The sequence below is a fragment of the Moschus berezovskii genome, chromosome 22, assembly GCF_049115385.1.
Source record: "Moschus berezovskii isolate FMDL1 chromosome 22, NW_MosBer_1.0, whole genome shotgun sequence".
Classification (NCBI taxonomy): Eukaryota; Metazoa; Chordata; class Mammalia; order Artiodactyla; family Moschidae; genus Moschus; species Moschus berezovskii.
In genome coordinates this window covers 30,429,034-30,501,122 of record NC_142481.1, presented here as the reverse complement: position 1 = coordinate 30,501,122, position 72,089 = coordinate 30,429,034, and the positions used below count along the sequence as shown (strand labels likewise).

The following is a 72,089-nucleotide window of genomic DNA, read 5'->3' as shown; positions in this document are numbered from 1 at the left end:
GAGCTGAGAACTAAGTTCTGAGTCCCCAAGAGCCAACCACCCATTTGATATTAATTGTCCCAATGAAAATCTTAAGTCCAGGAGCTGGGTTCAGAGGAGGAAAATACAAGTATTCTCTGGGTCACGTAGAGTGACTTTTTTTTTTTTTTTTTTACTTTTTAAACAGATCTCAGGGGCTCTCCCAGATCCCTCCTGTGTGGGAGGCAGTTTTCCATTGGAACCTTCCTACTCTACATTAAAGAGGAAACAAATCCAGACAAAGGAAGTGCATTCCCTCTTGTCGAAAGGTGAGTTGATTAGGGATGAGAAAAAAAGAGGGGTCAAGGGGAATACAGATGAGAATGCTCCAAGGATATGAGAGCAGATAAAGAAATACAGAAGACAGAGACCCTGTGGACTTCGTCTCTTTGAACAAGATTTTGCCAGGTTGGTGTTTGCAATTGCATTTGTTTTCCTGTCCTAGCTTGGAGTGGCAAATTTCATGCCTCTTCGAGTCCTCTTCAAATCCTGTGTAGATGATTCTTTTATCTCTCAGAAACCTGGGTCCTCATTAATATGCATGATGGCAGCTGCAATTTGACTTTGCTATCTTCTCCCACCTTTGCTATCAGAAAGCGGAGCGGGCCCATTGATGGGCTCACACGTCTTCTCTCATCCTAGAAACACACTGTGAACCCTGAGTGTCAAACAAATGTTCTGATGTGACACTCTCAGTGGCATCTTCCCTTCAGCTATGCCAGGGCTGGATGGGAACCAAAATATCAAGAGAGAATATGGATCGTGGAATCACAGCTTCTTTCCTGCCTAACACATCTTTTAAAATATCTAAGTCATGAGCACATGACATTAGACATAATATTCGGTGTCACCTTTAAACATCCTGGGTGGAGAGAAAGCCAAGGACCCGGCAATTTAGGGTACATTAGAAAAGTCTCAGGGCTTCCCTGATGGCTCAGATGGTAAAGAACCTGCCTGCAATGTGGGAGACCTGATTTCAATCTCTGGGTTGGGAAGATCCCCTGGAGAAGGGCATGGCAACCCACTCCAATATTCTTGCCTGAAAAATTCTATGGACATAGGAGCCTGGTAGGCTACAGTCCATGGGGCCACAAAGAGTCAGACACGACTGAGCAACTAAACACACAGAAAAGTCTCAGGAAAAGCTTTCTGGTTCTTTCATGTCCTGAGTTCAAATGCTTTGCAACTGCCTATCGGTGTGAGGTTGGGGCTTCTATTCATGGAGTTTATTGGGAAGATGCAATGAGATAATCTCCAGAAGGCACTCGGTAAGCACTTCACAGAGCATCCACCCCCACTCCTCACTGACAGCCAGTAGCAAGTTTCATGAACCTATCCTGGAAGCCTCTTAAGTCTGTCCTGTGATAACAGAGCAGTGAAGAATGCAAATTCTTCCTGTTCGAATCCCCAATTGTCCCCTTACCAGATGTATGACGCTGGGGAAAGTTGTTTGACTACCCTGAGTCTTGGTGTCCATGTTTTATAAATGGGGATAATTATAGCTTCCAAGGTTGTAGAGAGGATGGATTGAGATAATTTATAGGAAAGGCTGAGCACTGTGTGTGCACACAGTAAAGACTCAGTACATATCTGCGATTCTATTAATAAAAATGCTGCCCCCTAGTCCTGGCTTCCTGCCAATTTCCCTGTTTAGAGTCTCTGCCCCTTGCTACTATCAGTTCTTCTCAATGCTGGTCCAGAAATCATTTAATAAAGTATCGAACACAGCCTCCCCACCACCATCGCTCTAAACTGGCAAAGGCTCCTTGGGACCTGGGGAATGAAGTCCAAAGTCCTAAATTTGATATGCAACATACTTCACAGAGTCCCAAACTCACCACCCTGCGTGTGCACTCTGCTCACACAAATCAACCTGTGCGTTTCCATCCTGGCATTTTTGTCTACATGGAGGGGCACCTTTTTCAGAATGCTGAGATGCAATGGTCAGAAGGCACCATGCCAGGTGATTTGTGGAAGAAGGTTTGAGAGCCAGACCATTTTAGAGCTGGAAAGGACCCAACAGGCCACTTTACAGATGAGGAAACTGAGGTTAAGTGGCTTGCCCAAGGCCACACAGCTATTTATCAGAATGCCAGGGTTTCACCAGGCTGCTCTGCCTGGAAGGAGGGAACCACAGGACAGCCTATTAGGGAAAAATCTGTCAGCAATTGGCCGCAGGCTTGCTGACAGGTGATCTTTCTCCATTCATGAGAAATGAGACAGAAGTTAAGCGCCCAATAAGAAAAGCACACAAGGTATGCCTCTGTCTAAGTGAAAACCAGGTCCCTCCCTGGCTTGCGATGCGGCAGGAGGGGGTTGATGGGATGAGGGCAGCTGAAAGGATTCGACAGGCTCCATCCCTCACTTCAAAGACAAGTTCTCTCAGGCTGTATTAGTCTCCTGACTAATGCACCCAAACGCACCGTGGAGATTTGCTGAAGCTGAAGATTCTCTGAGGTTTGCAAGGAGGAATGGTGATGAATAAAACACAAGAATCACCAATGTATTACTTCGAAGGCAAGTGTGCCCAGTTCTAACTGCTAAATTGCAATTTCCACTCTAAGATAATAATACTAATAGTGACACTTCATTTATACAGTGCTTCTTAAGTTCCTGAGAATAATAATGAAAATGAAAACTACACCTTATACTACAGCTGTGTCTATATATGAAACATATACTGGAGTGAGGCAGTTCAAGAGCCAACTCCCTTCCCTATTGGGTTATTTTAGGACAAAGTGTTGTGGGCTGGAAGTGTTTGCATAAGGTACTCCTAATTTTCAATTTGGATTTGGAATTTAAACCCAGTTTTGCTGCTATTGTCAAAGAAGTATTGTTTTAAAAACCTTTAAATATGTCGTCAAATATTTAAAACCTTTAAACATTCATGCTTCCATAAGTTAGACACTGGAAAGATGCTAACTACTGATATAGCTGCCCAACCAGCCTCACCTGTATTTGGTTAGTCCTTCTTGGTTTGTGGTCTGGATTTATGTCCATGGTGACCAGTTGGGGAGTACCACACAGAAACTGAAAGGCATGGCTCCAAAAGTTCTGTGCGGCACAGTGGCGCCTAGGTCAGGTCTGGGCAAGGGGCACCATCAACACAAAATCAAGCCATTCAGTGGTTTAACTACCTGGCCCAGCAGACAGGCCAGCAAGTCTTAGATGCTTAGACACCCTGACCTTGCCCTGAAGGCTCCACTCTCTGGAACTGTGATCCGGATTCCTTTCAACAGTGGTTGGACTGTCCTGGGATGACAAGGGACTGACAGAGGAAGCTTTTCTCTTTCTTTGCTGCCCCAACTCTCCCTGCTTTAAGAACTGCCAACTTCCACCTGATCATCCAATCCTGGGGCCAACACAGGGGCCAGGGACCTGGGAGGTTGTGGGAGCCGCCCCCGACGCCCAGAAACTGCGATGTGATGAGGTCATTTGTGGTGAGGAGGGGCATCCTTTGTGCTCCCATCAATGCCTGGAAAGCTTGCATGTATTCGATCCTGGCTTCTCCAAGATGTTTGGCTCTGAATTCAGACTAGTCTTTTCTATCTGGCTGCCCTTAGTTTAGGAATACAATTTGGACTCTTGTCCCTGAATCTGGCCTTAGTTTCCTCTGCATAATACTTTTTGGGGGAATTTTGCATTGGCTCCAGAGCCAGCATCCACGGGACACTTTCCCACACAACCTACCCTGTTCTTTCCAAGAGACCGTTTCCCATCCACATGCATAACAGTTATGTCATTTGCCATGGCTGCCTATGTAAATTTCACTTCATCTACTGAGCCATATCACTTACTTTCCGTCCAGGTTCTGATGTCCTGCCCAATTCTTGCTCAACCCAAATCGGACCATCCAATGTTTAATAAAGGTTTCCTCTGCTCTCTCCTCACACCTGAATATCTAACCATCTACCCACATTCTATTTAGCATTTGAGAGGAACTCAAAAGTCAGATCTCCCCTCACCATTGCAGTGGATAAGTTTTCTTGCAGTAGTCTTGCAAGGATATCCAGGGTTTATTAGTTCAAAGCAACTCTGAGTAGCACACGGCTTGCAGGAAGACTAGAGAAGTGGTCAGGAACGTCAGGAGCCTTGGCAGTCAGAACTGTGGACCAGATCCTGCCACAAACCTGGAGGAGGGCATGGCAACCCATTCCAGTATTCTTGCCTGGAGAATTTCATGGACAGAGGAGCCTGGCAGGTCCATGGTGGGTCCATGGGGTTGCAAAGAGTCAGACACAACTGGGAGACTAAGCACAGCACACAGAACAGAGGGCACTGCCACGGTCCCCACTGACATGGGTAGTGACAGCTTTTTCTTCCACTCTGGTTACTCCTGGATGTCGGATGATGCAGCAGCCACTCCACAGTGACCAGAGTGGGTTCTTTACGGTCAGCATCCATGGGCTACTTCATGGCCGGGGCTTGTGTGTGTGCTTGTGTGGGTGTGTAGGCACACAGGCACATAAGTGCAAGATAATGATTCCAAGTTTAAAACACACTGGGAAGTGGGTGCTGAGTCATCACTCTACCTTCCAGGAGAGAGAGGACAGAGTCTGGCCCTTGAAGCGTGCGGAGTAGAAAGAGGGCAGTCTTTCCACAGAGAGTCTTATTGTGGATTATCTACAAACTTAGGAAGGCGATTTGGGTGCTATGAAGCCACACAAACAAGCAAACAAAATGGCAACTATGCATTACAAGGAATGAGTAACATGAAGAATATTGTATCCCAGGGCATGTGTGCGTGCTAAGTCACTTCAGTTGTGTTTGACTCTTTGCAACCCTATGGACTCTAGCCCACCAGGCTGTTCTGTCCTTGGGATTCCCCAGGCAAGAATACTGGAGTGGGTTGCCATGCCCTCCTCCTGGGATCAAACCCACATTTCGTATGCCTCCTGCATTGGCAGGTGGGTTCTTTACCCACTAGCACCACCTGGGCAGTAGAATCACTCAAAAGGAGTGTCTTCTGTGCTTCATAAGGTGCTGTCCCTGCTTCTACCGGTTTTGTTGTTCTTGCTGTTTTTCAAAAGAAAGGTAGGTATCTAAGTAAACCAAACTATTGCATGGTTAGAGGGATGACAGATATTCTGCACAAGAAACTAAAGGTTTAAATTTAAAAACATTTTAGGAGTCTGGACCAGTGGATCCAGACTACTGATAAGTAATGTAACAGAGATCATACAAATAGCAACCTCATTCCGTGTACTCCTGAAACACTTTCACATATTAATATCATTTAATATCAGAACCACACCTGCAAGGTTGGTATTATTAACCCAGTGTTACAGATGAGGACATCGAGAGGCAGATACGGTAGCTTGCACAGCTGGGAAGCAGCAGGGCCAAGCTTTGAAGTCAGGCAGCTGACTCCCTCACACTGCGGAAGGTGCCGTATCATATCTTCTGTGTACAGGGACAGGTGGGGAAATGTGGCTTAACAGCAGCACAGCAGGAGAAACAAATAAACAAACTGTGGAGCCTAAGTCCTCTGGGTGATGTGGCTGGCAATAAAAGCTAATGTAATGTAGCCTCGGGCTGCAATAAAAGAAGTGCAGAGGGAGTTGATAGTCTAAGCTGCCTCCAGGTTTCTGTGCTCAGTCCCACTGTCCGAGGAGGGCAAGAAGGAGACAGGTGTCCACTCTGGAGATGGGAGACAGAGACGGTATCCTGGAAGACCACTCAGATACTGAACAGCTGCAACAGGGAGGGAGGATTCTATCTATCCCTCGTTGACATCAAAGGCTCATACCCAAGAGTACAACCTCTGGGGACACAGAGTTTGGCTCAACCCAAAGGAAGTGTTTCTAAATGTGGAAGTCCCTAATGCCTTGGTGGTTTGTGCCCAGGGGTAAGAAGCTCCCTGCGACTAGCAACGCTCTGGCTATCACTGGCACACAGAGCCAGGACTGGAGAACCTGGTGGCACGATGTGTTCCTCTAGTTGGCCTCTTGGGTCCCTTCCCCCCATGCAGGAGTGCAATGTTTTCTGTTTCCTTTCCCCAAACCATCCTTGATCACTGAACTGCATGTGGCTTGTCTTTACTGTGGTCCTCCTTGTTTATACTTCCTTTGAGCACTGACTGTATACAGCCTTGAGATTTTAGTATGTTCTTCACCAGTGATATTGTCAGCTCTCTGAGGAAAGGCCCTGTGATTTGACCATTTCAGTGTTCCCAGCCCAGGCCTTTCATTAAAGTAGGGGACAATGAAATGAGTTTCAGATGGAGTGCAAACCAAACCCTGCCAGAGGGCCCTGTGAAAGCTTAGGGGTTGCAAAGTGGTGCCACCATTCTTACTGTTACTTATGGAAACTCGGAATAGAGATATTAGCGGTAGATATTTATAAAGTAGGACAGAGCTGAAGGGTGAAATCAAATGGTATATACTGCAAAATATTATCAAATAACACTGGATTGGCTAACCATGACTTCACAATATTAAAGATTCATATAAAGTTCCGTATTTAGATGTTACAACTTAAATGCCAAGTAATATTATAGGGTTAATCTTTTATATATATATAAATATATATATATATACTTGAATTAGTGATATGTTTAAATCATAATTAGACCACAGGTATATCAACTCTAAAAAAATAAATAAAAAGGCTTTTGTTTTTAGATAGTGGTAAGAGATAGGATTGGGTTTCCCTGGTGGCTCAGAGGTTAAAGCGTCTGCCTGCAATGCGGGAGAGCTGGGTTTGGTCCCTGGGTCAGGAAGATACCTTGGAGAAGGAAATAGCAAGCCACTCCAGTACTCTTGCCTGGAGAATCCCATGGACGGAGGCGCCTGGTGGGCTACAGTCCACGGGGTCACAAAGAGTCAGACATGACTGAGCGACTATACTTATAAGAGATATGATTAAGAGCCAAGACCACCCACTTCTTCCTCCACCTGCTCCTAGATTACCATGTGATATTAGGCGAGTCGTGGTTCTTCTAAGGGCCCCTGGACCCTCACCTCTGAAAGATGGTTGATGAGAACAGCCAACAGCTCAGTTACGTGACCTCAGACACCTGATTCCTGAGAATTCTGCTTGGTAAAGTGAGATGTCCACGTTTCATTACAGGAAACAGGAGGTCCAATCACTCTACAGTGGTTAGACCACGTTAGGGACTCTGATTTAAGATGCCACATGTTTAGGGGGGACCATGACAAAACAGAATGGAAGCAGACGTGAGAGATGAGGATGGTGAGAGGTCTGCAACCTCGTTAGGTTAGTTGAAGCGCCGAATGGCAGAGCACCTTGACGCAGGTTAAGTTGGCTGTCGGACGCCTGACTTTTAATCTCGGCTTTGCCAATTAACAGTGGTAATTTCCGGGTTTTTTCCCCTGTGAGATGCTAACAATTATCTTAAGCAGCTCATAGGTTGCTGCAGATAAGTCTCACATTATAGACTGTCCTTAGCATAGTGCCTGAGTCTAGCTGAGTACTCAATACATGACAGGTTTTACCTGTTATCAGAGGCCATTTTCCAGTATTTGTAGGGCTTTCAGGAGAAGGAAAAAATGCCGGGGAGCAGGGCAAAGAGACTACTGGGAGAAAGTTACAGCAGAGGATATCTTAGCTCCTTATATGATGGGATATTTTAATGAACAGAGTTAATGAATCGCCTCTGGTGTCATGGGTTTCCTGAGATGTCGTTAGCGGGCTGTCATCAGGACATTTAGGAAGCTGCAGGATCAAGCAGAAACCCTGCAGAGAAGAGAGTTCGACCATAAGATCTCAGAGGCTTCTTTAATGGACAACATCTGGGAGCTTGTAGGGGCACAGGGTCGAGCCGTCAACTCAGCTCTCTGTCCGGCTGCTCTTCTCCAGGAAGCCGAGGAGGCCCGGGATTGCACACACCACACATGACAGGAAACTGCTGGCCTGTGGGTTCAGAACGCGCTTGGACACCTGGCTTTCCTTCCTCCAGCCTGGTAAGCTAGGACAAGTGTCTTGAATCCTCCTGGAGGTCATTTTCCCGACTTGTAAAGTGGAGATGACGGTACCCTCCTCACAGGGCGACTGCACACGATACAGGAGGCACCTGGGGCACAGAGCTATCTCAGCAAGGTGGCCCCCTCCCTTGGCCTTTTCCAGGCAAACACAGGCAGTGAGTGCTGCGCTCTCATGGTGCCACGTGCTCAGGAGGGAATGCAGGAGGGCCTGGGGTAGGGACAGATGACACAGGAAAGCTGCAGATGGAACGCAGCAGGGCAACCTGGAAGGACTAGGAGCTTTGGAAGTTGCAGCCTGATGGTGACACTGGGTGTGAGAACAGTCGGAATTCCATGGAGGGCTGTGTGTGGGCAGGGATTCCTGTTATTTTTAATCCAATGCCAAATCACTGTACTTCTGCCTGGGCCTGAGGAAGACCACAGAGGCAGGGCAAGTGCTTCTTCAAGCCGCAGTCTTTCCAGGAGTCAGACTGTCACAGCTCATCCTCCTGAAAACCCCAAACTACATTTACCTGAAAAACAAACAGGAATATTCTAGAAAATGGTGACAATTTATCAAGAGACTAATTATCATTTCAGCTAGTCTGGAATAGTAATGAGTCTCTTTTAAAGAGAGGCAGACCTTGTGATGAATATCTCAACACCATAGGCTTAGCCAACTTTCCCAGTAAGATATAACTTCAGGGCAACTTTCCACAGCAGCCCGTATGTAAAAATGAGAGAGGGAAAATGCAAAGGTATTGAGGAGGCAGGCACTTTTCAAAAGCCATAATTATCTCTAAAATCTTGACTGCCTCTTGAATATTTTAAATGTAAGAGGGATGGATCACTTAAACTTCTGAAATATATTTTTTTTACAAAAGCAGGTTCTAATAAACAATTCATCACTAATTGAGAGGGCCCTCAAATCAAAGGGAAAGTTTAGTGCAGGATTTTGGCCAAATAATCATGGGGAAGAACTTCTACCTGCTATGGTTAGTCTATAAAAGTAAAACCCAGGTCTCTTTCTGAGAGGACAAAAAGCCTCAAGCAGTTACTGAGCACTCATGAGCCAGACATTGTACCCAAATCGTCTGTTATCTTATAGCAATCCCAGGACATGGATATTATGACTAGGTCCATTTTTACAGATGAGGTAGCTGGTCTGAGAGAAGGTACTTAGCTCAGTCTTGGGTTCCTACTTTGCAAGTGGTGGAGTTGGAACTGAGAAGAATCAGACTGCTGGGCAGGGCTGGAACCAGGGTGAGTCAGATGGGGCTCCATCCATGGGCACAAAATATAAGGGGATGCCAATAAACTCAGTTGCAGTTACTGCTAAGTCACTTCATCGTGTCCGTTTCTTTTCGACCCCATGGACTGTAGCCCGCCAGGCTCCTCTGTCCATGGGATTCTCCAGGCAAGAATACTGGAGTGGGTTGCCATGCCCTCCTCCAGGGGATCTTCCAGACTCAGGGATCAAACCTGCACCTCTGATGTCTCCTGCTTTGGCAGGCAGGTTCTTTACCACCAGCGCCACCTGGGAAACGCCCAAAACTCAGTAAATCAAGATAAATAATATTTTAAGGAAATATTTCAAAAATCAAGATCACTAGGGGGGAAAACTCCATGATGAGCAAAATATCAACATTTTAAATACAGTCGGGATCTAAGACTGCACTTGCCTGTCCTCACCTCACTCTCCTCATCCTGACCGTGGCCTGCTTGCTCAGCAATACTGACTCCAAGTGTGAATAGGTGGTCCAGGCCTCAGGAATGATGGAAATAGGGCTGACTGTCCGGCATGCGACCATCGGTAACACGTACCCAGAGATCACGGTGGGGTGAATGCACTGTAATTAGATATGCTCTGTCTGTCCCGGCCTTCACCCATGCTTGTTCTTCCTGAGAATGAAACAGCACCCATGGCCAGGATGTTGCTCTGAAGTCCCACTCCTCTCACTGGTGGAGCCTAATGACAGCTGAGAAGAGATCTCTGTGTGTCTTAAACTAAATCTAGGGCGGGGCTTCCACTGCTCCAGTTGCCAGGTCAGGTGGTCATCGCAGTGGGGAAGATGCTGCATCCGAAGACATTTTCTTCAGGGAAAAGTGAACATGGAGAAGTAATCTTAATTTGTGAAATCATGCCAGCACAGAGGACCGTATCAGGAGGATTTCTGGCAAATAAAGAAGTTCATGGAGGAAGTGAAGGTTTTTCTTCAACTGGAAGAACCAGGGGAAAGGCAGAAAAAGGCAGTGCTTATTCACAATATCCTGTGACAAGTATTCAATGCCAGAAGGCAAAAGAATAAGGCTCCGGCCACTGTTTACCGTGGCCTGTGGAGCTGTTTATGCCAGCTTTCTGGATTCAGCACCTCGCATGGTCTAAATGAGGAGTAAAAGAGAGGAAAGAAGAGAGAGACACCAGTGCCTGACCTGCCATGAGAAAGGGCATCCGCAGTCTCTCCCACACTGCTTTCTCCCCGCTCCTCTTTCTTCCTTTCTTCTCTCTTAAACGCCCATCTCACTTAACATCCTGTGTGCTAGGTTCTCTGCCTGAGCAAAAACCTTGACCACAGACACTCTGAGAACAATGCTTTATCTCAATAAGCACTTCAAAACTCTGCAACTGTCAGACGACTAATTAAACCAAATAACGGTGAAATTTTGCCTCCAGTTCTAACAAACGTGCATTATTCACAAGCACTTAGAATTTAAAAGTGCCTTCGTTTTTAAAGTTAAATAAACTGTCCAGGCGGTAAGTGAGCTTTGGTTTACAAAACACTTTGTCTTACTTTCAACTGAGTTACTTAATACTCCCTCCCATAATCCATTTGCATTGATTCCTCCTTCATCAACTGCTCATGAATTCCAACATACTCAGAGCTGCAAAGAACTCCACTGCTGATTCACCAGGGAGGCAACTATATTCAGTTTTAAAGAAAAAAAAAAAAAGACACAAATAAGAATCCACTTAAGCCAGTAATTTTTTTAAAATAGAGCTTTCCTCTTAATTATAATATAGCATTAGGTTTTTTTTTTGTTTCATTCTTCTTCTAAATTCATAATGATACAATCAAACAGTAACAAATATAAATTTGTGCAGCCTGGAATATGCAATTTAATCATAAGCAGTAATTTCCATATCACAGAGGAGGGAAAAAAAAGTCAGATGATTAAACTCCAGTGCATGAGGACCAATCTTGAATTAAATTTTACTCTGCTAAAGTTAGGTTTTGTACAGCAATATCAAGAATGGTTTAAAGGTAATAGTAAAACATTTACTGTTATATTAAAACTCCATGCCCCAAAGTGTTTACCAAAGATCAAACTGCTATTCTTTTTTGCAAATTAAAAATGTCTTTCAGACATCTTCAAAACCTCTTGAAAGAATAGGCAATGTTATCACAGCAATCTCACTAATATTTCCCTTTTTTACTCCTTCCCTTCCCCCTCGGAGTCTGAAATGATGCTTTTATTGCAGGTAAAAAAAAAAAAGAACCAGAAAACCCTCCAGATCACTGCCTCAGTGAGAACTGACCTTGTTTATTATACAGTCCAGCCCCCCTCATCTCCTGCTCAGAGGATTTCAAGATTCAGATTTTGCAACTTTAGTAAACTCCAAGGTGGGAAGAAGAGACTGAAGGTAACGGGATCCATGGACTAGAAAGATGTTAATCCTGACAAACTGCTGAAGCAGTAGCCTGAACCACAGCTAGATTGAATTCGTTCTCTCCTGAGAGGTCCAGACAAGGCCGGTGGTAACAAAACTGCTTTTCATGGTGCCCTCAAAAGCAGATGGGCCCCAGGCACAAAGTTGGAGCAGGGTTCCATTGCCCTCTAGTGGCCAGAAGTGCAATCTTCCGCGAAGGAACCCATTTCCAGAGATGCACAAGGCTCTCAATGTCAGGGTAAAATTATAGCAGAAGATGTCTAATTATCCTCCTCGAGTGCTTTCTGTAGTTCTTCTTTGCCCATAGAGGAGGCTGTGGATGGCTGTCATAGTAATACTGATGGAAACCTCACTCTTACTTATACCGGTACAACAGAATTTGTCCAACTTTCTCCAGCTTTAAAAAAAATTTTTTTTACCAGACCTGTTGATGTTTTCCTCTAGTCCCTTAAATCACACACAGAGAGAGAGAGAGAGAAAGAGGACCAAAGAATTTACATATTTCAGGGGCAATAACTTTGAACCAAAAAGACTGACAGCTACAATGGCTGGTAAATCTAGGACAGGGGTTCTTGACAAATCAGGTAACTTTGTATGAAATGATGATCAATTGCATTAAGGGGGGGAATATCCCAATCACATTTCAATCCCTTAAATCACTGGCTGGTGAATTTACACAATAGTGAGATTTTCTAGCAAGGAAAAAAAATGTACGAATTGATAGTAGTTATTCTGCAAATTTGACAGTTAAATTTAAAAAAAAAGGTTGGCTACCGACTTTCAAACTCTTTAGACCACTGTCTTATCATTATTATTTAATGATAAGGTATTCCTATGATCAAAGTGAAAGAAATCAATATTGAAAATAAACTTAAACAAAATGATCATGTTTCTGGAACATCTGCCTATATAAATGTGTAGAAAATGAAGGCAGAGTAAAATCAGATTTGTGGATCTCCTTTAGATGGTTCCGAAAATAGCTTTGAATATCACAGATCAAAGTTTACGTTAACTGTCAACTTCATAAGTCACAGACGTTCACAGGCAAGATTCTGAGACACACTATGCTCAAGGGAGTGTAGCTCTGGCATTGTAAATCAAGCTTTGAGGTCAAAGTCATGGCATTTCCCATATGAGGATCCCCAAACCAGAATCTTTACAAAGCAGCCATGTAATTCTATTCAAAGTAGAAGAAAAACCATGAATTATGAAGACAAGTGCACTAAAGGAGCATGAAATTGATCCGTATTCCCCCAAATCACGGCATGGCTCTCCAACCCTGCCCCCACCCCTTTTCAGGAACAAACATATACACACATCCATAACCACCACTGCAAAGAAGAACCTTGAGTTCTGGGTCAAAAAAAAAAATCAGTTGTAACTTTTTAAAAAATTCTCAAATTAACAAAAGATTGCATCTTAATTGAAAACAGAATTTGCGTTCCTAGTAATTTTACTGTCTAGCGTTCAGATAAGAATGCAGAACATAATGAAAGTTCTGAAGTGCTATCAAGATGGCCCACTGCTTCAATTAGAGCTACTTCCAAAGCCTATTTTTCTAGTAAGCGGTAAGCTCAGTTTGAGTAAATCCACAAGCCTGGGCCTCAACAGATTATCCTCTCTCAGTCCTTCCAATGCATCTCCCTCCCCCAAGAGTGGGGAGGGTTTTGATTTTTTTCCCTAACAATGTAATAAAATGACCAACTTATACAGACTCCAAAACAATATGGAAAAAAAAGATCATCATAATAATTATGAATAATAAAATGTGACTGCAAGACATTTTAAATGTATTAATTTGCATTGTTTCAAAAACAGCACGTAGAGCTAATTCTCACTCAAGGAAACTTTACTGTCCTCTCAGATGCTTTTCCTTGGTCTGTACTTGAAAACTACTCACATTCCATTGTACTAGGCAGGATTTCAGTCTTGCGGAGAGGTTTGAATTCTAGGGCCCACTGGCCAACTCTATAACTTTGCATCAGAGCTCATAACTAAGGAACTTCAGTGAGCAGGGGGCTTCGGGCTCCCACTGGCCTTGGCCCCAACCTTCTGTCTCTTTGTTTTGCAACTTTTATTCCTTTGTTCTACTGAACTAAGACCAGGCTTTCCTGCAGCTGGGGTCTGGGCAGTGATTACTTCTGGATTCTGCTGTCTGCATCTCTGTATTTGTAGGAAAAATAATTCCAGGATTAATGAAATGAAGGTCAGCCTCCTCTCTTCTCTCTCATCATATTAGGCTCTAGCTCTCGGAGCCCCGCGTGGCAAATGTGCTGATGCGATGCTGGCGGATCCTCGCTCCTGAGAACACTTCAATGTCCCCTTCCCCGGGAAATCCAGACACCCCGCAAAACCATCGATGCCTGCCGCAAGCCCAAGTGATAAAGACATCGACCCGTGTCCCCTCACCAGATTAATCACTGTGGCTTCCCTGTGATTAAACCGAAAACTTACTCTGCCTCATATAAAAAGAATAGGAATGATCGGAGGAGAAAAACAAGGCACGATTTCAGAGCCACCCGACAAAGATTTGTTTAGGGAGGGAAGACTTTACAGGCATGTCTATACCTTCATGCAGCAGGGTTTTAGAAACAACCTTCCACCCCACCCCTTAGGAACGACCCGTCGTCATGCAGAGGTGGCGTTGTTAAATGATGAGAAGATGCAATTTCTTAATAGCAGTGCGATGGCCCGTGAAATCCCTGCTGCATTATCAGCAAAGCAACAGGGCTTTTCTTTTTCAAGCATTTAGAAAACCTTTCACGCGGGAGAAGGCGTGTGGACACCACCGCTCCCTACCCCACCCAGTCCCCACTTCCACCCTCACCCCCAGAAAACGAGGAACAAGGCCTTGGCAAGAAAGGGATGAAGAAGCGCGACCCGGGGGGTGGGGAGGTGACGCTCGCTGACCCCACTTTCTCTGGGGACTCTTTTCTTCATAGCAGCAGGCGGGCCTCCTATAGCTACACCCGGGTGTAGGGGGAGAGGGTTGCTCTCCTCGCCGCCCCCACATCCTGCGGGTTTCTCCAGGCTCCTCACTCGCCGCTCCGGTTCGGGGCAAAGATGCGGGAGGGAGGCCGTGCGCGCGGAGCTGGAAAGGCTCAGCGCACTCCGGGAGGAGGCGCAGGCTGCGGGGAAGGCTCGCTTCGCAAAGTTAACGTTGACCCGAGCAGGCTGCGCCAAGCCTCAGCCAGAGCGAGCCCGAGTCTGAGCCGCTCACGTATCGCCCCTGGAGCTGGCGGGAGCTGACACACTTCCCCCGGAGCCCCCCGAAGACACTCCGGCTTGAAGGCTGGAGCGCAGTCAGCAGCCCCCACGAGCCGCAGTCAGCGGACCCAAACCCACGCTCTAAAAGTGCGGGGAAATCGCCGACCCGAGCTGGGCTCCTGCCGTTTTCTGGGGCTTCCCCGGCGATCTCGATGGAGGAACTGAGTCCCCGGGAGCGCTCGGTGAGGATAGGGGAGGAAGGGGTAGGGATCCTGCAGAGCACGGTCACGTCGTCGCTTTCGGAAAGAGGCGCAGAGGAGGGCGGGCGGGCACCGCGCCGGGGGCGACTTTCCCCGGGAGACCTGACCGGGGGCGGTCGGCGCGTCCGGGGCGCAGCCCTGCAGCCTCCAGCTCCAGCCGGGTGCAAAGCCCCTCTCTCGAGGCCTCGGCGCAGACCCGCTAAGAGACCCGAGCTGCGGGGAGAGACTGGAGCGCACATCTGGCGCCTCTGTCCCCTGAGCTGCCCGCGCCCACAACTGGTTCCCTTCTTCCTTTTCGATTTTTACACAAATCTTCTCTTACCTCCGCCCTCCCCAGTCCGCTTAGCATTTGTGAAACCTTCTCGAGTCAGTCCTCCCCCCAACCCACCCCGCTCGCCAGACATTCTCATCCAAAGACCAGCCCACCCCCCGCACCCACCCCAAAGAAGCCCCATCCAGGCGAGAGGAAGGTACTGGCGGCGCGCCTCACCTGGGGCCCCGGAGGGTGGGCGCGGGATGCGGGCCGTCGGTCCCTGGCGCAGGGCGAGCGCAGCGGTGTCAGCCCCGGCCGCTGTCCGGGTCCCATTCACAAGTCGGCGGCGGCTGCGAGCGGCCCCCGCGGCATCTGCTCGCGACGCTCCCCTCGGCTGGCGGCGGCCGCGGAATGAGCCGCCGAGCGCGCTAGTGGCAGGAATGAGAAACCGGGGGGGAGGTGGCGGGCGGGGTGGGGGGGGGGGCGGAGAAGGAGGGAGGCCGCCGCTGGGAGGGAAGGAAAGGGCGGGGGGGCGGAGAGGAGCCGAGGCCGCAAGACGCGGCTAGCCGGGCCTCACGAAGGCTGCGGGGGCCGGCCCGTCCGCGCCCCTCCACGCAGGGACCCCCGGGATGTCAGCCCCGGGATTCGTGGCCACCCCGCTACCCCGCTCTGGGTCGCCGCACTCCGGATCCCCTGGGTCTCAGATGGAGTCTGAAGCGACTGAAGTTGGGCTCCAGGGACGCACAGCCAATCAGGGAGGGCGGCAGAGGAAAGCTGGGGAGGGCTCCGGGGCCCCTCTTTCCTCCTTCGCCCAAATCCGCTCCAGCTGGTCAGGCTGGGCCCTGGCCCAGAAGGCTTGGGTGGTGGGTAGGGGGGAAAGCATCGCCCAAGTTGGGGAGGCAATCGGGAACTGTTCCTCCTCACTCCACCACCCCACGTTCCAAAGACCCCTCCACGTCGGCGGCTTCTGCCCTGGCCCCTCTCTCCGTCCCTAGCAAACTCTGCTAAGGGTGCGGATGGTGAAACCTGGAGGAGGGAGACTTTGGACTTACGAAGAGCCACGTCTCCTTCTCTCCCAGATCTCCTCCCGCCACCCGTCTCCAAAGCCTAGTGTGCGTAAGGGGAACGGGGCCGGGGAGGGGGGCCAGGATCGCTTAGCCAGGGTCGGCCCGGCCCCCGCCCCAGGCAGGTACAGTGGCCCCCGCCCGCACGAAGGGTCACTTGTTGCCTCAGGCCCCTTCGCTGCGCCCCCCACCCCAGGCTCCGAGCAGAGTGCGGTTCTGCGGGAGACCCGGCCTAAGGACTCAATGCCCGCATCCTTCCTGAGTCCCGCCCTGTACCCCTCTAAGAAGACTCCTTGGAAGAAGGGGCCCCGGGCCTGCTTCCTGCCCTTGCGGAGTCGCCGGGAGAAAACGCTGGCCGGGCCCGGGCTTCGGAATCACGCCAGAGGCTGGGCGGGGCCCTCGTGCCTCGGGGAACGGTACCGGGACCCGCTCACACTGCCGTCCCTAGGGAGGAAGGCGGGCCACTGTGGCCGGAGGGGGACCTCTGGCCGGAACAAGTTTCTCGGGTGGGAGGTGGCGGAAAAAGCAGAGGCGGAGGGAAGATGATTACTGGAATCGCAGGAGGGACGGCGGTGAGGACCGAAAAGGAGGGACGGGCTCGCCAAGAAGGGGGAGGGGGCGAGAGGGGTGCAGTCGGGCCGAGGAATTAACATTAAAAGAGGTCGAAAAAGGAAGAGGGCGCCGAACTGCGCGCGAACGGGGAACCGAACTGGAGAGGTGGCGGGACCGAGCGGGGCAACCGAAGCCCGCCCCCGGGCTCCCGGCCCCGGGCTCCCGCGTCCGCGTCGCACACGGAGCCCGGGCGTTCGCACGCGGCGCCCGGGTGCGCGCGGGGCGGGCGGCGGGGCGGGGCCGGCCGGTACCTCGCCCCCGCCCCCCGCGCGCCCGCCGGCTTCTCGGCGGCTCTGGGGTCCCCGGGGCGCCGGAGGCCGCCCCCGACCGCGTGCCGGGCAGAGCCGCAGACTGCTTCGCCCTCCGAGCCCCGGTGGCCCTCAAACTGCTGGTTCCTGGGCCGGGGGTGAGGCCGCTGAGTTTGCCATTTCTCATTTCTTTTGCTCTTAAGCGCACCACCCTCCCCAGACCCTTTACTTCGCGAAGGTCGCAAGGAGGCAGGGCTCAGGGCGCCGGGCACCCACTCTCGCCGCACCCGTGCCCACGCGAGGCGCGCGCGAGGCTGCGGCGGCGGGACGCTCCCCCGGGAGCGCAGTGAGCGGGCTGCGGTGCCCGTCTCTTCTCCCTCCTCGGGCCGGTCCCTCACCCCGCGGGGCCCCATCCACACCCTACCTGCGTCCTGTCTTAGCGTCTCTTCACTTAGATGTCTCTTCACCTTCCACTTCTGTGTTCTAAGCCCTAAAACCTGGAGTGTCTCCTAGGCCTCGGCCGAGGTCCCCACCCTCTAACGGGGCAGAGCACGGTCATGGGGGCTCTGAGTTCCCCAGGAGGAGGGAAGGGGGCCCGCTCGCCCTCAGAGATACTCGCCTTTGGCTCTTCGTCTCCCGACGGTGGTCTGAATTTTCTCATGCTCACCACGTAAATGTAAGTGGGAAAAGGAAGGGAATGTGAAGGACTCTTCGGTCTAATTGCAGGTATACAAAAATGTCGAGGATCATTCATGGTGGTTAGGACATGACTTGATCCGTGAGAAAAGTCATTATTTCCATTTTGGAGGCACAGCCAAGGATGGGCCTCGTCACATGTGACCTGACGTTATCCGGAATATAGCCTTTACCTTTGTTTCAGAATTCCTCAAGTGACAGCAGTTTGGTGGTGGTGGTGAGATTTTTTTTTTTTTTTAGACCAGGGGTCCCATGGTCCATGGCCTGTTGGGAACCAGGCATCAGAACAGGAGGTGAGCAGCAGACTGGAACTGGGGAGAGAACCAAGCTTCATCTGCCACTTCACAGTTGCTCCCCATCTCTGGCATAACCAACCAGTCCCTGCTCTCGCTGACGGCCGCCTCCACCCCCCGCCCTCCGTGGTGGAAATATGTGTTCCACAAAACGGTCCCTGGTGCCACAGAGGTTTCGGACTCTTCTGTGAATGATAACATCATTCGGTTTTAAAAAGTATGTTAAAAATCATTCAGTAGATTTCTACTGACATTGCACACCTGAATCAGATGGAACTCCGTGTAAAAGGGCCGTCAGTATTCCTTTGCACAAACCAGCAGTTTTATGCCTGGGTGTCTATTTAAGACAACTAGAAACTAATGTCAGCCCACACACATGTACCTGAATAGCAGAATTAGCCATTATAGCCAAAAACTGGAAACTGTCCAAGTGTCCATCTACTGCTGCTGCTGCTGCTAAGTCACTTCAGTCGTGTCCGACTCTGTGTGACCCCATAGACGGAAGCCCACCAGGCTCCCCCATCCCTGGGATTCTCCAGGCAAGAACACTGGAGTGGGTTGCCATTTCCTTCTCCAATGTGTGAAAGTGAGAAGAGAAAGTGAACTCACTCAGTCCTGTCCGACCCTTAGCGAACCCCACTGACTGCAGCCTACCAGACTCCTCCATCCATGGAATTTTCTAGGCAATAGTACTGGAGTGGCTTGCCATTGCCTTCTCCGGTCCATCTACTAGTGAGTGAATAAATAAAATGTGGTATATCCATATAATGGAATAGTATTTGGCATTAAAAATAAATATAGGTTCATGTTACAACATGAATGAACCTAAAAAACATGTTAAGAGCCAGAGGCAGAAACCATATATTTTCTGATTCCATTTATATGAAATGTTCCAAAAAGGAAAATTTATAATAAAGACAGAAAGCAGATCAGTGGTTGTCCCAAGGGTGTGAATAAAAATGGATGAAAATGGACTTGAGGGAACTGTGTTGGATGATGAAAATGTTCTAAAATTGGATGGATGATGGTTGCACAAATCTATACATTTAGTAAAATTCATTGAGTCACAATCAAAAAGGCAAAAATTTTATTTTACACCTTTATTCCCAGAGTATCTATGACCCGCAGCTGAGCCCCAGGGGGAAACTTTTTGCAAGGCAGTTTTATAGAGAAATGTAAAAAAAAAAAAAAGCTAGTTCTTGTGGAAAGATAACCATGCTTCTATTCAGCAAGTTCTATTTTGGCAAATGCTTTGGAGAATCTTATAAGTGTTAAAGCAAGTTAATTCCCCCCTTTCACTCTTAAGTGATTAATTCCTGAGAACCAGAGTTAGGCATTCCAGTTCGTGACATTTTAAACACACCTACACATGGGCACAGTACAAGTGCACATTTCCGAGGGGATTTTTTTATGACTATGTTAGGTTCTGTCTTTGAAATCCGTATCAAGCTCTTGGGTGGAGTATTGTGTGATTACAGTTTGGATTAAAAAAGGAAAAGAGAAAAAAAAAGTGCACCTCTTTTTTGACAGTTTAAATTAAAAGGTTCGGTTCATCCAGGCAGCCGAAAGTTTGGGTGTTTATCTTAACTTGCCTCACCTTTCCTTCACCTTGTCCTTCACAGGAGGAAGCCAGGGTTCATAGTTGCTCTGGAGGCAGGATTAAACAGTCCCCTCTGCTTCCTGACTCTTCCAATCCAGACAGAGATGAGGCTCAAATGGGCCTTTTCTTGTCTTTGTCCTTGTCAGCAAGAAGCTGATAATTTCCTGTTGGTTCCTTCATCAAAGGTACCAGGCTGTCGTTCCTTTGATGTGTCTGTCCTCAGACTCTGAAGATAGCCAGACCCTGCTGAGTCAGTTCCTTGTTTTCACTTAGAAGCCCTAGGCTACCCCAGTCCTTCTCAAAGCTTCCTGCTCTAGAGACAGCCTTTGCTAAATGGTATAAAAAGAGAGGCAAGATCCAAATAGGGAGATGGCGTTATCACGTTGTGGTAGGCTCCCATTATGCCTTCCCCAGGCAGAGGGAGTGTGCTGAGGAAGATTGAACAGGTATGCCTTTTCTGAACCAGACATTTCAGATGGAGATTCTCACATCTAAGGCCACAGAGATAGGTGGGGAGACTGCAGGCCTTGGATCTGAGTCTGATTCTTGGTGTTGCTGCTTACTAGTAAGTTTCTGTGAGATTCAGTTTACGGTTCCATACATAGGGTTGGGTATCTGTGCCTGGATTGTTGCAGGGATTAAACGTGCCCATATACCTACAGCAGTGAGCACTGTGCTTCAAGCAGAGGCTCAATAGATGAAAGTTATTAATTATGAGGTCTGATTATTATCACACCTTAAATCACCTGGGCAAGAAAGAAGTCATGTTATAGTTATGAATTATAACAATGTGGAGTTTCATCTTATCATAAATGATACTAGTAATAACACTTTTGGTCAAGAATATTTAGCAGTTCAGAATTTACTGACACAGTGAGGCCTGTCATGGGTCATATAGAGTTAGATGTGCCAACCTTGGGGGCAGAGGCCCTGGATTCATGTCCCAGATCTGCAAATTCACTGAATCACCTTGCGTAAATCATTCTCTTTCTCTAGCCTTAGTTTCCATAGATGTAAATGAGTATGTATCCAATGTAAGTTCTGAGGAGGATCCTTCCAGAGCTGAAAGTCAAACTATTGAGAATCTCCATGGACGGAGGAGTCTAGCGGGCTTCAGCTCATGGGGTCTCAAAGACTTAGACAAGACTAAGCGGCTTAGCACAGCACAGCACATGAAAATTAAAAGGGGCTTCCCTGGTGGCACCGCCAGGGAAGCTGCAGATGGTAAAGAATCTGCCTACGATTCAGGGATCTCTTAGATGCAATTCCTCTTTCCGCCACTAGGAGCAATCAGACAATCATCTCGGCCTAAGCCCTAACTCCAGGCATTCCCTGTCTCTCAAACAGACTCTTTAACTGTTAGCAGTGCTTCTTTTTCTTTCCCTCTCACCTAGACTGTAAGTTCCCTCAGGGCAGGTATGATAGTTTTTGGTTTTTTTATATCCCCAGCATCTAGTGCATTAAAAATCTGATCAATATATTTGATTAATTGATAAGCAATATTTTTTTTACTAAGGCCGGTCTATCAGTCAAATGTTAGGGTATGAATGACCCCAGCATTCAGTGGCTTACAATAACAGTTATATATTTTCATACATCTGTGGGTTGGCCGGGGTTGCCTGGTCTAGACTGGCCTGAGCTGTGGCAACTCCGCTCAACTTCCTGTGTTTCTCATCCTCCTTCTTGGGGCTATCTTGGGCATGCTATCCTGGTGATGGCAACTGCACAAGACATGAAGCAGAAATATGCATAATGTCTTGAGGTATAGGCTTAAAACTGGAAACTATCTTTTCTATCTCATTTTGTTGGCCAAAGCACACCATTTGGCCCGACTGAAAGCTAAGGGGTGGAGAAATATAATCTGATTTTTTAATGGAAGAAACTTGAGAAGTTGCATAACAAAGAGTCTCAATTCAGAGAAAGGTAAAGAGTTGGAGTATTAATCCCCTCTCCTGTAAGTAAAACCAGATTTCTATCATGCCACCATCCTGGGTCATCTTGGGTTGTCAGGGCACATGGGTTATATCCTATAATCATGAATACAGTAGTCTAGAGGAGACAGAATATCTCCTCTACAGAATACAACATTGGAGGAGACAGAAAATCAGAAGTAGATTGCAGTATCGTACCAAACTATTGAAACTATGTCCCCTTTATTCTGGGGTTCAAGTTGGAAAGGGAGAAAGCAAGCAGAAATAATAATGTAATAATATTAATCACCCATTTATATATAAAACTAGAAATTCTCAAAACATTCCTTCAAAGTATGTATTATTATCCTTATTTTACAGATGAGAGAATTGAGGCAAGGAAATTACATACATTGTTCAATATAAATGCAACTGATAAGTAATGGAGCTGGAACTCCAACCTACGTATGTTTGACTTGCAAGCTTGCCCTTTCAGTGGAGGAGCTCAGGCAGCAGATTCTAATCTTTATATCTTTGGGGGGTTGGGGGGAAGACAGAGAAGATCTTGCCTCTACACCTAGGACAGAGGACATCCATTGGATCCCTAGACACAGTGCCTGGAACACAATAGGTGGACAAAAATATTTTTATGAAAGGGTGAAAGACGAAAGACTGAGAGGAAGTAAGAGAAAGAGGAAGGGAAGGTCAATAGAAGTGGAGAAAAGACAAGAGGAAGAAAGAGGATATAAGTATGTTGATCCATTTGGGAAAACCACAGTTTTCCATCATGGGCAGAAATCTGTGGATTCTGAAGGTCCCCTGCCCCTGCTCATGCTGAGAACAGTGGCCCCATCCCTGCCTCTATGCCGCAGCCTCGAGGGTGCAGCCTGAGCCAGCCCTCAGCTATTTTGCTGATCTACCAGTCTCTGCCTTGATCAATCAAGACACACTCATTTTCTCGTTCAAAGGCAGCTGTACTTCAGATTCAAGACACTTACATTTCCTCTGCCTGAAGCACCCTGGCTCCTTTTCATGGTTTGCTCCCTCATTTTGCCTGTTTACTCAGGATTTACCTGGCTGTCTTATCAGCAGAAGCACCCATTCTATAGTCTAATCCATTGTAGGCTGCCCACTTTTCATCCCTTATAACACATTTATTTACTTCACATCATGTTACGTATTTTAATTCACCTGCTTTTATTGGCTATCTTGCTCCATCAGGAGACAAACTTCGGGAGGACAGAGCACTTGTTCACTCCTCCCCCGTTCTGTCTCGTTCCGTCCTGTATCTGGAGCATCTAATACTGGGCCAGACATATGGTAAGCACTCAGTAAATATTTGCAGAATGAACACATGAATAATGTATGGATGAAAAATGCTAACGGAATGGATGAATCCCCAAACCAAGAGCAAATGAATCATCTGCTTGAATCTAAACGTGGTGCAAGTGTCCCTTGTTTACAAAACGAATTTAATGATGCCAATTATTCACACTACAAAATGATTCTTCAGTTTACCAAAGGTTTCATTTGAAAGCTACTTAAAATCGCTACCTCATTTAGTGATTTAAAAAATATAATACAATGTACAAAATAGTGGTGTGCAGACACCTTTTCTAGAACATATGAATTTCTGAAAATGAATTGCAGGTATGCATAATGACGGTTCTGATTCTGATTTCTAATTCTGGTTTGTTTGTTGTGTGGACAAAGAGATTGGTTTATTAAAACTCCTCGCAGAGGGCTATTTCAATGTTCGTATGTGCATACATTTACATTACTTTTTAAGCTTTGTGAATAGGTGCATTTAAATATGTTTGTGCTCCTAGAGAACCATTGGAAGTGTTCTCAAGATTGGTACTTTGCAAATCAGTTGGCTTTGCAAACAGTCTGGGGTTGGTTTAGGCTATAGGATTTGAGAGTTCTGGGTTCCAATTTGCATGAACGTTGAAACGTTGACTATCAGTGCTGGAAAGGGGAAGGCAGAAATGATCCTTAAATGGAGAAGTCTTAAAAAAACTTTCTCGCGAGTCCTCACCTTAAGAAAGATGAACGCACGCAGCAGACTGAGTATTTCAGTGCTTTCGCTCCTGTTGTGTGTGTTTCCCCTTCCCTATTCAATTACCCCTCTGGCGGCTAAGAGATAACAGGGATGTTTCCGTAGAGCGCAGGTGGGCCACAATGGAGTGCCATATTTTACGCAGGTGGCTCAAGAGCCTTCTTCTTGGAAACACTATTTCAGAGAAGTCTCTCTATTCTGATTGACAGTCACTTTAGTCCTGGGTCTTAAGCCATGATTGATTCCCCATGGCAGAGCTTTGTTCTGGGCAGGGGTAGAATTAAAGAATAAACTTTTAGTAGCTATTCATTCAAAGCCTGGAGAAGGCAATGGCACCCCACTCCAGTACTCTTGCCTGGAAAATCCCATGGACGGAGGAGCCTGGTAGGCTGCGGTCCATGGGGTCACGAAGAGTCGGACACGACTGAGCGACTTCACTTTCACTTTTCACTTTCATGCATTGGAGAAGGAAATGGCAATCCACTCCAGTGTTCTTGCCTGGAGAATCCCAGGGATGGAGGAGCCTGGTAGGCTGCCGTCTATGGGGTCTGCACGGAGTCGGACATGACTGAAGCAACTTAGCAGCAGCAGCATTCAATGGCTATTAAGGACTTTAATTTCAGTCTTTACCACTGTTCTTCAGAATAAGTATTCTTATGCCCATTTTATAGGTTAGAACAGGGAAGCTCGGAAAATTGAACTGATTACTCAAAGTCAAATCGTTTGCTAATAAATGAATAATTAAATGTGATTTAATTGCTCAGAGTCTACAAGAGAATATAACTGGGAACTAATTTACATGGGAGAGGTAGGAAAGAGAGGTGAGTGGAGGCCTCCTTAATGGTATGCAGATGGGCTAGTTAGGATTAGTGTAGGGAGAGACTGTTCTTGGAAGGCGTAGATTACATAAGGCATTGAGGGAAGATGGAATTTGGAGGTTTTGAGGACCTAAAAAATATCTGTAAAACTGATTTTTAATGAGCTTTGAGAAAATATATAGAGAGATAACCCAGTGTCGCAGGATAGGGAAAGAATCCTGAATTGTATCTCAAATGCACTGGGCAGTTGTTGATTTGTTTTTACTTAAGTAGAGGTGCTCTGATTGTATTAGTTAATGAAGAGCATTATGGCTGCTAGTGGATGAGAGACAGAGGGGATGCATGGGTCTTTTCAAATTAATGTTTTCGTTTTCTTTGGATATATACTCAGGAGTGGAATTGCTGGATTGTATGGTCGTATCATAGTTCCATTGTTGATATTTTGAGCAATCGCTGTACTGTTTTCCGTAGTGGCTGCTCCAGTTCCCATTCCCACCAACAGTGTGCAAGTGTTCCTTTTTCTCCACGTTTGTTACCACTTTTCATGTCTTGTCTTTTTGTTGAAAGTCATTCTGACAGATATGAGGTGATATCTCATTTGCATTTCCCTGATGATTAGTAATGTTCAGGTTCTTTTCATGTGAACCCCAATGTTCACACCATTATATACAGTAGCCAGGGTATGGAAGCAACTTGTGTCCATTGATAAGTTAATGAATAAAGAAGATGTGAGATGTACACACGCACACACACAAAAAATATTACTCAGCCATAAAAAATGACGAAATTTTGCCACTTGCAAATGGACAGGCCAGAGGTTATTATGCGTAGTGAAATAAGTTAGAGAAAGACAAGTACTGTATGTTTTCATTATATGTGGAATCTAAACAAAATAAAACAAGTGAACATAACAAAACAAAAACAGACTTGCAGATGCAGAGAGCAAGCTAGTGGTTATCAGTGGAGAAAGGAGTGGGGGAAGGGGCAAGATAGAGGAAGGGATTTAGAAGTACAAACAACTAGGTCTAAATTAAGTAAGATACCAGAATATACTGTGCCACACATCAAGTATAGCCAATGTTTTATAATAACTTTATATGAAATATAACTATAAAAATGTTGAATTGTTATGTTGTTATATCTGAAGCTAGTATAATATTATAAGTCAGCTATGTTTCAGTATAGAAAAATAAAGAATGGATGCACCCAGATTGTTGCAGTTTACCTGTTGACAGGGTCAGCTGGCTTGGACGAAGGTCATGGTGCAAGTTCTAGGTGTGTTTTGAATTGGAAGCAGGGCTTTATGTTGAATTGACTGTGGCAGGTGAGAGAACTCCCATGAATCATTCTCACGAGACTAACTCAAGCCGTTGGATAAAGGTGCTTATTATTGACCAGCAAGAGTCTGGAGAATGACCAGGTGTGTGAGTTTGGGAACAGGTGTAGGAGGTAAGATGCCCTAAGCTGCAGTTTTATGAGACTATTTTGGGCACTAGTCTGCTCACTTTCCAGTACCCACAAATACCCTCCTGGGTCAGGAAGACAATGTTATCTGATGGTTAATGAGTTAAAAAGAGAAACCCCTTAGTTCTGAGCAGACTCTGACTTTGGACAAATGCTTGCCCTGCTCTGAGCCACTTCTTGTCTCAAAGGAGGAGTTTGGCCAAAAGACTTCTACATTTCAGTTTCCCTCTAAAGGCCCTTGATTTCTGAATACATTCACTCCAGGCATGGTTTTTCAAAAGTATGTCCAAAGAATATTTTTATAGTCAAGAGTCCTGTTCTGAGACAAAGGTGAGATAGGACACAGAGCAGTGGTAATGGCCGGAGGACACTCAGGGGCATTCAGTTCACTCCAGAGCTCAGGGCAAAGGTCAGCCAGCTCCCCTGATGTTGCCACTCAGGGCCATTTGTCAGTAATCCCTTGCTGTTCATGGCCTCCAAAGATTTTACCTGTTCACTTTCTCACCTGAAGTGTCCATGCCATTACTCATCTCCTTCTCTGTTGCTGGCAGGGGAGGAGCAGAATTCCATGACAGACAATGTACTTAGGCATGGAGCTGCCTTAGTCTGAATCCTAGTTGTAACCCTTACTCGCTGTTGGCAGGTATTTTCCTCCACGACCCTCATTTTCCACATCTGTAAAATGGTAATAACATCTATACCTCTTGCAGAGAATTGCTGAGTTTAGTTCAGTTCAGTTCAGTTCAGTCGCTCAGTCGTGTCCAACTCTTTGCAACCCCATGAATCACAGCACGCCAGGCCTCCCTGTTCATCACCAACTCCCGGAGTTCACTCAAACTCATGTCCATAGAGTCGGTGATGCCATCCAGCCATGTCATTCTCTGTCGTCCCCTTCTCCTCCTGCCCCCAATCCTTCGGTGGTAAATCAGAGTGCCTGGAATACAGTAAATACCCAGTGAATGTTTTTTCTTCCCCTCTCTCCCCACCCCCACCCCGCCCCATCTCACTCCTACTTCTCATTATCTTTCATTTCTCAGAATTGAACTAAAACATCAAACATTTCAGGAAAATATTTCATGACCTTTCCTTTCCCAAAAAGAGTTGTCTCTAATTTGATCTCACCACAGTGCATCCTATCCCCTATGCTCGTCTGTCCTACTACAGTCTCTTTGTAGGAGAGGTCTAGAGAGCAACAATCACTGATACTTCATCACTGTCTCTCAAGCACACAGGCATACAGTAGGTGTTCAATAAATGTTTGCTAACATTTACTGCCAAAGAGGATGTTTAAGGAGGGCATCCTCAAAGAGAGATGATGACCAAAGAGGAGGGAGAAAAAAAATCACCTATGCCCGCTCCTCTAAAGAGATTTTGGCATAGAATATGAAGGAAGAATAGCGTAAAAGTGGAATCCATTGAATGGCCCCAATTGCATTTATAGTTCTCTGCTATGTGGCATAGAATCATCATTTAGTCTTCAGTACAAGCAATTCTTGATTGACTAAGGAATGTTTATCAGAAGAAGCAAAATTTATAGTGTGTATTTTCAGTCTGATTTGCTCTCCTTCTATAACTTTGCTTATATCTATGGAAAAATAGTGAAATGCACCCAGACAGTGTTAATTCCTTTATGTCAGTTGAGTCACAGCAGCAGACGTTGGAAGATGTGCTGTAAAATACTCAGTCATCAGATAAAACAGTTTGGGATGTGGCAGATGTATAAAATGAAGTAAGATTATTTTTTCTAGCTAAAAGTTTGCATATTTACAAAAGATTCTGGTGGAACAAATAGAAATGTAGTCAGACCAGCACTTTTAAGTAGGTATGATCTCAAAGCAGAAAGGCACCTGAAAATAGCAGCCAGTCCTTTCCAGCCCCTTCCTAATAACCCCGTTTCTCACGCTCATGCCCAACACCTAGTAATTGCTTTTCCACGATAAGCATCTTTTTCTTTCCTTTTGTTAACAGCATGGCTTCTGGAATAGCTATACATTTCATTTGGCCCGTGTCTGTCTTAAATATCAAGTCATAAGTGAGCAGAAGTAGCAGCAGCATCCTAAGTAGTTACTAAAAGGGAGGCGCCTTCCCCATATTATTACTGAATATAATTATACTCATTTTACAAATGAGGAAGTTGTATGCCAGGTGGTAAACTGTATGTCCAAGCTGGTACAGCTTAGACATTGTGGAGCTTGGGTGTCTCCCTAGAGCTTTCTAGTTCCAGTACACCCTGGTATTTCTCAGATGTAAGCTGACAAGCTTTCTGTCTGCTGAGGTGATAACTTCCTGTAAACTGGACATTGAACATCTTCTAATGTATCTGTATCCTGAAGCCAAATGCACGGAAACCTGTTCAGCTCTGCTCACGTCCGCATGCACATAGCATCATCTGCTTTGCATATATTCCTCCCGCTGCTTAGAACATGTGTGCCCTTTCATACTCTTAATTCCAGTTTATTCTTTGAAAATTTCATTCTCAAGTGTCCTGCCCCCAGAAATATTTTCCTGATGCCCCTTTCTCCCCTACTGCCAGTATAAACTCAGCATCCTTCCTTTGTGTCCTGTGCACCCCCCATGTGCCTAATTCCCAAGATCTTCCTCGACATACATTGAGGTTATGTCCCCCACAGTCTGTCCTAACTTGAAAGTAGTGTTAAGTCAAAAATGCTTTTAATAAATAACCTTCCCCAGTGGCTCAGATGGTAAAGAATCTGCCTGCAATGCAGGGGACCTGGGTTCAATTTCTGGGTCGGGAAGAACCCCTAAAGAAGGGAATGGCAACCCTCTCCAGTATCCTTGCTTGGGAAATCCCATGGACAGAGGAGCCTTGTGGGCTACAGTCCATGGGGGTTGCAAAAGTCAGACACAAATGAGCGACTAACACTTTCACTTCAACCTAACCTACAGAACATCATAATTGAGCCTTCCCTACCTTACATTTAGCCTATGGCTGGGTAAAATCATTTATCACAAAGCGTATTTTATAATAAAGTGTTGAATATCTCTAACTTATTGAATGCTGTGTTGAAAGTGAAGCACAGAATGGTTGTGGTGTGTTGGTCATTTTGGCTACTTTCAGGTGGCTGACTGCGAGCTGAGACTTGCGGCCCTGCCCAGACCATATATCACTAAGCCTAGAAAATGTCAAAAATTAAGAATTCCAGGTACAGTTTCTACTGAATGTGTATTACTTTTGCACCATTGTAAAGTGAAAGAATTGTAAGTTGGGGACAGTATTCAATAACTGACTCATCATTAAAGATAATTTCTCCCAGGCTCTTATTTCTTTAAGGGCAGAAGCCATGTTTTATATGCAGTTTAAGGATACATATTCCCAGGTACATTCATATCCCTGGAACCTGTCACAGACTTTGGCAAGTAGTCTGTATCTATACATGTGAAGATATAATAAGGATAGTTGTCATTCACCTGTATTCACCTGCCCCATGTAAGCAGTTTATGTGGAAACTCATTTAAATGCCATAATATGCATGTGAGACTAAAACTGTTTAACAAGGATTATTCTTAGCAGGAGAGGGAGAGAGAGCAAGAAATATGTACACAAATATATATGTAAATTACATATATATAAATATACACACACATATAAACTTGTCAGTACAAACACACACATATCACAGGTCTGAATGTTTTACTTAATCACACACTCGGTGAGACTCAGCACACAGAGATTGTCAGTTTATTTAGCCATATTGATGCACACTCAGTGCAGATCACAGGTGGCTCTCTGCTCTCTGTGTTCTGCCATAGACTGTGTCAGATTGGGCCTCACACTGCCAGTCAGGACACTGAAGAGCCCGGGATGCGAACTGCATGGAGAGATGATCTGAGCACGGATTGTTTGGAGAAGAGAATGCTCTGGGGGAACACGATCACTTTGTTCAGATATCTAAAGCGCTGTCAGGAACAAGAGTGATTGGATTCATCTTGGTTGGCCCCAGGGGGTACAAAACTGGGACTAATGGACAGAAACCTCAGGGAGGGAGAGAGAGTACTGCTCCGTCTAAGGAAAGATGTGTGGTCCAAAGAGTCTCTGTCACGGATCTCATGCTCAGAAGAGAAAGCTTCAGTCCACGTCAGGTGCAGGAACTCAGACTGTGCGTCTCTCTGACAGCTGCTGTCATTATTGCACAGGGGGCTTCTGCTGTGGGTAGGAGAGGATGCTACAGGAACCCCATGATCTCATCTAAATACCAATTTTAATAGAAATTGTACAGAGTCTCCATATGGAGTCCCATATGCCTGAGACAGAGTTTTTTATTTTCTGCTACTATGGCTACCACCACTATTATGACTAGTATTAACTGTCATAGAATAGGTGCTGTTTGCAGGGTAGCTACTGTGTAAAAGGCACATACTCCTTCGCTGGATACTTCCAGCGCTGCATGCACCGTGTTCTTTTACCTGCACAGCCGTCCTGAATGGTCAGCGCTCTCAAATATTTTGCGGTCGTGAGGAGCTGAAGGGAGGGTGGAACAGTCTGCTCCTGCTTAGCCAGATCCTAATGCTCCAGCCCATGTATGTCTCACCGCGAAATTAGTTACCTCTCTTCCTTACAGAGAGGGTGGGGAGAAGGAAAAAGAGGAAAGAAGAGGTGAGAAGGGGAAGTCAATGGAGAGGAATAACATGATAACCCGATTCTTCACTCAGATTTATTTTGGGGAAAGGTGATACTCTGTTCCCATTATGTTCTAATTCCTTGAGTGTCTGAGTGCATATTGCTGGTTGTATACATTGCCATGATTAAAGACAGGTTTGTCTGATTCCTGCTGTGATGAATCTACTTAATTCTGAGGCCACTGCATCCTTCATAGGAAGCTGCTGCTGCTGCTAAGTCACTTCAGTCGTGTCCGACTCTGTGTGACCCCATAGACAGAAGCCCACCAGGCTCCCCTGTCCCTGGGATTCTCCAGGCAAGAACACTGGAGTGGGTTGCCATTTCCTTCTCCAATGTGTGAAAGTGAAGTTGCTCAGTCGTGTCCGACCCTTAGCGACCCCATGGACTGCAGCCTACCAGGCTCCTCCATCCATGGGATTTTCTAGGCAATAGTACTGGAGTGGCTTGCACTGGCTCACAATTGTATGAGAAAGGTCAGTTTATGTGTGTGACATATCCACATCTTCTCCTAAGGAGGAATCAGAAGGGACTTAGGTAGGGCAGGTAGAAGAACTTGAATAGGAGTTGGAAAGTCAAAGATGGTGAGGAGGTTTGGGGATAATATCAGTGCCTTAAGAATAGGAAAATTAAACAGATATCTGAAAACATAATTCTAAGCAATTTTAATAATCTCTTCTCCCAAGGACCTTAGAAGCTCAAGTTGGTTGAGCTGGTTCAGACACATATGCCAGCCTTAGTGGAATAATACATGGAAATGTATCACTGACTCAACGGACCTGAGTTTGAGCAAGCTCCAGGAGTTGGTGATGGACAGGGAAGCCTGGCGTGCTGCAGTCCATGGGGTCGCAGAGTCGGACATGACTGAGCAACTGAACTGAAGAAGTTCTCATGCCTTTTTTTCATGTATGATGTTCTCTTTTCATGTCATATATTCTCCAGATATCTTTCAAAACCTGTCACCCCTACCAAGTCATGTTTGATAATGATTTTATGATGCTGAGTTGTTTGGGGAAGTGGGATATTGAAAAGGACTGAGGATCTGAGTTGACATTGGTAGAGAAGCCTGGTAAGTTCCCACTGCAGAGAAAGATGACTTTCCATGTAGCTTATGAACTAAAGGTGGAGGAGACATTTGGATTACAGATAACAGTGAAATACTGACATCAAACTGTTAGGGTTGTTTAGGGGATTAAACAAAAAGCAAATGTAAACTGTATGGAAATAGTAAATACTCAACATGTGTTTATTATCTTCTTACAGTAAAAATGAAAGTTGCTCAGTTGCATCCGACTCTGTTTGACCTGTTTAGTCCATGGACTCCTCAAGGTCAGAATACTGGAGTGGGTAGCCTTTCCCTTCTCCAGGGATCTTCCCAACCCAGGGGTCAAACTGGGGTCTCCTGCATTGCAGGAGGATTCTTTACCAACTGAGCTATCAGGGAAGCCCACTGTCTTCTTATGGGAAAGCCAATTCACAGCCACTCTTCATAAGAAACTAAACATGTTATTGAAGTTGATAACAATGAGAAGTCAAAGAAGTGTGTGTGTGTGTGTTTATGTGTGTTCAGGGAGGGGGGAATTGCATGAAAAGATCTGTTATAATTGTCACTTCCTAGCTGACTCAGTGGTAAAAAATCCACCTACTAGTACAGGAAACAGGGGTTCAATCCCTGGGTAGGAAAGATCCCCTGGAGGAGGGAATGGCAACCCAAGCCGGTATACTTGCCTGAAAAATTTCAGTGAACCTGATGGGTTACCATCCATGGGGTCACAAAGAGTTTGACACAGTTGAGCATACACACACACACATATGGAGAAGGAGAGCACAGGAAGATCAAGGCTGTCAGTGCTTCAGACTCACAGCCTGTGCGCCTTCCCTGCAATACAGTCAGTCCTGTCCAAGGGCAGAGAGGTTCATGGGGGCAGGTCTGGCCTCTGTTTCACCTTCCAGGCCTTGCTGAGACACATGGTAAATCTGTCTGTCGTTTCCTGCTCCTCTCTCTTTTGATAGCCATACTTGTCTTCAAATACATTAAGCAGTTCTGCTACAGCCAAACCTCTCTGTTGCCCAAGAATCGTTTTTCCGTTTGTGATGATCATCTACCATTTATTTTAAGGTTTTTAATCTTGTTGCTTCTGCTTTGAGTTCTGAAGACAGGATGGTGGGAACTTACCAAAATCCCAATGATGGGTGAATTTCCCAATGTGAAGTTCAAGTTCTTAGGAAAGGAATCTTGCCTCCCTCGTTGTCTTTATCCCTGGAGTTTCTGGTGCAGAACAAGGGACAGAAGAGAAGCTCAGTAAACACTCCAGTATCTCCTGGGGTCTGCTTGAAGGAAGAGTCTGTATTCCATTTCATGCATTTCTTATTACAAAAACTTTTGCCTTATTCTTAAAGTCTGTTATTGTTAGGTGCATTTTCTTATGTTCCAGTAAATTAAAATTGGTAGCCACTTAATCTTTCTCTCTACAAACACATTTGTAATGCTTGGTATTTTTTATCCTGTTGTTCTCCAGGTGTCATATATCATTATACTATGTAGCATTTCTTAAAGAAAAAGCCTACAGAAAGTGTATTTTTTCATTTGAAAATCCTTTATTAGTGTGGCCTATAGCAATTAAAGCTTGAAATTAGAATTAAGGATTGTACATTTTGATGCAGGCGACCATATAGGTGTATTAACATTGTGGCAAGGTTTTGCTTTGCGGGCACAAAGTTGTCATTAGGAAATATAATACTCATTTTTTGCCTGATTAATTATAGCAAAGGCATAACAAAATATATATTGTGTGTTGGAACGTTGTACCATTTGCAGAATTAGAAGTCATGGTTAAGCTTAGGTATGAATCCAAAACATTCTGTGAGAAACTCAGAGAGCAAGTATGAAATTTGCTTTTGAAATATTTTTGATTAAGAGAATTCTTGCACTTAAAACGTAAAGAAATACCTGTAAGAACACAGTTCACAAATTAAAATAGTCTTGAGTTCTCCTCTCAGCTTCTCAGATCTACCGTGGCTTTTGATATGTGTAACTTCAGAGGATATTCTGATAATGATTCATAATAAATAATATGTAACATGTAATATAAACATACTAATAGCTACTATTTTCCTTTTTTAAACTTTTAAAAAGTTGTTTATTTATTTGGCTGCATCAGGGATGGAGACATAGGTTTTGGGAGGAGAGTGAATGTCTTTGCCAGTGGTCAGGATTTGAGAATCATTTACCTCTGAGTTTCTTTCTCTGAAAGTTTGTGGCTGTGATGTGATATAGATAGATTTAATCTTCTACTTTCCTGGGAAGTCATACCCTTACTGTGACAGCTCTACCGTGGCATGGGGTGCTCGTTCTTGTTTTCTCTTTGACTATTGTACTCACGGAAAATGTGATGCTCTTGTATTACTGCTGACAGTCCTGCTTCCAGTTTCCTTCGTTGCTCTTTAATTCCTTCTAGATAGCGTTACTTATGTTGTTCCTAGTCAGAACGGTTTGTATTCCCAGCTAGGGGCCAACGTAATGCCTGCTGATACTTAGAAGACAAAGGTTTTAAGGTTCTATTCTCTAGAGGTTGTGAGGTGAGTTGAGTCAGACTGCCTCGCTTCTGCTCCAAGCTCCATCCTGTACTATGTCAGTTAGGTAAGTGACTTAACCTCTTTGAACCTAATTTCCATCTTGAGTAAAATGAGGGTAAGTATAGTATCAACCTCTTGGGACCATCATATGTATTAAAAATGTAATCCACGTTCAGTACTTAGCACAGGAGCTGGCATATGGAGAGCAACTAATAAGCTTGTCTACTGCTTGTAATGGGATGACTTTAAGACCACTGATCTGCCAGTATCTAATAAAGAGAACTCTTGTGCATTGCCTCACCCAGTGAAATGGATTTTACCATTATTATGCTGAAAGAGAAACCTTTTTCCATACCTTCAGATTAATCAATTTCAGTTCATTTCCCCATCTTCTTGTAAAGCCAGCTTTGACCCTGTCTTTCAACTCAAAATGATGATTTTATGAAAGTTAAAATGAAATTAGCAAAATGGTACTTTTCAGTCAATGAAAAGTCTGTCAGCTGAAAAAGCATGAACAATAGCTCACATTTCTCCTACTGCTTCCTACATGAAGTTGTGTGTTGTCTAACAACAGGGGGATGTTAAATCATTCAACGTAAACGTCCTTCCCCCAGAGTAGCAAGTGAGCTATTTTCATCTTTCTGTTGTGATACCATTTTTTAGATTGTGTCAGCATGCTTATTATCAGTTTACCTTTTCACAGTCTGTGTGCATTTTCTTCCAGTTTATTGAGAGCTCTCCCCCAAGATTGTCTAGGCATTTCCCTGGATGTCCAGTGCTTGAAAATGTGCTTTCTTATTCAAATACTAATATAATGCAAGCTCCACCTACCCATGATATATATTGGCAAAGAAATATATAGTGTTACATTCAGCTTGTATTCCTAGACATTCTCAACTAATATCTGTTTAGCTGTGTTTAACTGATCACTTACAAAACCAATTTGGCCATGAAAAATTTATTTTCACAAGAAGGGGTGTTTCAAAGAATGATATATTTGGCAGGATTGTGGGTAAGATTGATAACTTAAGCTATGGTAGTTGGCCTGTTTCTCAGGTTTAGAAAGATAACAATACAGAAGCTATTGCTTGGTCTGATCTGATTTTCCAAAGCCAGTGGGGACCATAAACACATAACTCTAATCTGGTTGATGGGGCTGGGACTAGGGTAAGGAAACGGAAGCCCTTGTCATAGGTAGATATCCCAACTTTTAAGGAGGTACCACAAAACTCAGTAATCCAGGTAATATTTCAATGCAGTAATTTTTTAAAAAATGCAAAAATTCTGTGATGGACTGAGTGGCAAATTTCAAATAAACGCAGGATAAATATTATTTTGTTTTCTTTTGCTTTTGGCGTTAATATAGCTCTGTATGTACCATTACTGTTATTTTCTTCACTTAAAATTTTGGTGTTTTGTCTATCATGGGTTTTTTTGCATGCATTGAAATACTGTAGGCCTTGATTGCTGAATTTTGGGGAGCGCTTTTGACTTTATGCCAATGGCAAGTGCCTGTCACCTTGCTCCACTACCAGCTCCACTGTTTGATCCCTGCCCAATGTACCCAAGGATGGAAGAGCAAAAGCATTTTATCTTGTGCTGAGGTTCTTAAGGTCAGCATTAAGAAGGGGTGCCACACGCATGTACGCAGCAGCACTAATTACAATAGGCAGAAGGTGCAAGCAACCCACGTGTCCATCAACTAATGAATGGATAAGTGAAATGTCATATATACACACAAAGCAACATTGTGTGCATGCGTGCTAAGTTGCTTCAGTCATGTCTGACTCTTTGCAACTCCATTTACCGTAGCCACATTACTCAGCTTTTAAAAGGAAGGCAATTCTGTCACATGCTATACCACTGAGGACAGTTGAGCTAAGTAAAATAATTACACTCAGTAAAATCATCAGTCCCAAAGAAGACAAATACTGTGTGATTTCATTTCCATGTGGTGTCAAGAGTAGTCAAACTCATGGAAACAGAAGCTAAGCATGGTCATTGCCTAGACTGGGGAAAGAGAAATTGGGAGTTGTTGTTTAATGGGTGTAGAATTTCAGTTTTACACAATGAAAAAGTTCTGGAGATGAACTGAACTGCAATATTAATATACTTAACATTACTGATCTTACACCTAAAAATGGTAAAGAGGGTAAATTTCATATTATGTGTATTTTATCACAGTTGAACATTTAAACAAAAGAAGAAGAAATGGCAGGGGTCAGGGGCAAAGAAACACATCATCAAAAGCTGAACTTGAGAGTGGGGACAAGGAACCATAATGCCTGGAAAGGGAAGAAAGAAAATAGAGGCTGGGCGAGTGGCCTGAACGAATACCAGCCGAAGGGCTTCTGTATGTCACTGGAAACAAGTGCATCAAACAGATGCATAAGAAATGGGACCAAAGCACATTCATTCAGCTTCAGGTGTTTTTCCTGGCTCTTCTTCTTTGGCTGCTTTCTTTGGGAAAGAAGACTTTAAATATGAGATCTAAATAGAGATCCTGTCTGTTAATGTACACCTTCACAGTGCTGATGGACTGGCCAGGATGTGCAGCACATTTTGGATGCTTTTATAGAAAAGCTAAGACTTATTTTTCTAATAACTCTTTCATCTGCAGCATCTAGTTGTTCCATTAGGAAAACTAAAATAGCTCGTGGAATTGCTTTTTGTCCTTCTACAATAACAGACACTGCAGTGAGCTCGTCGCTTTGGGATATATGTAGAATATGACGTGGATACAATGAGAAAAGAAAAATGTCTCTTCACTCCACACCCTTTTGGCAGAAGGACATTTTTTGACATCTCCTTCATGTTTCCAGGTCAGAGAACATCTTCCCTTGTGTGAACAGAAGAGAGATAATTTATAACAACATATGCTGAAATAATGTACTGTGATCTCTTTGAGGGCAAATATCATCTATAAATAATTTTAACAACTCACAAAGAGTATTGGCCATACTTAGCATGGTGTTTTGGTTTTTTTGTTTGTTTTTTTGGATTGCTTTACTTTTTTTTTCACCTGGATACACTAGATGCTGCTTCTTTTGTTGTTTGAGGTGGAGAGACACTCTAGATGTTTCCTTTATTGTTCGGATGTGTTGTCAGAGTAGGCTACATTAAACTGTGATAATAAATGTCCCCAAGGCTAGTGACTCAGAAAATGGAGGTTCTGCTTTCTCATACGCTGCATGTCCACTGAAGGTCAGCTGTAGCTCTGCTGTTTTTCATCTTTTCTCTGGGACACAGGCTAATTGAGCAGTCTTCCTTTGGTTGTCATGACTTCTAGGACAATATGGTGTGACTGACCAAGCTTTTGCTCAGAAGTGACACGTTGCTTTGTCCACCGTTCATTGGCCAAAACAATTCACATGGCCCTTAGAGTTTAACAGAGTAGGCCTGTGTAATCTCCCTTTACGGAGAGTCCCTGCAGCAGCACCACCATACTGGCAAAAATGACAGAAAAGAATAATCTACAGGTGATTGAACAAAGGAAAAGAAAGCTAGTATCTCTATAGTTTCCTGGGAACTCTATATGCTGTTCTCATTCAGCTGTCATTCAGGCTTGACCACAACCATATAAGTTCCTTCTGTCGTTCCTATAGATGAAGAAGCTGAGTTCAGATTGACTTGGCAACCTGCTTCAGGTCACATTAAAGCTAGAATGAGTTAGAGCTGGTGTTTGAATCCATGGCCAACCAACTCAAAGGCCATGCTCTTTCCAAAGACAACATAGTGAAGCCCACACTTGCGTGTGGACAAAGTGAGGTCTGAAACTCTATTGTGAAAACCATTTTTTAATAAAGCAATCCAATATGATTACTTAAATTAATAGACAGATGCAAGGCATATCCTGTAAAAACTGGTGGAAAAGATTAAATTCTGGAGGCAGAGTGGTATTAAAAATAGCAGTTACTCCATGTCATGCATTTTCCATATGAAAAAACATCTGGGTCTCACTGACCATCAAAACAAGGGTGATCCAACTCCTTTAAGGAAAGTAATTTTTTAAAAAAAATCACTGTATTTCTAGAGTATTTGACATAGAACTAAAACATGTATTTCTAGAAATGACTGGTAACAGAGAATTAATAAGAATAAATTTATTAATAGTGCAAGAAAAAAGTTTATGAAGACAATACTTTCGCATAAATATTAAAGTCAAGGCTGGCTAAAGAGATGCAGTATTGGAGTACAGCTGGGTTCAACCCCTCTGTAAGATTGTATAAACAGTCTTCAAAATCTCAGAGAACTTACCACCCTCCCACCTATTCTGTTTTCAGCCAGTCCCCTTCTCTCCTCACATTTCCAACTCACAAGCAAACACTGTCAGATTCATCTCTGAAATACTGTAAATCCAAACATTCTCCATGTTCCCACAGCTATCTTTGAGTTCAGACTACTGATTTCTTACCTGGCTCTATTTTGCCTACCTGCTCCTAGCTCTTCCCCCATCACAGCAGCCAGAATGACCCTTTAAAGATCTATCATGCCACACCCAAGCTCAGAATCCTCCAAACGTCAATTAGCTCTGACAGTAAAAAAGCCAGAGTCCTGAAAATTGTCTTCCAGGTTCACAAGACTCCCCTGCCGCTAACCACCACACCTCTGACCTCCTCTCTTACCTTTTTCTCCTCCCTCACTTATTTCAAGTCTCACATGCTTCCTTTTCTCCTTAAAGACCCCAGGTACCCCGAAGGCCTTTGCATCTAGGGTTCTCTGCATGAATGCTTGTCTCCAGTCATCTACCTGGAGCCCCACTTCCTACATCCCTCTACTCAAACATCATCTTTTCTAACAGGCTTTCATGACCAACACATATAAAATAACTCCAATCAACAGCACTCTACTCCCTTACCTATTTCTGGTATCCCAGAAGCCAAGTTATGTATTTATTTAAAAAAAAACACTTAAAAAATTGAAGTATAATTGAAATATAATATTGGATTAATTTTAGGTGTTATATATATGTATATGTATGGAATCTGAAAAAGAATACATTTGTAAGTATTCTTACATATGTATTCTTACATATATATTCTTTTTCAGATTCTTTATAGGTTATTACAAAATAATGAGTATGGTTCCCTGTGCTATACAGTAGATCTTGTTGGTTATCTATTTTATATAGAGTAGTGTATATATATTCATTCCAAATGCCTAATTTATCCCTCCCCTCCTGGAAAGGTAACCTTGGTAACCCAAAGTTTGTTTTCAGTGTGTGTGTCTATTTCTATTGTATATATATATATATATTCATTTGTATTATTTTTTTAGATTCCACATATAAGCTATATCATGGGATATTTGCCTTTGTCTGACTTACATCACTTAGTATGATAATCTCTAGGTCTATCCATGTTGCTGCAAATGGCATTGTTTTGTTCTTTTTATGGCAGAGTAATATTCCGTAGTATATATAGACCATGTTTTCTTTATCCATTCTTCTGTTGATGATGCTTAGGTTGCTTCCATGTCTTGCATTAAATAGTGCTGCAGTGAACACTGGGATGCATGTATCTTTTCAAATTAGGGTTTTCTCCAAAACTAAGTTGTATATTTAAAGATGAAGGGAGTTTATGTCAATTGCCACTGATGTGATTAAGTGCAGTGAGGACTAATAAATGACCATTGTATTGGTGACAGAAGTAATTGACAGGAGTTGTTCCAGGGGACTGGCCACATTAAAAACTGGACTGGGTGCAAGGAAGAGGGCCAGGAAGGAGAGAAATCAAGACAGTGAATATACATGGGAACAGAGGTGTTGGGCAATAGTTTAAGGAGGTTCTGGGATAAAAGAAGCGCTTTTGGTGAAGTGGGAAATGTTACAGTCATCTAGTCTGACGACGATGCAATAAATAGCAGGAAGTTGATAATACAAAAAAGAGAGAATATAACAGCAAAAGAGAGACCCTTAGGTGAGAGAGGGCCCAGGTCATATTGGAAAAATTGGTCTGCAAAGCTTGTAATTTCACTTGCCATTCAGAAACAAAGACACACCTTTGCTGATAGTGATGGAAACTTTGGAATATTTGGTGATGGGCGCAAGTGGGACTTCTTTTCTGAATATAGCTTCTGTTTTTTTCAGTGAATCAAGAGAAATCATGTTTTTTCCCCCAAGTCAAATAGCAACAAATCATAGAGCTGTCTGGATGCCAGGTTCTAAACTGTGTTCTTTCCGTGACACCACAGTGATATTGCTGCTGCTGCTGCTGCTGCTGCTAAGTCGCTTCAATCATGTCCGACTCCGTGCAACCCCACAGACCGCAACCCACCAGGCTCCCCCGTCCCTGGAATTCTCCACGCAAGAACACTGGAATGGGTTGCCATTGCCTTCTCCAATGCATGAAAGTGAAAAGTGAAAGTGAAGTCGCTGTCATGTCCGACTCTGTGCGACCCCATGGACTGCAGCCTACCAGGCTCCTCCGTCCATGGGATTTTCCAGGCAAGAGTACTGGAGTGGGTTGCCATTGCCTTCTCTGACAATGGTATTACCTAGCCTTTTTCAGAGTAAGGAACAAAAACTTACCTGTGTTTTAGACATCCTCATTTAGTGTTAAGACTCTGAAGAAAGGTCATCATTCAATTACCAAAGCTCATATTGGAACCATTTTTATGGGCTAGAGGCATGCATTGAACTTTTCTAATTATGCAACAGTTGTCTCTTAACTGATTTCCTACAGTTTCCAAAGCTTAATAATTACCTGTTTTTCATAGCAAGATTATGGAGATCAGTATTAAGGTCAGCATCAGTAGCACCACTCAGCCAGATTAAGAAATTCATCATCATTTTGCCTTTTGCTCCTAGCATGGTTCACAGGGCTCACTAAATATTTGGTAGATGAAAGGAGATCACTTGTCTTATGAATTTCATTACTTCGCTGACTTTCAGTTGAGTTGTAGCAAACAGAAACCCTGTCCGAAAGTGGCCTAAATGATACTGCTGTTTCAAGTCCAAGACCATTTAATTCATTGAGTCAACATCATCCCAGTGGGTCAGGTTTCCAACAGCTCCACATGTTGCCACCCTTAATTTAGCTTGTTCGAGTAAGGCATATTGGCTCATGCAGCTGGCATACTAGGGCCTCAACTAAGGGAACGTTTCTGTCTAGTGTCTCTTTAAGATCAAACAGAGCTTTTCCAGAAGTTCTCCCAGGGCCTGACTGTAGTTTGACCTAGAGTTTGTACCTATATACATCAGATATTTCAGTTAGCAAGATAAATGAGACTACCATATTATGACCTTCGACCAAGATTCAGATCATGAGGTTGAGGTAGGCTGTCACTCTGGTGACATGGCCATGTAGGGTATACTGAAGACAAGATCAAGCTGATCAGGAAGAAGGGAAATGGGAATGTCTGCAGGCGGGCAGTCATGTCTCTTGTCCAAGTGGAAGAGCTGGGATTTGAGCCTAGATGTGACTGATTTAAGAGTCCACAGTTTTCTGTCCTTGAGAAAATTGCTTATCATTTTCCTTCTTTCTTCCTGTCCTTCTTTTCCCCTTTCACGGCCTCTTTCTCTCTGTCTTTCCTCCTCTGTCTCCTCCTCCTTTTTCTCTCTCGCTCCCCTCCTTCTCCCCCTACCCCATCCACTTTTGCTCTGAGTGGTCCAGGAGCCAATGCCAATTAGGTAGCAATCCCTCACATAGTACCTTAAATTATCCCATAGATGGCCAGATTTTTTAAAAAAACATAGTCCTGAGCAAAGTGTAGTTCATCTAGGATTAGCCTAGGGTCATCTCTAGGTTTTTTGATCTTGGACTTTACTGATCTTGGTTGCAAATTAATTGTTTTATCAAGTCATTAAATAGACCTTATACTGATGGGAATTTCCGTGTGAAACTTAAGATCATATTTGCAGAGGTCAAGGATTCAATTTTTAGCCCTGTTATTTGTCTGATGATGATCCTGTATCAGTGATACCCTGAGTGACGTGAGCAGGGTCAAGGTCAGGTCGAGTCAAGTTTATCTTTTAATTGAAATTGATTGAATGGGAATCCTTCTATATATGCAGAGGATTTAAATGGTCTCAGGTTCTATCTGATGAGTCCCTCCCTCATCTTACTAATTCTCTGACCTCACCTTCTACCACCTGTTCTGATTGGAGTTTCTTTTACACAGTTCATGTAGTCATGCTCTGTGGCCTTTGTAGTAACCAATCTTTTGCCTGGAATCGGTACCACCTTAGTTTGAAGCCTTCCTTGACTTCCATTTACAAATTCACTCTCCTGCCTCCTAAACATCTACACAACCTTTTCCACTTTCTGGATTAGCAACCCCCCCAGCCCCTCCCCACCCCCCTCCCTCCACCTCCCACTCCTGGCTCTAAGGACTTTACAGCATGGGACACAGTTTTTGTAAAGTTATATTCTTCTTTCTTCCCTCTCCAGAAAGTAAGCTCCAATAGGCTGCTTTTTTTTTTTTTTCTTCTAATTTATTCCTTGTTATATCCTAGTTACCCAGAACAGTATCTAGTCTGTGGTAGAAAATCAAGGCTTTAGGAATAAATAAGTAAACTGTAATCCTTATTTTCAAGAAGCTTCCTGTTTATTGGAAAAGGCATGCAAACCAGCAAAATAGATGGCTAAATTGAGTAACTGATGAACACAGCAGCCATCTAACCATCCACCAAATGGGTCCCACTACTTGAGACTTAAGAACATCCTGCAAAGCTTGACTCCCTAAGACCCCCTTCCAGCTCACCAGTTCAGCATGTTTTGGGGTGGATTATTAAACTCTTTCATCCTCAGTTTTCCCATATGTGAATGGATTTTTTTTTTTTTTGAGAAATTAGATAATCTCTGTAAAATCCTTAACACAGTGCTTGACATAGAGTAAGTGCTCAACACATGTGCAGTTTTATAAATATAAAAAAGAGCTAGATTCTGGTGGGGGGCACCGGTGAGCTCTGTGTGGACAGTTCAGAAAAACAAGGAGGATATGAACCTAAAACTCAGGAGCTTTGTAGTCATGTATGCCCATTTTAACAAGTGTGAGTATGTTTTTAGTTCCTTGAAACTTTTTAGTATAGGGAGACACACCATTATTCTTCTTTATCTCTGATCATCAATCCATGTTAAACTTAAGTGATTGGTAGAGGAACAAAATCACTTCCCAGGTGCTAAAGAACTAGCAAGTGGGATACACTTAAAGAAGCACATTTAGATTTACTTGCTACTATAATTTTTTCAGGGGCTTCCCTGGTGTCTCAAACAGTAAAGAATCTGCCTACAATGCAGGAGACCCAGGTTTAATCCCTGGGTCAGGAAGATCCCCTGGAGAAGTAAATGGCTATCCACTCCAATATTCTTGCCTGGAGAATTCCATGGATAGAAGAGCCTGGTGGGCTACAGTTCATGGGGTTGCAAAGAGTTGGACATGACTGAGCAAAACACTTCACTGTAATTTTCCTCTTGTTTCACATGCTAAGAAGGCAAAAACAGGGAAATTCAGAATTATAATTCAACATAATATTATGTAATCAAATGTAATGAGGTTACCTTTGTCATCACGTGGTCTATAGGTGATTTCTATAATATCAAAATTTCTACATCATTTTAATTTTTTTTTTTTTTGCTTTCAAAGTAGAGGATATGATGCTTTCTTCTGCTTAGTTGTATATGTATTCTATCAAGACTCTGAGTCCGTGATTTGCAGAGTAGGTACACAAAGAGCATTAGAGTTCAAAACTATACACCCACGGTGATTTGTTTTTGCCAATAACACACAACTTGTGTCAAGGGAAGGAAAAAACGCACACATTATTTCACTTAATAACAATTATCTGGGAAATGTTGAGTTGTTGTTATTCTGCATTAGTTCTACTTGCCTTCATGTTAAATGGATGAAAGCAGAATTAAAAGGTGACATTTGGGCCATTTCCTAAAAAAATGTGATTTCTCAATCTTTAAATACATTTCCTGAGCTTGTGTTTTCATCTAGGCAACTTTGCTACTTTAATGTTTTTTAAAATTAAATTTGTTCTTTGGTTCGTTACAATGCTTAGCAACTTAATAAGTTTATAAATCATAATTAACTACTACTCTGTTCTATTACCCTTTTGAATTGCCTTCTTTTTTACTTTTTTTTTCCTTTTCCCATGTAATTTGCCACATGTGTACTTTATTTCAGAGATGAGTTGACCTTACTTTCAAGGGGTGGTGGATTGGCTCCACAGGAAATGTGTGACTGTATCATGAGTGATGCACGAGGGTGTGAATCCACATGCTTGCATGTGTGTGTGAACACAGATGTGTACATTAATACTTAATTGACTTTCAGGGAGTACTTTTTTTTTTTAAAGATTTTCCTCTACTTTGCTGGGTGCAATATCTGAAATGTTGATTCCAGAACTCCATCAGGGACTTTTTATTTCTGTACGATAAAAGGAAGTCAAATAAAGAATAATGAGTTTTCAAACACTTCAGCAAAGCTTTAAAATGTTCAAAGAAAGAGTCAAAAGGCCTGAGTCATTAGGAGTCTACTGAGGGAATGTGGGTGAGTATCATTACAAGGCACACCGCAGGGGCAGAAAGGATCCCTGCCAGTGCCTCTTGCATTGTATCACGACACACAGATCTTCCTGGAGGCTTATCTGTTACTAGAAAGAGTCTGACTTTGGCAAGACGAGATGCAGGGGCAAGTGGTTATAATGAAAGGTCATAGGCTTAAGTGTACTAACACATGTGCAAGGCCTTCCTCATCCCCTGGCAAACCCCACCCTCACAAGCATTCTTGTTCATCTGTGGCCGACTTTTTCATGCACTTGGCCACATTGTTCTGTTGTACATAATTTTAAGGTATTTATTTGTTTATTTCTCTTTGGCTGAACTGGGTCTTCATTGCTGCCTGCAGGCTTTCTCTGACTGCAGAGAGCAGGGCTTAGTGTAGTTCTGGTGCTCGGGCTTCTCACTGTGGTGGCTCCTCATAATCCTGAGCACAGGCTCTAGGGGTGTGGGCTCCAGGAGTTGTGGCGCATGAACAGCTTAGTTGCTCTGCTGCGTGTGGAATCTTACCAGACCAGGGATTGGACCTGTGTCTTCTCATTGACAGGTGAATTCCTAACCGCTGGACTACCAGAGAAGTCCCTCCCTGTTGTTCCTAAGCCTAAGACATTTATATTTTTCCCCCTAAACCTCTACTCTTCTGTCTCCTGGCCATTACAATTTTTTTCCCTTTTTCATTCTTGTTAAGATCATTTAAGTCTTATACTGATGCCAAAACAATTTGACAGTGATTTATGTTGACAATATATGTAGTGGATCTCAAGAACTTTTTACAGTTATCTCCTGTTTTCCATAAGTATTGTTTTTACCTCTGTAAGACATGAGGACACATACCACTTATTTCCTCTGGCCTCTTCTCCACTCTCAAATGTATGGTGGTGAGTTGTTGATACATGTTACATTCATTTCTTGGTTTATTTTGCAGCCTTCTATGACGCATGTCCATTGCACAAGACCATCTTCTATAGTGACTTTTTAATTGATGCCACTAAGAATCCACAGTATCTAGCACTTTCTTCACCCCTGAATTGCTGACAGGCACATCCTCCACCTCTGGATGTCCAGGCCAAGTCAACCCCTGGAACAGACCCATCCATGGCCACATTCTTAGATTAGGACTTTTTAAAACAGTACACTCTGATGACCCTCTTGACCCTTAGGGAACTCCACCAGCTTTTACCTTCTACCCTGGTTCTCTGGTCTAGTATATTTGGTTTCTATCTTGATAGTCAGTCCCACATGTAGACAATGATCTTCATAGATACCCTTACAGCTAAGAATTTACTCGAGTGCCTATAGGTGCTAGGCCCTTTTTGTCTATATATCATATGGTAAGTCTATGAATTTAAGCCCTGCTGCTACCAGTCATGAAAATGATTCCAAATTAAAAGTTTATGCCAAGCAGGACCAATTCAACCTTCTAGACTGGGAGGAGCTCTAGATAAATGTTGTTATAGATTAAAGGGAAATAACAGAAACCCAACACTTCTCAAGAAAATCCTTTCTTTTGAGGTAGTCAGTTATGCTAACAAGGATACAGAGTACGAGGTCATATTACTGCCTCTCTCACAAACAGAGAAGTATTAAATATGTCTCTTCCCTTCTTTGAGATTCAATTTGCATGTTTAAAAAAATTTTTTTTAAAGGAAATGTGGTGTGGCTGTTGTTGTTGTCTTAATATTTCATGGCTCTCATATTACATTCCAGACCTGCTGTGTTACATTACTAAGGTGTGGTAGAGGAAGGAATTTTGTCAATATTTCTATAATCTACCACATTACAACTCAGGTTTGATGTGAGAGAGTTAGAACAAATAAGGTATAAAAGGCTTAAAAACATAGTAGACAGTAAGCTTTAGGTCTTATTATACACAAGTATCTAATTTATCTGTATTAATGTATCAAATTAAAATCTGAATAATATATTTGCTATTTTTACTGTATTGGTTTTTGAAAAACAGTGAAACCTTTTTTTCCTTCCAGAGGTAGGATAAAGAAGATAACTTCTATGAAGTCTGTATTGGTCAGGTAGCTCACATGATGTGATGCTGAGGAAGTGCTCTCAAACCTCAGCAGTTTAAACCAAGGATTGTTACCATTCATTTTATGTGGCCATCGTGTGTTCTGTGTGGCCTGCACTGTGCCACTTTCATGCCAGAGCTCAAGCTGAAAGAAGAGTTTCTGTTGAGAATATTGGCAGTCTTATGTCAGAGGGACTGTGCATCTTGGGGCCGCATGATGAAGTATAGATTTCTCCTTAATTTTAAACATGTCATTTCCACTCACATTGCATTCACTGTGCAAATCACATGGCCAACCAAAAGGCAGTGAAGCCGGAGTATTTAATGCTTGCCAAGATAGGCATAGCAGATACTTGAGAGCCCATATCAAAGGACATAAAACACAGGCAGTCATCTAATAGATGAAAAGCATTTTGTGCAAAATACCAATACACTGGTCCCTACCCTATCATTAATTTACTCTATGGTCCTAAACAGTCCACATACTTTTTGTACGAATGAGGACATTTTAAAATTTAAAGTAGAATATTAGGGGGTTTTTTTTGCTTACTTTCTGAAGTTGATAATAGGAAGAGAGAGGGTAATAAAAGTGTCAAAGTGTTGTGCAAATCAGGTGAAACCTAAATAAAATTTTAGTGGGATCTGGGTATCAGATGCCACTGTGTTTATTCACCCCCACAGATCAGGAATTATCTTAGACAGGGAGACCCTATAACCTGGCAATATGTGCAGCACAGAGTAAGATAATAAATGAAGATTTGCCTCATCTTGGAAGAATTCTAATTTACAGAATTGATTTCAAAGAGATGTCCAACACCACTTTAAATGTAGAGGAATTCTGCTCTGTTATGATCAGTCTTCAGACACAGGTACGAACCGGACGTATTGTTGAAGAGAAATCTTACCTCTCGGTGAAATCAAAGTGTCCCCAGAGCCATGCTCCCTCTGAAGGTGCAGGAGAAAGATCAGCTGCAGGTCTTTCTTCTAGATTCAGGTAGTTCCCTGACTTGTGGCAGCATAACTCCAGTCTTTACATGATGTTTTCCATGTGTGCATTTCTATCTATGCCCCAAATTTCTCCTTTTTTTATAAGGACACCAGTCATGCTGTTGGGGCTTCCCAAGTGTCTCAGTGGTAAAGAATCTGTCTGCCAGTGCAGGAGCCTCAGGAGACACTGCTTCGATCCCTAGGTCAGGAAGATCCCCTGGAGGAGGAAATGGCAACCCACTGCAGTATTCTTGCTGGTGTAATCCCGTGGACTGAGGAGCCTGGTGGGCCACAGTTTATGGGGTCACGAAGAGTCAAACACAACTGAGCGACTGAGTGCAAATGCAGTCATATTGTATTAGCGTCCACCCTAATGAACTCATCATAACTAATTATATCTACACTGACCTTATTTCCAGATAAGGTGACATCCTGAAGTACTGAGGGTTAGGACATCAATATATGAATTTCTGGGGACATAATTCAAGCTATAACAAGACCTAATTTAATTTGCTGTATGATTTTAATTGAAGCACTTCACTCTTCTGTCCTTCAACACTGTTTTCTTTAACTTGACATATCTTTGCAGGAAAATATTGAGAAGCAGCCCCGGTTTCAACTCTCTTAAGATTGTGAGATAGCAGACTCTGAATTAATCTCGTGGAGGAGAAAACCAAGCGAGGTGGCCTAAAAGTATTTGCTCTGCTGAGGTAAGAATCCACAAGAGCTGTTGTTTTCTCTCAGAAGACTTTGACCTAGAGAGAGAATCATAAAATAACCGAGTCGAAAGACTCTTTCACAGTCATCTAGAGGAAGCCGCCTTCCATGTCAAGTGGTTTTCTGGTTTGCACAGACACTTTCAGTAGCCAGAAATGCAGGCTTTGCAGGGGTGCTAGTGGTAAAGAATCTGCCTCCCAGTTCAGGAGACCTAAGAGACATGGGTTCGATCCCTGGGTTGGGAAGGCTCCCTGGAGGAGGAAACGGTAACCTGCTCCAGTATTCTTCCTAGGAGAATCCCATGGACAGAGGAGCCTGGTGGGCTGCAGTCCATGGGGTCACAGAGAATCGGACACGACTCAGTGTCTGAGCACAGCCCAGCCGGAGCCGCACTAGTGCTAAGGCAGTCTTCTTTATGGCGTGATACTTTGGAACGATCAGACCTTCTTTCTAAAGTTGGACCAACTATGCTCAGGCATAGTTTCAAATTTAATTCTTGGTGATGAGAGTGAGGTAATAATGTCATCCCCTTAAAGCCCGTGTCAGCCCCCTTGCCTGCCGACGATCCTCATTTTTGACAGCATCAGGAGAAATATTTGAAGCTACAGTCGCCAGGGAGAGGAGACAGTTTGGATGTTCCTGGCTCTTTTTCCTTCAGTCTACATTCCAAGTTCCTCAGCTCTCAGTCTAAACCACACAAAAGTCAAAAGAGAGACCCAGCCTATTCAGTATCTGAACTCATTGAACTAAGAGGAAAGCCACAGTTAAGATATTCTATGTGGTAAACGTAAGCCATGGCATTTTTACTGGTTCAGTTAAAGTAATTTAAAGAAAAAAATTACCTTTGTACTACATTTAGGAGGACAAATTAATTATGACATGCTTAGAAACCATTAATATGTGTGGATTCCTATCAAGTAATTATTCAAACCCACACATACACAAAAAAAGAGAAAGGAATAGATTCTCGCTAGAAATTTACATATACAAATTTGAAAAGTTCATTTCTAAACTGCTATGATTTATTACACCCACATCTTGATCATTTGAATTATGTATTAAACACATACTTTAAAAATACTTGTCATTATAATATGCTTTACACAACAATGTGTTATATTTCTTGCTGGGAATTCATTATTAATATATATTTATAGGACACATTCAAATGTATCAAGAAATGTAGATGCATTTATTGGTAACAAGTGAAATTAATGAAGCATCTGTGAATGAGATTTTAACTTACTGTTACCTGAAACTTAATAAAACTTTAAAGCCTGATTTTTAAATTCATCAAGCTGCCAAAAAATGAGGGTTTTTTTCCTAAGGATAGAAGAGAAGGAAAATTAGCATGTTTCTACTTTCCTCCTAGCACAGAGTGCAGTTTACTAAAGACTTCAATAAGAATATGACATTGTAGTGACCTGCAAAATAAAAGCAATCAGAATCTAGCCTAGGCAACCTACCAGCAAAACTATATATATATCTATATATACACATATGAAATTATATATATATAGCTACACAGACGCATATGAAATTGAGTATAATAGCTTTAAGTCAGCACATAGAGGTGAGACAAAAGAGAGATTACCAGAGAATAAAAACACAGAGCACAAAGAATGTTAATTACAGTATTATTTAAAATAGCATATTATAAAATCTCAATGAATCCTAATGAATCAGAGGATTTATTTGAGCCTAACAACGGCTAAATACTTCTTAAAATGAAATCAAGAGAGATTAGAAAAAGCAAAAAAAAAAAAAGGACTTAAAGGGTCCACCTTGAGCTTAAAATGGGAACAAAGAAACATTGCACATAAGGTCAGTAAACTTCAAAATTCATTCTGATTTCACCAACATATTTAACTCACTGATTCTTCTTTGCTTCATAGTCAAGTATTTAGACTCCACCCTTGGCAATATTTTCTCAGCCACTAGCTCTGCCTTGTGTTATTTGTTTCCTTCTCCACCACGTAGAAATGGAGACTTAATAAAAGCATATTTTATTTCTTATCTGCTATTTTGTGGGTCTTGCCCTGATAATCATTACATGTCTTTATTACAGAAAGAAATTCTTTTTTAAAAGGCATGCATGTTGAATGACCATATTTATGTGCTGGCTGTTCCATAAGTGATAGCAAACTTCCCCTTAGCTACTCCAGCTCTTCTCAGTGGGCTGGGGACAAGAATGGATTGAATGATTGATAACCTTTATTGGTAAGTGAGGCTCCTGGTTTGAGTCCTTGCTGCTGCTAAGTCACTTCAGTCGTGTCCGACTCTGTGCGACCCCATAGACGAAGCCCACCAGGCTCCCCTATCCCTGGGATTCTCCAGGCAAGAACACTGGAGTGGGTTGCCATTTCCTTCTCCAATGTGTGAAAGTGAAAAGTGAAAGTGAAGTCGCTCAGTCGTGTCTGAACTTTAACAGCCTAAGCAAAGCACAGGCTTGATAAATTATTTAAATATTATTGCCCAAATTACCCTGGAAGCCCCACAACCCTGAACAGATCTAAGAAGAGAGGAAAAATATTGATATGATTCCGAGGAACTCAACGCAAGTTCATAGTCTTGCTACCCTCTTTAGCAGAATAGTGTTCTCCTTTACTATCTCCTATAGAAAATATTCATGATGGTGATCAGGAGACAGGATGAAGCCTGAGCTCCTTTATGAGCCTCCTCTAACCTCTCTTTGCATCTTGGTTTCCTCACCTGTAAAATATGAATTATTCTTATAATTCTTATATACTCTTATAATCACTGCCAAATACATGATTCAGCAGTTTCCCCCCAGGTCATATACAGAGCGACTGAGTCAGAGTTCCAACCCTCAGAGCTTCCCTGGTGGCTCAGATGGTAAAGAATCTGCCTGCAGTACAGGAGACTGGGTTCAATCCCTGGGTTGGGAAGATCCCCCTGGAGAAAGGAATGGTTACCCACTCTAGTAGTCTTGCCTGGAGAATTCCATGGACAGAGGAGCCTGGTGGGTTACCGTCCACGCGGTCGCAAAGAGTCGAACCCAACTGAGTGACTAACACTATTACATAAGACTGCCTGCTTCTGTGGGGATTTGTTCTAAGAGACGTTACATCAAAAGATTGGCCGTGAAAAGATCTCTGCCTGTTCAGGACTTTATATTCCCTTCTCTGAATGTTTGCTTTTTCATAATTCGTGAAACAATCCCTGTTTCACACAGTCTATACACATAGAACTTGTTTGCAGTGAGTTTGTCCTGGCTCCCCTTTAGCTGGCCATCCAGTGGTATCTTCCCTCTGTCCTCACTGCTGTTTCCTTGAACTCTCCTGCCAAGAGATATGATTCAGATGGGACAAAAAGGGACAAATTAGGAGCAGAACCTCATCTCATGGATTACCCACAGGAAAAAGATGGAAGTCACTTCAGGTTGTCCTGAAGTTAGATTTTATTCTCCTATAATTTTTATTCTTGTGTAACTACACACACAGATACAGGCTTGGAACCTAGCTTGAGAGAAGCTATGGATTTCTATATTTTTCGTCACCTCTAGCCACACCTTCGCCTAATATCCTAACTTTGTGAATCAAGTAGGAGGCTCTCTCCCATTTTCACAAGCAGGCAATGAATCTCAAACCAAGAACAGCCACCAGAAAAATGACCATGAATGGTGTTTCCGCTTAGACTCCATTGGCAAGGCTAAAGCATAAAGCATTCCACATTGCTCAGCGTTACGGTAGTTAGAGGGTTACAAGAGCTTGGATTCTTACTTGTAAAACCAAGACTTAAGTATGTTGAATACTTTATCATATCTATGTCTCTAATGAATGAAAAACACCTCTAGTTCAGATCTCTGAGAACGTTTCCTGTTTAAAATCTATCCAGCCCATCAAACTTTATTTCTCTGAGTTGCCTACCTCCCTGAGTGACCTCACTCTTTACCTCACAACTTAGTACCCTGAGTTAGAGACCTGAGGGTCACCTTGACCTTTCCTGCATCCCACAGCCATTTTGGATTTCAGCACTGCCCTCCCCCTCTGTATACGTATTGCTTCGCAGAGGGCCTCAGGGGGTCAGGTTTAGCCATCTTCAGGCCTCCGTGTTGACACCAGAATAATCTTAAAATGTGACTGTCATCATTTTCCTCACTTGTTTGCGAACCTCCAATGGACAGTTCACCTTCCTGACCTCATCCTTGCCTTTCACCCAGTGGTACCTTCCACTCCACAGTCACGCTCCTGGAAGGGGCCTGGGAGCACAGTGCTGCTTTGCTCAGGCTAGTTCAGCCATTGGGCACTGCTTCCCTGCCTTTGTCCACCCAGGAAGCCCTTCCTTATCTCTGCAGCTTTAGCTCGTGTCCTATTGTGTATGAGGTGGTATGTGTTTGTTTGTCTAGCACATCAGATAAAACTGCGTATTTGAGAGTCCTCTCTGAACTCTATCATGACACTTCTATTACCTCATTGAATTTATTTGTGTAAGATTTGGTTTCCTCCATTATATTGTTATCTTCTTTGGGCAGAAATCAAGTCTAGTCTGTCTTTGGACCTCCCGGGGCCACCACAGGATTTGGTATTTAGAAAGAACCAAATAAATATTTGTTGGATAAACAAGCACAATTCATTTTCCCAATTTCCTGTCATCTACCTCAGAACAATCCTTTCAGATACCCTAGAAAATTATTTTCATTGTCTCAGATTTTGCAGTAACTCAGACATCCTGTCCATAACACTTATTAATCATAATAACTTTGAAATAATTTCTCTGTGCAAATATTCAGGGTCTCATCCATAACTAAGTGAAATACAGTCTAAAATAATCAATCATTATTTTCTAAACCAAAGACCCTGTAATTAAGGAGTCTGTCAATGTGCCAACAACTTGTGGGTCTGAAAATTAATTTTTGTTTGTTAAAGGACCTTAAAGATAATGTAATAGGGGGCCTGTGGTGAAATGGATTAATAAATTGCTTGTCTCGTTTCACTTGTTCTTTTCTATTTAAATTCCACTGGAAAGTAGGAAAATGGTGCAGTTTTTTTTTTTTTTAATTTGACATAATGTATACTTTCCTTCAAACCCAGAGGAATCATTACTCCTACCAGCTTCCTGTTTACTTGCGTTTGACTGTCAAGTGTGTGGAAGGAGTAAATGAACACCTGAATACTTATGTCAGGTGATACAGATAGGTTATTTCATTTAGAACTCAATGAATGTTGAGTTCATTCACTCAATGAATTTGTATTAAGTGCCTTCTGCATGTCACACACATTGCCATTTCTCTTTTGAGGATGGTAAAAGCCAAGACCCATAGAAGGGGTTTGAATCGACCCTGGGATTCACGATTAATGACTGGCAGCACCAGGATCTGAATGCAGGTATGTCTCTTTCCAGGGTCTAAGTCCATTATGTCATACCTTTGGTCCCTAAGCATTTGATTCCAAGCCTCTTGGTTTATTGTTTGATGTCTTTTTCTTTAAGGCAGTTGAAAGAAAGCCCAGAGAAGCCGCATTCTTATGAAAAGATCCGTTGGACATATTAACTAAGGCATTTCTGAGCTGAAACAGGACTTGGTGAGCATCTCATCCAGCCCTTTAATTTGAAAGATAAATGGACATTGACGATCCCCTACAGTCCATTCACTTGTTTATTTACTCATGAAACACCTGCTATGTGAGAAACAGTGCTAAACACGTTTGTTAAAACATGAGCAGGACAGATTTGCTCCTAAGCTCTATGGAACTCAGAATTTTGCTTAGAGTGGTTGGGTGAGAAAAAGTTAAGCAGGAGTTCTCTGAGCTTTTGTCAATGTGGGGTTTATTTGATGACATTACACCGATGTGTCATTTTTCAGACTAACTGGAGGTCCATTTGTAATATTAGGAAACTATACCTGTCCCAGAAATACCTGAAGAATGTAGTGGAGCACCAGTTGGGAAGAATGAAAAACATTCCGTAGAGAAGTGGAACAGAGGTAATAAACAGTTTCCCTGCCCCAAGAAGTCCAGCCTGACTCACCTTCTCTGAATCAGGTGCTTCCTTATACATGCTTTTAGCGCCCTGTGTCTACCTCTCCTGAGGCATGCGTGCCCTCCCTTGTGGGTATAACGTGAAATGTTTGTTGCTTCCACTAGACTTCCAGTTTTCAAGTTCTTGAACTATATCTTGCTCATCACACATCAGGAATATAGTACCGTCTCAATACTCATCTGTTGACAGAACGAATGCGTGAATGCGCAAATGATCGGAAGCATGTGGCATACATTTTGGAGGGAAGCAAGTTTCCTTTGCCATGTTAAGTTACAGGAAGTGAACATCAGTGAGAATATCAACAAAAGCTGGGGATTTTATGCAAGGACTTTGATAAAATAGAGTGGAATGCAGTAAATGTGAGAAGGAACAGATAGGACTGAATAGAAGCAAATCAACAGAATGTGGGCAGCACTGGGGGAAAAGTCCAGAAGAAACTTCACCGATACACTGGCCTCTATGGCAGTGATTGTTAACAGGGTTGAATAGTTTCCTGATGGACAGGGAATTAAAAGTTTTTATCAGGAATACAGTCAGCAACCCTTGTAGGTTGTTTTACAATATTACAGTTGAGATAATGACACAGTAAGCTGTATGTAGTTCTTATCCCAATAGATTTTATCTGTTCAATCAATAAATATTTTAAATTGTTTACTACCAGTTAAATACTGATGTATAGCAGTTCTTAAGACTAATAGTTTATTTTTGATTTAACATTTTATCACTGTTACACATGCATGCGATTAAAAGAACTTCGGCAGATACTGGTGGAGTTGGGTATGTGTGTTGCCAGGACCCCAGGTCATGACTGGAGCCCAGATGGGACAAAACTAGTGAAATCACCTCCTTTTGGAATATTGCCTTTGGACAAAGCTAATACCTTTTCTGACTGCACCAGATGTTACCATTTCTCATTTAATCTTCACATCATTTCTCCCTGAGACAGCCAGATTTATCTTCCAAAGTTCATTTGCATTTTAAAATCAAGGTTTTGTTTCTAATTATAAAAGTGAAATATGTTTACTGTAGAAAAATTTGAAAATGCAGACAAGTTCACGACTAAGAGGAAATCACTCTTCATATGTTGCTTATATTTCTAGGATTTTCCTATTTTTAAAAATATACCAAACATCTCAATATAGATCTTCAGTTCAGTTTGGTTCACTTGCTCAGTCGTGTCCAACTCTTTTCGACCCCATGAATCACAGCATGCCAGGCCTCCCTGTCCATCATCAACTCCCGGAGTTTAACCAAACTCATGTCCATCGAGTTGGTGATGCCATCCAGCCATCTCATTCTCTGTCGTCCCCGTCTCCTCCTGCCCCCAATCCCTCCCAGCATCAGAGTCTTTTCCAATGAGTTAACTCTTAGCAAGAGGTGGCCAAAGTATTGGAGTTTCAGCCTCAGCATCAGTCCTTCCAATGAACACCCAGGATTGATCTCCTTTAGGATGGACTGGCTGGATCTCCTTGCAGTCCAAGGGGCTCACAAGAGTCTTCTCCAGCACCACAGTTCAAAAGCATCAATTATTCGGCGATCAGCTTTCTTCACAGTCCAACTCTCACATCCATACATGACCACTGGAAAAACCATATCCTTGACTAGATGGACCTTTGTTGGAAAAGTAATATCTCTGCTTTTTAATATGCTATCTAGGTTGGTCATAACTTTCCTTCCAAGGAGTATGTCTTTTAATTTCATGGCTGCAATCACCATCTGCAATGATTTTGGAGCCCAGAAAAATAATGTCTGACACTGTTTCCACTTTTCCCCATCTATTTGCTGTGAAGTGATGGGACCAGATGCCATGATCTTAGTTTTCTGAATGTTGAGCTTTAAGCCAACTTTTTCACTCTCCTCTTTCACTTTCATCATATATCTTACTATCTTTTTATTATTTACCATATATTTTACATATATATATATATATATAGTATATGAACATCATTCTTCAGTCACTTGGTATAATGATGATAATCAGCTGTGTATAACAATGATAATATACGTTTTTAACATTTCCTACTTAGCTGAAAACTAACTCACCAAAACTTACTATTCCTCTAACCCCCACAGCAAGCTGTGAAATAGGTCCTTCATGTTTATTATGAAATTGTCTTCAATTTACAGATATAAGAATTGAGGCAATGAGAGCATAAATAAGTTTCCCAAGGCCACACAGCTTGTAAGGCCATAGAGCTAGAGGAAAACTAGACCACTTAGCTCAGAGCTTACATCTCAACCTCTGGGACCCACTGCCTACCATGTGCAGCAGCCTGCATTACCCCAGGGCTAAGTTAGCTAGCTTTTGTAAAGGTAAATTAGTTTTTTGTAGAGGTGAAATATGAGCATAGTTTTGTTTTTGTTTTTTTTCTGTAATAACATTCTTCTGTAACATAGGGAACAAAAATGAGCCATTCCCCCCCCCAAACTTTCCTCAACCTTATATCTTCTACCCCAAAACAACTGCTCTCAAATCCTTTGGTTGTCATCATCAAGTATTTATTTACATTCATGTTTCTAAGAAATATGTCCAATGTCATATTTTTTTTTCATTTTTAGATACCATCTATTACTTCCTACTGTGAAGATGAGATTCAGTTCTTTTATATCCACTTCCTCTTGTCAAACATTTCATCTTCTTTTTCCTCTCTCTTTTTATTTCAAAAAAACTTTATATAATATCTCTCTCTATCCATCCATCCCTTAGTCTTAATTTTTTTTTTCAATTTTTGTTGAGTTGGTTAGGTTTCAAAGTAATGAATCCTCACATTTCCTAGAATTCCTAAGTCTGCTCATCAGAATCCCAGGAGCCAAAAAAAGGAAAGGAGGCTTCAGGTGGAGTCTCATCTTTCAGCCTGTAGACATCTTTCAGTCTTAACCTCTCTTTATTTGATTTGTTGTCTCCTTTAAACCTTCATCGACACCTCATGACCTGGGGCTAGAGTTTCTGGTTCTCTTTCTCTAAGCATTACATTCACAATCTTCTACTGAAGTTGGGAAACGGTGGTGACGTTGATCCCATAGCATGGAGGAGCTGACCTCAGCATCTGAGCAACCTTATATAGTCATTTCAGAAGCCCTCTTTGAGTTCCGTCTTCGAGCTCAGTCTTCCTTTGGAGATAGCTGGAGTGTCTGATTTCAGATCATTTCTCCAAGCAGACACAGTGGCCTGCCTTGGCTGGTGGCCTCAGCTGTGTCCATCCAGCGAAGTCAGTTCAGTTCAGTTCAGTCGCTCAGTCGTGTCCGACTCTCCGCGACCCCATGAATCACAGCATGCCAGGCCTCCCTATCCATCACCAACTCCCGGAGTTCACTCAAACTCATGTCCACAGAGTCGGTGATGCCATCCAGCCATCTCATTCTCTGTCGTCCCCTTCTCCTCCTGCCCCCAACCTTTCCCAGCATCAGAGTCTTTTCCAGTGAGTCAATTCGTCGCATGAGGTGGCCAAAGTATTGGAGTTTCAGCTTTAGCATCAGTCCCTCCAATGAACATCCAGGATTGATCTCCTCTAGAATGGACTGGTTGGATCTCCTTGCAGTATAAGGGACTCTCAAGAGTCTTCTCCAACACCACAGTTCAAAATCATCAATTCTTCAGCGATCAGCCTTCTTCACAGTCCAACTCTCACATCCATACATGACCACGGGAAAAACCATTGCCTTGACTAGACAGACCTTGGTTGGCAAAGTAATGTCTCTGCTTTTTAATATACTATCAAGGTTGGTCATAACTTTCCTTCCAAGGAGCAAGCGTCTTTTAATTTCATGGCTGCAATCAGCATCTGCAGTGATTTTGGAGCCCAAAAAAACAAAGTCTGACACTGTTTCCACTGTTTTTCCATCTATTTCCCATGAAGTGATGGGACCAGATGCCATGATCTTTGTTTTCTGAATGTTGAGCTTCAAGCCAACCTTTTCACTCTCCTGGGTCCCCATTACTGCAATGTTTCTCCAACTTCCTTAGATCTAATCAGCCAACCCCAGCCTTTATTTATTAGTCTACTCTAAACTCTAAAGACTAAAGAAAGATATATGTGATCTCCAAAGCGTCATTCTCACCCCTCAAATGTGTCCTTAATTTATTTCCTTGAAATCCAAGTAAATAAAATATTGTATGTGAATGATGTAATAGCTTCAGGACAGAGCTCCTGTGATCCCGCTACAAATCTTGTGTTGGCTGTTTCCATAAAATGTCCCTGCCCATACCTCAAAAACACACATATACCATCATTAATCTTGAAACTGTAAGTTGTATTTTCATCTCAGACTGATGGATAAATTTGAGGGTAAGTATATATAAAAGGAGGGGGCCCCTGGGTAACCTTTAGCAGTTTCTTCCTCCCATGGAAATATTTTGCAAAGGTTCCTTCTTAACCAATCTTAAAGCATTGTTATGTGAACCATAGTGGGTGCTTAAAAAATAAGTTAATGAAAAAAATTAAGATAATGCTGATTATCAGAGTCAAGAGGGATCATGCTGATTAGTTGCATTTATATATTCCTTGGTTAGTCTTTTCTTTCATCTTCTATCCTCAGAATTTTATTATAAAATTTTTCAAATATAGAGCAAAGTTGAAAGAATTTTACAGTCAGCATCCACATGTGTGAAAGCCGCTCAGTCGTGTCCGACTCTTTGCAACCCCGTGGACTATACTATCCATGGAATTCTCCAGGCCAGACTACTGGAGTGGGTAGCTTTTCCCTTCCCCAGGGGATCTTCCCAACCCAGGGATTGAACCCAGGTCTCCCGCATTGCAGATGGATTCTTTAACAGCTGAGCCACCAGGTAAGCCCCACCACATACCTACCACCGAAATTCTGCCGTGTAGATTTTACTTGCTTTGTAAATCACACGTCTGTCCATCTGTCTGTCCCTCTGTCCATCACTGATCCATCTGTTTTTTACACATTTCCAAGTAGATGGTAGACACCTGTACACTCCTCCTGATTGTTTCAGTATGCACATTACTATCTAGAGTTAATATTTATCATTTTTTTCTTTAAATTTAATAGTTTGTATACAATGAAATGCAAAAATCTGAAGTATGTATTCACTGAAATTTTACAAATATGTTTCCTTTTTGGTCTTTTATTTTCTCTTGTGGTCCTTGCATTTATCTAATTCAATAGATGTTTATCAAACATGTCTTTCTTGTGCCAAACATCAACAATGACACATATTAATATGAAGTATGCAAGATAGAGAAGACAGTGGCTAATTCTCACAGTGGAAATCTGGGAGAGAAGAGTTTCAGACAACATTTATCAGTGAAGAAACCCATAACAAAAACACAACAAATTAAAAAAAAATATTTGGAGTGCAGGTGGAAATTAGTTGCTTTTTATAGCTTGAGCCTAGTCAGTATATGCATATGTGGTAGGGGGTGGATAAGAGGCCTAATTTTTTTGAATTGGAAATTCAAAAATACATGTATTAAGCAAATCAGAGAAAAGTGGGGTGCTTTGTACTATGCACTGAGCTCAGGAGAAAGCCTGCACTTCCTCACTTGGTCAATCCTGAACCCAGAATGACAACTTGACAACTCAGATTTTAGTCTGTTTTGTTTCATTGGTAAACTGCTAAAATTCAGCTTTAATATATGCTTGATGGCTGGCAGACTACAAATTCACTTCCAAAATGCCTTAATATAAATATGTTTGGGGAAAACAACTGAGTGATTATTCTAAAAGATCACTATGTAAAATGCTTCATTACTTAAATTGAACTATAAATGAATTTGCTGCAAGCTGGTGAAAAAGGAGAAATGTGACTTTTCAAGAAAAAACTTAAAATAGTAAGAAAAAGAAAATAAGCTCTCTTTAGTGAATTTATGACTTTGGATGTGACAGGGTACCAACCTCATTATCATTTATTCATTGACCCAGCATGCTTTGTTGATAGGTCTCTAAGAGAGGTTGTGTGTATGTCCCTAAGCCAGGCAACATTTTCTTGACTATCCAGTTAATTTTCTGACCTTTCTGCCACTGTCCCCATTTAGGATCTCATTTCAGGCAGCACCCTATACCTTGCCTTCCTGAATCGTAACTATCCATCCAACCTGAATGATTTGCCAAAATGCAAACCTATTCATTCATTCCTTTAAAAAAAAATCAGGGAGCATTTATCATACATCTTCTGTTCTTAACACGTATTACATTTTCTGTGGTAATGACTACTATTGTGCTGCTACAGAATATGTATAAAAGGAAAACAAACTTTTTGAAAGAAGAACTGAGATTTTTCCATTTTGCTTTAATCTTGAAGTCGTGAGACAGTCGCCACACAGAATAGGTGATCAATGAATGTTTCTTACCTTGAGTTCTGTTATTCAATCTAATTTGATTCATAGAACGAGGTAGCTTGATGAAGACAGAGTTGTCTGGAGGAATGCTTTTGGACCATGAAGGATGAATGAAACCAGAATTGAGGCCAGGAAGTCACAGATGGAGAGAATTGCACGTAGGCAAAGCAACAGAGACAGACATGAGCCTGGTGCCTTTGAGATCTGTAAGACCGATGTCCTTTGGGCACTGCTGTACTTTATTTCACCTTCTTCCTTTCTTTCCAACCAAAGTTGCAGGTTTGGGTTGTTTGTTTTTAATTTTTATTTACTTTTGGTTGTCCTGGGTCATCCTTGATGCACGCAAGCTTTCTCTAGTTTCGGTGTGTGGGCTTCTCATCATGGTGGCTTCTCTTGTTGCAGAGCATGGGCTGAGGGGGAGAGCTCCAGCAGTTACAGCTCATGGGCTCTAGAGCAGAGGCTCAGTAGCTATGGTACACAGGCTAGTTGCCTCGCAACATGTTGGGAGGATCTTCAGAGACCAGGGATCAAACCCGTGTCCCCTGCATTGACGGGTGGATTCTTAACTACTGGGTCACCAGGGAAGTCCCCAAAGTTCCAGTTTTAACTTCATTCTTTTTTCTTCTGATACTGCAACAAGGAAAACAGGAAGGAATTTAAGACAAACTGGCCGGTAGCAACCTATTGCCATCAAATATACCCATCCACTCGTCCATTAATCCATCCATTTTCCTCAAACTTCCATAGATTACTTACCCATCTAGTCAGCCTTATATGAAGCAACCTGTTCCAAGCAACCCATCCAAAAGAACAATGGAGACCTATCAGAAAGGACTGAAAATGACATCTGGCAAGAAGGTGAATTGAGAAAGGAAGAGTAAAATTAGTCAGGCAATAAATGTTTGGGAGAAAGAGATCAGGCCAGGCAGTAAATTAATCTACCACTATCAGTGGCAGTGTGCCTGTTGAGGAATTTGTAGGAAGCTATAACTCATTCCAGATTATCCTCCATACAGTGAGAAAGACACAAGAATTCCAGTTCTGTAAGACACCTCTGCCAACACACGGTCTTCCTACTTCTTGTCCAGGCAGTACTGATTTCCAGAGAACATACTTTACCTGGGAACACAACACATCGTTAAAATGAACCACCCAGATCCATCATAGGAATAATGAGCCTGTTGTTGAGCTGGAAGATAGCGGTCAGGCAGTCAATCCCCTTCTAGACGTTCCTTGCTTAAAGGGAACTGCTTTGCTCAATTGAGGCATCCTATTTCCAAAGTCTAGTTGACACAGAGATGTAAAGGCCCATCTCTCCATCACACCTGGGGACAACTGTAAAAGGCATCCGGGTCTCAGAGTTCCTTATGAAGCCAACTGAATCCTTTTTGAGACCACACTGCAGCTGACTTCTCTGTCTAGCCAATTCTACTCCCTTCTCTATCCTTCAGTTCAGTTCAGTTCAGTCTCTCAGTCGTGTCTGACTCTTTGCGACCCCATGAATCACAGCACACCAGGCCTCCCTGTCCATCATCAACTCCCGAAGTTCACTCAAACTCATGTCCATCTAGTTGGTGATGCCATCCAGCCATCTCACTCTCTGTCGACCCCTTCTCCTCCCGCCCCCAATCTTTCTCAGCCTCAGAGTCTTTTCCAGTGAGTCAACTCTTCTCATGAGGTGGCCAAAGTATTGGAGTTTCAGCTTTAGCATCAGTCCTTCCAATGAACACAGTTGTTAATCCCAAGAATATTCCATAATAAATTCTTGGAATATTAATCTTCATCTCAGGCAACTAAGCCTAGAGTGAAAATGAAGTCAGACAGGCAAGTTATCCTGGGGAAGCTCAGACAGAAGCAGGTAATCTACTGAGAACCCATAGTCCCATCCTGCCCATGCAGGAAGTGATTCTTGGTTCTCTGAGGCCACCGTAGTGGAAGCCATACTAGGAAAGAGCTTCACTTATGGCTGATTTGCAAGGAATGACTGAGGCTAGGCTGAGCCTGCCACATTACTTTACCTAGTGTCTTCAGATTACTGATGAGGAAACTCAGTTTAGTCGCTCAGTCGTGTCCGACTCTTTGCGACCCCATGAATCACAGCACGCCAGGCCTCCCTGTCCATCACCAACTCCCAGAGTTCACTCAAACTCATGTCCATTGAGTCGGTGATGCCATCCAGCCATCTCATTCTCTGTCGTCCCTGTCTCCTCCCGCCCCCAATCCCTCCCAGCATCAGGGCCTTTTCCAGTGAGTCAACTCATCGCATGAGGTGGCCAAAGTACTGGAGCCTCAGCTTTAGCATCAGTCCTTCCAATGAACATCCAGGATTGATCTCCTTTAGAATGGACTGGTTGGATCTCCTTGCAGTACAAGGGACTCTCAAGAGTCTTCTCTAGCACCGCAGTTCAAAAGCATCAATTCTTTGACGATCAGCTTTCTTCACAGTCCAACTCTCACATCCATACATGACCACGGGAAAAACCGTAGCCTTGGCTAGATGGACTTTTGTTGGCAAAGTAATGTCTCTGCTTTTTAATATGCTGTCTAGGTTGGTCATAGCTTTCCTTCCAAGGAGTAAGCGTCTTTTAATTTCATGGCTGCAGTCAGCATCCGCAGTGATTTTGGAGACCAAAAAAATAAAGTCTGACACTGTTTCCACTGTTTCCCCGTCTATTTGCCATGAAGTGAACTGAACTGAACTTAATGGGACCAGATGCCATGATCTTAGTTTTCTGAATGTTGAGCTTTAAGCCAGCTTTTTCACTCTCCTCTTTCACTTTCATCAAGAAGCTTTTTAGTTCTTCTTCACTTTCTGCCATAAGGGTGGTGTCATCTGCATATCTGAGGTTATTGATATTTCTCCCAGAAATCTTGATTCCAGCTTGTGCTTCTTTCAGCCCAGTGTTCCTCATGATGTACTCTGCATAGAAGTTAAATAAGCAGGGTGACAATATACAGCCTTGACATACTCCTTTTCCTATTTGGAACCAGTCTGTTGTTACATGTCCAGTTCTAACTGTTGCTTCCTGACCTAACAGAAGCAGAAGATATTAAGAAGAGGTGGCAAGAATACACAGAAGAACTGTACAAAAAAGATCTTCATGACCCAGATACACTCACCTAGAGCCAGACATCCTGGCATGTGAAGTTAAGTGGGCCTTAGGAAGCATCACTACGAACAAAACTAATGGAGGTGCTGGAATTCAAGTTGAGCTATTTCAAATCTTGAAAGATGATGCCGTGAAAGTGCTGCACTCAATATGCCAGCAAATTTGGAAAACTCAGCGGTGGCCACAGGACTGGAAAAGGTCAGTATTCATTCCAATCCCAAAGAAAGGCAATGCCAAAGAATGCTCAAACTACTGCACAATTGCACTCATCTCACACGCTAGTAAAGTCATGCTCAAAATTCTCCAAGCCAGGCTTCAGCAATATGTGAACCGTGAACTTTCAGATGTTCAAGCAGGTTTTAGAAAAGGCAGAGGCACCAGAGATCAAATTGCCAACATCCGCTGGATCATCGAAAAAGCAGGAGAAAACTTAAGACCATAGGAAATCCACTGATCGGGCAGGACAGTGTATCCTGCCTTTGGTTTTATGGTCTGTCAATGTATCTTTTCATTTCTTGTGGAATAATTAGGTAGGAGTGACTAGTGGGACTGCAGGAATATGGGGGAGTCTGAGAATTGAGCGGCACTGAGGTTTCCCTGCTTTTATCAATAGGGGATTAGCAAAGCCAGTTTTCCCTATTGTCTTAAGCTGACTGACGTAGGAAGTTAGCTATTTTTTCCACATATTTAAATCATACTCTGACATACAGTGTGATCTGCTACCTGTTCATCTATGTAGCCTTGTATCTGTGTATCCATCCTTCCAATTATTGTTTTGTAAATCGTCTAGATATGAAGGTGGGCAGTGGCTTGAATTAGCATCTATCTCCCCTTTTTATCACATTATTTCCCATATGCTTTTTTCCTCACCTGTTATTAAAAGTTCCTTAGGTTATTTTATATAAGTTACTGACAGATACTAACAGTATAGAGACTGGATCCAGGGCTTCCAATCCAGAGGTTCTGATACCAGTAAATAAATGTAGCAAACCAAAGACAGAAATAGAAATAAGTAGTTTAAAAGAGGAGGGTTTGATTTTTCTAAAATAGTGCAATTTTATATATACAGATGGAAGTAGAAGGTGGGACATATTATAAGTCATTTCTACTTTTGAGATTAAAAACTGTAAACTTCGTTCAGCATCCAGTGTAAGCCGACAATTATTACTGAAGATTCTGAGAATGTAATGGTGCTGTGAAATATTAAATAGTGAAGGGGAAGATTGGAGGTGAAAAGTCAGCTAAGGAGACTGTCAGAGTGTTTAGGAAAGGAGCCACAGCAAACTGCAGAGAAAATGTAAAGGGGAAAATGAATATTAAAGGCTGTTGAAATACTGAATTTAAAGGAGGTGGAGAGGTTAAGTGAGAAGACTCTGAATTTTTATGTCTTGCAGATAGGGGGTTTATGACATAGGTGTATTACTTTTGTTTCGGTATAAACTTAACATCTATATCACATTTTCCTTAAGGGAATGAGTACATATGACCTAATTCATATGTGGGTTCTGGTACTCTGCAAGTGCTAATTCTGAAACTATGGTTTGGAAGGGGAAGTGGTGGAACCACTTGCAGGTTGCTCCCTTAGTTGATTGGATTTGTGGAAATGGCTTCTCCTGAAATGAGGAGATGAAGACCAGTGCGATAGCTCAGGCTGCCCTAATATAATACCACAACAGTCTTCAACAGCAGATTCTGATTTCTCAAGATTCTGGAGGCAAGGCAGTTCTAGATTGAGGTGCTTACAAATGCAGTTCTTGGTAGGTTCCCTCTACCTGGCTTGAAGATGCTGCTTCCTTGGTGTGTCCTTCTGCAGAGAGAGTGAGAGCTTGGGTCTCTCCTCCTCTTTGTTAATGACACTAATCACATCATGGGGATGCCACCACCCTCATGACCTCATCTGAGCCTAATCACTTCCTGGAGGCCCCACCTCCAAATACCACCACATCAGGGGTTAAGGCTTCAACTGATGAATTGTAGGGGGACACAGCCATTCAGTTTGTAACAGTCAGGATTGAGAAATTGCAATGCAGCTTCGGATAGATTGGTTTAAAGTTGCTCTCACTGTACTCAGATGGAGATGGGGTACATGTGTGTGGATTAGAGAGGCAACATCTGACCAATGAGACAGATTTAGAAGATGCTCCAAAGAGATAAATGGAACCATGAAAGTTGCCACCAAGTGTGGAGAGGCAGAATGAAAAGATATGTTTCCCAAACACTGAATGTTGTGAGACAATAAATATAGTTTGGGAAACTGGATGGGAAGGTGCAAGAAAGGAATATAATGCGTCTTCAGGGATACATTAATAGAACTGACAACATGAATCACAAAGAAACGCACAGGTCAGAGAAAGAATGTATAAAAATAATGATGTGTAAGTGTGTGTGGGAGTATAGAAGTGTGGAGCTACATACTGCGTTTCCAAGAGCGGTCTCACATGGAACACCAGTCCCATGAATTCACTCCCTGAAAGAAAAGTTATGTGGAAAGATACTTAGGAGATTGTTTCAAACTCTGACAGATTCTTAGAGGTTCATAAAGTAAATCACTTCATTAAAGACTCTCAGAAATTGAGCGGTAAAGCAAGTCGTTTTGCTCAGCATTTCAGAAATGTTTTTGAATGACAGACTCAGTTAACATTTTCCTCCTCAAATATCTTTAATCAAATTAGTGTTCTTCAGGACAGAGTGTGTGGAATATTCACCACATGATCAAACCTCTCTAAGAGACTGAGAAGAGACCAAAGCATTGGCAGGAATGTCAAGGAAAACAATTAGAATGAATTGGTAGGAGGCTCAATGAGATCGTGAGTGATAGAATTCTAATGAAAGAGAAGCATGAGAGGCAAATATAGGCTCTTTTTATTGGAGGAAAAAAAGGGGGATCATTTGTAGACATACTGTGCTAAAGTACATTTTTTTGTTTTTATTTTTTACTTTGAAGTAATCATTGACAACAGGAAGTTTTACAGATTGTTTAGGAAGTTCCCGTGTATCCTTTTCACAGTTTCCCCCAGTGATGACATCTTCTGTAACTATATAAAATAGTGAGGTTAGGCAATTGTCATTGGTACAAGTCACAGGGCTTATTCAGGTTGTGCTGATTATATGCACTCATTTGTATTAATATATGTTGTTGTTGTTATTTAGTCTTTAAGTTGTGTCCAACCCTTTGGGACCCCTAGACTACAGAGCACCAGGCTCCTCTGTCCAAGGGATTCTCCAGGCAAGAATACTGGAATAGGTTGCCATTTCCTTCTCTAGGGGGTTCCCAAGATCAAACCCCTGTCTCCTGCATGGCAGGTGGTTGCTTTACCACTGAGCCACTGGGGATGCTGGTATGTGTTTATAGTTATATACAGTTTTGTCACATGTTAATTTTATTACCACCACAATTAAATCAAGATGCAGAATTGTTCCATCATCACAAGCCTTCTTTTCATTATTCCATTGTGACCACACCCACCAATTCTCCACCACCATAAGGTCTGGCAACTACTGTCTGCTATCTCTTCAATTTGATTATTTCAAGAGTAATATATTAATGGAATTGTACAGTATTTGATGTTTTGAGATTGTCTTATTTTCACTCAGCATAATTACCTTGCGATCCATTCAGTTGAGTGTGTATCAATAGTTCATGTCTTTTTCATTGCTGCGTAGTATTTAATGGTACAGATGTACCACAGGTAGAAGTTCAGAAGTTTTGCCTGTAGTGAATAAAGCTTCTGTAAACACCTATGTACAGGTTTGTGTGTGAACATCAGTTTTCTTTTCCTTAGGATAAATACCAGAGTGCAATTGCTGGGTTACATGATAGTTGCATATTCAGTGTTATAGGAAACTGCCAAACTCTTTTCCAGAGTGGTGGTACTGTTTTCCTTTCCCATCAGAAATGTACGAGTAGTTCAGTTGCTCTTCATTGTTGCCAGTATCTGGTGTCTTCTCTACTTTCATTTGTTGTTTTGATAGACATGTAATGATATTGTGGTTTTAATTTGCATTTCCATAATAGCTAATGATGTTGAACATCTTTTTATGTATTTATTTGCCGTGAATATATCCCCTTTGGTGAAACATCTTTCCATGTCTTTTGTACATTTTCTAACTGAATACTTTGTTGTTGTTTTTTCTCTTGAGTATCAAGCATTCTTTTTATATTCTACCAATAGAAATTAATCCTTTGCCAGATATGGGGTTTGCAAATATTTTCTCCTGGCCTGGAGCTCCTCTTTTCTTCCTTCTATCAGGATTTTCATTGGGCAAATTTAGAAAATCTTGATGAGGTCCAGTTTATTGTATTTTCCTTTTGTGGTTCATGCTTTTAATGTCAAGTCTAAGGTTGTTTTGTCTAGCCCTTGATCCTGATGATTTTATCCTGTCTTTATTTTTTTCTACAAATGTTATAATTTTAAATATTTAACTTTGCAAGTTATTTTGAGTTAATTTTTGTGTAAGTTTTGAGTTCAGTTTTAGATCAAGTCTCCTTTTATTTTGCCTATGGATGTCCAGTTGCTCCAGTACCATTTTTTTGAAAAGGCTCTCCTTTTGTGTCTTTGTCAAAAATCAGTTGGGTGTATTTACATGGGTCTATATCTAGGTTCTCTATTCTGTCCATTGCTCTGTGTCTTTCCCTCTGCCAGTACCTCACTGTCTCAGTTACTGAATCTGTATACAACCCTTGACATCAGATAGAGTGACTCCTTTGTTCTTCTTTTTCAAAATATTTCACTTGTTCTCATCCTTTGCTTTTTTTGTATAAACATTAGAATGAGTTTGTCTATGTCTACAAAAAAAATCGTGCTGGGATTTTGATAGGAATTTCATAAGCAGGACTTAGGGATAAATTTGGGAAGGATTGACCTCTTTGGTGTGTTGACTCTTCAAGGGAATACTTTTAAATATTGTGTTTTGAATAGGGAATTTTCAGCAGTTTCAGGGTAAGGAATTAAAAAGGGGTAAGAGTCCCTTATACTGCAAGGAGATCCAACCAGTCCATTCTAAAGGAGATCAATCCTGGGTGTTCATTGGAGGGACTGATGCTAAAGCTGAAACTGCAATACTTTGGCCACTTCATGCAACAAGTTGACTCACTGGAAAAGACTCTGATGCTGGGAAAGGTTGGGGGCGGGAGGAGAAGGGGACGACAGAGAATGAGATGGCTGGATGGCATCACCGACTCTGTGGACATGAGTCTGAGTGAACTCCGGGAGTTGGTGATGGACAGGGAGGCCTGGCGTGCTGTGATTCATGGGGTCGCGGAGAGTTGGACACACCTGAGCGACTGAACTGAACTGAACTGACTGCATGACGTTGAAGGGGAGTCACTGAGGAAAAAGAGAGTTGAGGATCAGGGCTCAGAGAATAAGGCCTGACTACAAACCACAGATCCCCAAACCAACATAAGCCTGAGAGTTCTTCAGTGATGAGCAGTGAGAAAGAGGAAGCCACACCCTAACCTTAAGTCTAGTTCTCTAGATCAAAAGGTGATATAAATCCATCTGGAAGACTACATCCAGTTTTCACCTCCAGCCCAGCAAGAAGAGGAGATGGGGATTACTCTGGGGACCCAGGTGAACCAGGCTCTGCAATACAGAAACAGCATCTCTGAGAGCTAGAATGTTACACCTCCACAGGGAGGCCTCCTCATGGAGGAATGAAAGCTTTGCGTGTGGCCTCAGGACCTGCTCTGTATCCCTTCTCTTCTGGGATTCTGTCTGAGGCCCTTCCTCTCTGATGCAGGTTAGCACCGTCTATCCAGCTGGGTCTGGATCTCGCCAGCTGCCTATCTTTCCTGCCCAAGTAGATCTGCACGCAGTGCTGAGTGATCAAGTGTCTGGCATGACCTCTCCTCAGCCTCGTACATGTTTTTCCTGTGTAACAGTTTCCATCTGTACTAACCCAGTCCTGCCCTACACAAGCTGCTTGGGTTGTTGTCTAAATTACTGATAGCTGGATAAGAATGCATTCGTTCATTAGAGTCATGTGCTGAAGAGTTGTGCCCATCATGGCTGAAATAGGGAGATACTGATGCAACACACAATGGGTACTCTGTAGCCACAGGTTCTGCGTTAGCAGATTCAACCAACTGAAGATCAAAACGTCCAGAAATCTCCAAAAAGTAGAACTTGAATTTTCCGTACACAGGCAACTATTAACATAGCATTTACATTGTATTTATGGCTATTTACATGGTGCTTCCATTGTATTAGGTATCATGAGTAGCCTAGAGATTATTTAAAGGATACACGAGGATGTGTCTAGGTTATTTGATATTTTATATAAGGGATTTAAGCATCTGCAGATTCATGGTGCAGGGAATGGGGGGCAGTCCTGGAAACAATCCCCTGCAGTTACCCAGGGACAACTTTTTGGTGAAAATACATACTTTTTTTTGTTTTTTCATTTATACCATCTGCTCTATTTATATGTGAGTCAAAACCCCCATGAAATTAAAAGATGCTTGCTCTTTGGGAGGAAGGCTCTGACAAACCTAGACAGTATATTAAAAAGCAGGGATACCACTTTGCCAACAAAGGTTCATCTAGTCAAAGCTATGGTTTTTCCAGTAGTCATGTGTGGATGTGAGGGGTGAACCATAAAAAAGACTGAGTGCCAAAGAATTGATGCTTTCAAACTCTGGTGTTTGAGAAGACTCTTGAGAGTCCCTTGGACATCAAGGAGATCAAGCCAGTCAATCCTAAAGGAAATCAGTCCTGAATATTCATTGGAAGGACTGATGCTGAAGCTAAAGCTCTATCACTCTGGCCAACTGATGCAAAGTGCTGACTCATTGGAAAAGACCCTGATCCTGAGAAAGATTGAGAGCAAGAGGAGAAGGGGGAGACAGAGGATGAGATGGTCGGATAGCATCACCGACTCTATGGACATGAGTCTGAGCAATCTCCAGGAGACAGTGGAAAACAGGGGAGCCTGGCAGTCCATGGGGTCCATGGATTGCAAAGAGTCGGTCATAACTAAGCGACTGAAGAACAAAATGCAACCTCACATACTTGGAACTGATCTAGTAGCTCACCTTCTGATCTGGTGAAAAGTTACAGCTCCTGACAGCAAGCTTGGGGCTTTTTGCTTTAGACCAAATAAAAATTACTTAGAAGCAAGTCCTGAAATTCTCAAAAAGGACCAGTGGGGAAAGAAACAGGAGCAGCACCAGAGGGATTTTCCACTTCTGCCAGTCATCCCAAATGCCCACCCCCCTCACCAACTGAGGGACCATAGGCATCCTTGGCTCGGGTCTCCCCTGTCCTCTGCTCCCTCCCACCCTCATCCCTGTCCCAGCATTCTTCCCTCAGAGCACCTCTCACAGGGCAGGGTCATAGACTAAGGCTTTCAGACCTTAGTCTCCAAAGAGCTTCCGAAGCAGCTGGAAGATCTCATGTGGATGGTGAATGTTCACACTGAAATCCACGGGGGAAAAAAATAAATAAAATGAAAGCATGGGAGAAAAAGGGTCAGTAAAAATAAACATCTTCCCTGGAAGACATCCCACAGCTGTGTGCTGATGCAGCACAGTGCCAAGAGTTGGGACCTTCCAAAATGTGCAGTTCTGGGTGGGAAGGAGAAAAGTCAACCACTACCCATGTGTCCCCATCCCTGCATGGTGGCCACAACCCAGAAGTCAGACCTCCAGACTTCCCTTAGCATTGAGATTTGTCGAAGGAACTCCTTTCAAAGATGGGGCGTCACTAAAGCAGGTCTGTGGTTTGGCCATGGAAGCTGGAATTGAACAACGTGATGGGGTTTTAGGTAAGGAAGGTGTGTATCTGAATCATGGCTCTACTACAACTTACAGATGACTGTGGTCGAATCACATGACCTCTTAAATCCTCAGTATCCCAATCTCTGAAATGGGGTGTCATAAAGTTAACCGTGATGTTATCTTGACAAGATAAGAGATTCGGAATATGAAGAACATGATAGAGTCTGTTCCATCCCAGACCCAGATGATGAACTTGTTGTCATGGGTCAGTCCCCAGTGTTCAGTCATCTCCTGCCACTTCATATCACGTAAATGTTCACAGAAGAGCAGGCTTATTTCCAGTGGGTGTTTATAGGCATTATTAACCAAGACAGGGAGGGACACCTGGTATCTGGCAGGAAACCAGACAAAAATACTTG

General features: G+C 42.9%; 1 protein-coding gene across 1 annotated transcript; it reads left to right on the top strand.

Annotated features, from left to right (window-relative positions):
• Positions 1-16,349: 16,349 nt before the first annotated feature.
• On the top strand, positions 16,350-48,532 carry LOC148774394 (uncharacterized). The gene is made up of 2 exons (XM_088829976.1): positions 16,350-16,969; positions 48,411-48,532. The coding sequence occupies exon 1, from the start codon at positions 16,350-16,352 to the stop codon at positions 16,941-16,943; it is 594 nt and encodes a 197-aa protein (XP_088686102.1). The 3' UTR covers positions 16,944-16,969; positions 48,411-48,532.
• Positions 48,533-72,089: the final 23,557 nt, after the last annotated feature.

Bases quoted from the DNA above. Each gene is read 5' to 3' on its own strand.
- LOC148774394 (XM_088829976.1), top strand. From the start codon at position 16,350: ATGGTGAAACCTGGAGGAGGGAGACTTTGGACTTACGAAGAGCCACGT.